This window comes from Antechinus flavipes, chromosome 1 (genome assembly GCF_016432865.1).
Source record: "Antechinus flavipes isolate AdamAnt ecotype Samford, QLD, Australia chromosome 1, AdamAnt_v2, whole genome shotgun sequence".
In the NCBI taxonomy this organism is placed as follows: domain Eukaryota; kingdom Metazoa; phylum Chordata; class Mammalia; order Dasyuromorphia; family Dasyuridae; genus Antechinus; species Antechinus flavipes.
The window spans coordinates 658,166,988-658,239,076 of NC_067398.1; the positions used below are offsets into that span (position 1 = coordinate 658,166,988).

The following is a 72,089-nucleotide window of genomic DNA, read 5'->3' on the forward strand; positions in this document are numbered from 1 at the left end:
GTGATGTTATATTCATATACCACAACTTATTCAACCATTTCCCCAATTGATGGGCATTCGTTCAGTTTCCAATATTTTGCCATCATGAAAAGGGCTGTTATTAATATTTTTGCATATATAGGTTCTTTTCCTTTTCAATAGCACTAATAGTGCTATTTCTGGATCAAGGGCAGTGTATTAATGTCCCAGTTTTCCCTCATCCTCTCCAACATTTATCACTTTCCTTTTTTTTTGTCATATTGTCCAACCTATTGATAGATGAAGCACTTTTCTTGTTTAGTGCTTCAGATGTGGAGATCCCTAGAATACAGAGACAATCTACAGTATCTAAGAATGCTTTTAGCCTAGGCCATCAGCCAGGTCAGATTTGAGACTACTCAGAGGCACCTTTAGACAATTTTGTCCTGTTTTGGCAGACACCAATTGTGTGACCTTAATGCACTGTGAGAGAATTGTTGGAAAATTTCCATCCAGGAGTTTTCTCATTTGAGAAAGGGGCAATACTCAGTTGACCCCAGTTCCTTATCCCTATGGGAGTACTCTTTTGTAGCTTAGAAAGCTTAGTGTGGACTAAGTTTTCTGCCTGAACAGGAAGCTAGTTCAACCTTGAAGGTTGGAAAGAAATACCATAAGGTTAAAACTAAGTAAGCATATTTGGTCAATTCTGTACATTGCTTCTTGAAATCTATCTTCTTCTGTAAATCCATAAAATTTTATGTTTTGATAATATTATGATTTACATCTGTACATTTGAAATTTCATATGATATTTGAAATTTGATGGTATGTATGGCAGTGGGGACTATGGCAGTGAAAGGATATTGCTTATGCCTTGTCAGAAAACATAGAGAAATATTCAGTTTTTAGTATGAATGCTGTGAAAAAAAAGAATCGTTTTTGCACAAACTTTCCTGGGATGGCAAATTTCAAACTGTAGGAAATGTGTAACATGCCCAGAGATTGTCTCAAGGAGCCTTTGAACATCCCCATTTTGCCTAATTTCATCTCCTCGCGTATGGTTCCCTTTGACTGTCTTTTCTGTATCTTTAAAACTGGCAAGACTGAATCTTTGTCAGTGTCTTTCTGCTATTTTCAGCATCTCAAAAGGTGAAGGTTGCACAGTTCAGACATTGCATGGGCTCCATGGAGTGAACAGGAAAGAAGGAAAGGACTTCCTTTCCCTTGCTCCCTGAGAAGTAGGCCTGGTGGGAGGGGGAGGAGGAAGGATTTCTTTCTGTTCTGTTGTTTCTCCTCCCTTACTTCAGGTTCCAGAGTCTGGTTCAAGCCAGGGAGATCTTGCAGGCTAGATGGTGCAAGCCGGTCAGGTCATCATGCAGGCCCTGAGAAACCAGATTGCTTGGGATTCAAGGGGATGGGAAGGCTGGAACCTAGCTAAACTGAACCTAATCCCTTTTTCCTCCCCAAAGACTGGGGTGGTACAAAGAGGAAGAAAGGGATTATGGCTCCCACCTATTAGGGGAGTAAATTTGTATGGTTGTGATTATGCCTTTTGAGGTAAATATATCTGTATAAAAGCTAAAAACCGGAACAACAAACACCCAAGCCGGGATTGGAGCCATCTGAAGGTGTTTTTAAAATTTGTTTTGGGGATTGAAGAGGAAAACATGTTCCTTTCTTTCTGACCCTTAAACCACATGTGGGTAGATAGCCAGATTTACACTCCCTTCAAGGGTTCCAGTGGGATGGCTTTTTTGCTTTTAGTTCCCAGCCTCACTTCTAATCCTTGGGCTCTTAAAGCCTGAATTACAGTGGGAGAGAAGACTTTCATGCTTCTGAGAAAAGCTTTCTCCTGCTTCCACTTATCAAGATTTCTCCTTCCAGAATATTATTCTTCACTGGTATCTAAGAGAACCCCAAAGCCTATCTGGATTCATTTTAAGCTCTGGTTCTATTGAATTTAATAATAGGCTATTGATAAAAATCTTTTTGCTTTATCTAGAGCATTTGGTAGAAATGCCAATGGTAAAGAAAATCTCTTTTCTCTTTCTGTCCCAGAATGACCTATGCCTTCAGCTTAGGGCTTTTACTTTTTTTTTTCTTGAAGACACATCAGCACAAAATGAACAATATTAGAAAAACTGGATACTTGCTGAGAAGATCTGGCAAATAGAGAAGATCAACAGACTCCTTACAGAAGTGAAGAACGGCACATACAGCTTCTGTGTGAGAGCCAGATCATGAAAGTAATAAGGGAAAGAGGAGTGTCTATCTTCAGTGGGGCAGTGTCTAGTCTCTTCTCAGTACTTCAGCAGTTCTGATCATGCTCCCACTTTCTAGGGGCTGCTTTTGTCCTTTGGCCTCCCATGGTGGACAGGGACTGCCATGTCCCCCATGCTTCCATATATACACTGTCCATCAGGGGGCAAAGCGCTCCTAAACTTTACCTGCCTCCCTGATCTTTCAAGGTCTAGTTTAGTGTTGCTTCATCAAGAATCTGCCCAGCTTTGCCAGAACTTTCTCCTTTGGAGCTGCCCCCCCCTTTTGCTTGGGTCTGCCTTGGGGGGCCCGAGGACACAGGCCCAGGGCCACTTCTGGGCCAAGGGAACAAGCAAGCTGGGAGCTCCTTCACAGAAAGACCAGAGCCTGTGCCTTTTCTCCTCCTCCCCTTCTATTCCAGTTTCTAGACTCCTATAGCACCAGATCAGGCCTAATGTGTGGCCTAGGTAAGGAAAGCTCTGACAGGCTGCCCCAGATTCCATGATGACTAACCGTAGATGTCGCCCAGCCAAGAAGATTGCAAAAAGGCAGGCACACAGGACCAGCCAGTTTTCCCACAGCCTCAAGTCTGACTCTTAGGGACTAGAGCCTCTATCATCTGTTGTGACATTATCTTCTCCTTCCTATCTCAAGGACTTCTTTCTTTCTGCTCCTGGCCCTTCCCCTTTTCTCCTTTATTAACTCCATCCTTTTTTTCCCCCTCCCTTCATTCCTTCTTTTTCTTTAATGTCCTCTTTTCTTCCTCCATCTTCCCCCTTCCTGTTCTTCCTATTTTCCTCCTCAAACTTCATCTCTTTTTTATTTTCTTTCCTCCAACTACAAACATTTAACAAACTTTTCTCCTTCTTGCAGAGCCCTTTGGGAGGTACTGAAGGAAGAGAGGGAGGGAGGAGGAGACACAAAGATGAATAAGTCTCAATCTCTGCCCTCCTTACCTGCTCATAGATACAGAATATACACACACTCAGACTACATGGGCCATCTGCTTATCCATGAGAATCTAAGTGTGCAGAGAGAATCTAAGTTCCAAGTCCAGAGATTTTTTCCATTTCTTTCCTCCCCTACCCAGCTTCCCCCCCTTTTTTTTGAGGATAAACTTGGTCCCCAACCATGCTCCCTCAGAATGACCAGCACAATGGGCTCCATGACATAACTATTAGCACATAACCACTCCCTGCACCCTAGTGTCTCTTTGAATGCCTGGGGGTAGGTGGGGCCCTGTCACTAATTTTGTGAGGCAAGAAGAAGGGGTGTGGGCCCCCCACCCTAAATCAGATCTTCACCTCTGCTCCCCTATCCACTGAGCAAGACCCAGAGAGAAGCCTCCAGGGCCACATTTCCTGTGAGGTACCATTGGTGAGCAGCCAGGGGGGTTCTCCCTCCTGCCAGAACTCTTTAGGCTTCAGTGCTTATCTTTTGAAGGTCCAGGTTGAGAGTTAGGAACACCCTGATTCTAGTCTCAGTTCTGCTCTTGGTCTTAGGCAAGTCTCTCTTCCTGCCCCACTTTTTCTGAGTTCAATTTCTTCATTTATGAAAGGAATAGTGATACTCATTTCTTCTCTCCAACTCTGTCTGTCATTGCCTATTATAAAGGTTACAGGAGAGACTGGGAAATCTAAGAAAGGAATTTTACCAACTAGTCCAGAAAGACAAGAAGTCATTAGTACCTGAGTGAGTCTTAACTAAAGTCAAGGATCATGATGACAAAGTCAGCTACCCCCATAAATCATGCAATTTAGAGTTTGAAGAGACTTTATTATCTAGTCCAATACCCTTATTTTGAGGAAGAAGAAACAGATTCTAGGTTGTAAAGCCTGCATCAAGAAGTATGACGTAGTGGATAAAATGCTAGATTTGGTGTTTGAAACATTTGGATTTGAATATTACCTCTGAAACTTACTAGCTTTCTGACAAGGAAAGTTACTCAACCCCTCTAAAGCCCCAGTTTCATCTATAAAATGGAATAGCAATTTCCAATTTTACTTACCTTTAAGGCTGTTAGGAAACTCAAAAACCCAAAATTATTTTATATGTAGGACTGCTATATATTATTATCTCCCAAGGTTGCACAAATAAGAAATTAAAGAGCTAAGATTGGGACTCTGAATCTGTGTATAGGTTATATGTATCACTATAAGTTGGTGACCTCTTCCTTTCCTTTGAACTCATCTCATTAAAATTTATTTAATAGTAGGGGTCTTAATAGGGATCAGTAAAAACCTAAGCAATAAATTAGCCTCAGTTATTGAGACTAAATATATATATTCCTGGGCCTAAAATAGGAGAAAGAATCCAGAACAGCTGGGATGGGGTGGGGTTTCCTAGCTTTGTCCCTGAATCACCATGTGACCTTGAAAGCATCTTTCCTTCTCTGGGCCTTGATTCCCCTATCTATAAAATGGAGGTGAGGTAGGGTTAGGGGTATGGAAGGATTATATGCTGATGATTCCTAAAGAACCTTTTAGCTCTGACATTCTCTGTTCTAAGGGCCCTCCCAGCTCTGACATTCTCTATTCTAAGGGCCCTCCCAGCCCTGACATCCTGGGTTCTAAGGGCCCTCCCAGCTCTGACCTCCTGGGTTCTAAGGGCCCTTCCAGCTCTGACATCCTGCGTTCTATGGGCCCTCTCAGCTCTGACATGCAGTGTTCTAGAAGGCCTTACTGGCTTTGAAGGGGGGTGTTCTAAATTTTAAGGATCTAGATTTATCTTGACTATAGTGCCCACTGCCCTCTTTTTTTCCTATCATGAAATGATTATAAATGATTTTTCAAGAATTTGCTTATAAGGGAGAAAAGGACTAAATTGCAGACTTACTATAGGACTACAGTAGACAATCAAAAGAAACCTTTGCAGCATTAAGTTAGTGTATCTTTCTATAGTTTCCAAATTATTTTGGACTACCCAGAACCCTAGGCCAGTTCCTCAGGCCTCCATTTGAAAACATTTATTTAACCATAATTCCTAGGACCAGGAAGTAGCTGAGCTATTACTCTCCGCACTCCAGTTCGAACTAATTTCATTGTCTCTAGAACACTATAAACTACATTTATGTTCTACCCAAAAGAGTACCCATTGGTTTATAGTACAAAGTTGAACTCAATCAAGAGAGCAGTCATTTTGTTATGAGAGTTAGTTAAGTGGTATAGTAGATAATAGAGAGCTAAACCTGGAGTTAGGAAGCCTCAAGTTCAAATGGAACCTATAACACTAGTGGTATGACCCTGGGCAAGGCACTTAACTCTGCCTCAGTTTCCTCAACTGTGCAATGGGATTGATAATGATATCCACCTCCTAGGGCTGTTGTGAGGATCAAAAAATATAATAATTGTAAAGTGCTTAACAGTGACAGGAAGATAATAGACACTTAATAAATCCTTCCTCCTTTCCTTCCTTCATCCTTCCCTCCCTTTTTTCTCCCTCTTTTTCTTCCTTTCTTCCTTCTTTCCTTCCTTCTTCCTTCCTTCCTTTCTTCTTCCTTCTGGAAGAACATAATTTTTTCTCATTGTTATACACTTTCCTATCACCCAGAAAAATATATTTCTCCCTGTCATTTCCCAGAGATATCCAGATCTGTACAAAGTACCAAGCTCTACAATGACAGATCCCTGAAATTTCAGCTGCAAACACAAGTCATTTAGTATTTTATTTTTCCACTAATTACATATAAAAACAATTAACATTTGCTTTTTAAAAATTTGAATTCCAGATTCTCTCCCTTCCCCACCTCACTGAGAAGGCACGCAATTTGATAATAGGTTATACATGTTCAGTCTTGTAAAACATTTCCATATTAGTCATGTTGTGAAAGAAAACAGACAAAAAAATAAAAAAGCCCCAAACAAACAAGAAAAATAAAGTTAAAAAAAAAAGTATGCTTTGATCTGCATTCAAACTCCACCAGGTCTTTCTCTGGAGATAAAAAGCATTTTTCCCCTTCAGTACTTCAGAATTTTCTTGGATCTTTGCGATGCTGAAAACAGCTCATTCACAACTGATCATTGTACAATATTTCTGTTACTATGTACAATGTTCTTACGGTTGTGTTCACTTCATTTCACATCAGTTCATGTGTTTCCAGGTTTTTCTGAGAGCATCTTGCTTAGCATTTCTTATAGTATAATAGTATTCCATCAAAATCATATGTGACAACAAATTAAAGGATTCAGGTCATTATATCCCCATTCATAGTCAACATTTGGAACTGACTGAGTGACCATTTTGATAGTGGTCATAATGAGTTAGTATCAATCTAGGAGAAGGTCTTTAGTGGAATGCTCCAGGAATCTGTTTTATACCCTTTGATGAATCAATTTTCTTTTTCAATAACTCAAAAAAAAAGCATAGAATGCGATTATATCATGTTTGAAGTTATCGTGAAATCTGAAAGGATAGCTAATATGTTGGAAGACAAAACTGGGATTCAGAAAAGTCTCAATAGGCCAGGACAGTGGACCAAATCTAACAAATGAAATTTAATTGTTTGTCCTTCATTCTCAAAATTTAATAAGAAACAATATAAAGTCTTTCACTTGTTTTTAGTTTTAGGTTTTTTTGGTTGTTGTTTTTAAAATAATATAAGAGCAGTATAAAATAAGAACTATGCCCTGAGAAAAAGACCAAGGAGTTTTTAATTGGCTAATAACTCAGCGTGATGTATGATTGCCATAGAAGCTAATATCTTCTTGGATTGAACCAAGATGGGAGATCCAAAATAAAAGAGGCATTCAGTTCCTGCTGTGTTGTCCCTCTCAAGCCCCATCTGATATATTCTGTTCAGTTCAGATACCACTTTTGAAGAAGGACATTAGTGGACTGGAGAATGTCCAGAAGAGGGCAGCCTGGGATGGTTATACATAGATTGAGACAGTCCAGAGAAGATGGTGTCTTCCAATATTTAAATGCTGTCCTTCAGGAGGACTATTCTGCTTGTCCCCAAAGGGCAGAAATAACTCCTCTCCACCCCCAGTCACCATCTCCACTAATTGGGAGGGGAGGAATTAGAATAAGTTCTAGAATAACTATCCAGTGGACATTTCTAACAATGAAAGTAGTCTAAGAATGGAATAGGCTGTCCAAGACTTCATCAGTGGAGGTCAAATGACTACTTGTTAGGGCTTCCTAATCAGGATGGGTTAGATGCCTTTGGAGATCCTTCCCTTTTTGGAGATTCTATAATTGACTTGAGTTAAAAGGATCATGATAGGAAAGTATTTCCATACAATGGCTTTCTTACTCAGCTCCAGCCCTTCAGAATCAAATACAAATGCCCATGTGGGGAAGTGGAAGCTCTTTCCAAACTAGCCCCTTTCTACTCTTGTCATCCCTGATACATTTTACCATCCAGCTGCACTGGGCAAAGTTCACATAGGACCCTCTGTCTTCCATTTCCCATCTCCATGCCTTTGCTCCCCACTTTCCCCTCCACCCCCAGACATCCTGCTCCCCATCCCTGCTTCTCACTTTTCCTGGATTCCTTCAAGGCTCAGCTGAAAGCTCACTTTCAACAGGAGTTTTTTCTCAGTCCTCTCAGCTATTAGACTGAAATCACCTTTCACCCACTTTGTTCATATCTTATTCATATATGTCATTTCTAAATTGTTTTCCTGATTAGAATGTGAACTCCTTAGGGGCAGGGCCTTCTTCCGCTCTCTGTTTGTATCCCCAATGTTTAGCACAGTGCTTGACACGTTGCAAATGCTTCTTGATTGATTGAAATGCATGAAAATCAGTTTTTAATATATAAAATAGAGAATCACATAACTATGGAATTATAAAATGCTAGAGTTGGAAGGGATCTCAGAACATAGTTCAGACCTGGAAAAGACCTTAGAGGGCCGTCTTTTCTCTTACGAAGGACCTACGCCAACCAGAAGGGGGTTCCCATAACTCTCTGCCCTGTGCCAAATCTTATCAGAAGGAAGGGAAAGAGAGAACGAAGGAAGAAAGAAAGGAGGAAGGAAATAAAGTAGCAAGGAAGGAGGGAAGGAAGGAAAGGAGGAAAGAATGGAGGGAAAGGAAGGAAGGAAGAGAGAAAAGGAGGAAAAGAAAAAGGGAGGGAGGAAAGAAGGGAATGAGAGAAGAAAGAAAGGAGGAAGGAAAGGAGAATTAAAGAAGAAAGGAAGAAAAGAAGGGAGGGAATAGTAACTTGCCCAATGTTTTGCAAGTTTGGCAGCAGAACCAGAAATGTGCCAAGTTTTGCAGCTCTCAAGTCAGCTCTTTTACCCTCTTAGAAGTGGACAGGGATAGAAAGGTGGGGGGTTATCAAAGGTTCAGGTGGGCAAAAGGAGACCACCTAGAGTTGCACTGGCAAAGAGCTGGCAAATTGTTTTGCACAGAGTTCAAATTCTAGGATGTCTGTAAGTCCAACACAAAGTCGCTGCCAAGCAGATCTGCACATCCTCCCTCCCTCCCTTCTTTTCTTCCTTTCTTCTTTAATTCTCCTTTCCTTCCTCCTTTTTTTCTTCTCTCATTCCTTTCTTTCCTCCCTCCCTTTTTCTTTTCCTCCTTTTCTCTCTTCCTTCCTTCCTTTCCCTCCATTCTTTCCTCCTTTCCTTCCTTCCCTCCTTCCTTGCTACTTTATTTCCTTCCTCCTTTCTTTCTTCCTTTGTTCTCTCTTTCCCTTCCTTCTGATAAGATTTGGCACAGGGCAGAGAGTTATGGGAACCCCCTTCTGGTTGGCGTAGGTCCTTCGTAAGAGAATTCACAAATCCAAAAAGTTAGATTGGCAAGAGAAGCCAGCCTTTGCTAGGAGGCTGACTTCCTTAGTGGCAAGATCCTGATAGAAAAGTAAACGTCTAGCAGAGGAGTCCTGGCAGAGAGAAAGCTCTTAGCAGAGAAATCCAGACAGAAAGGTAAAGAGGGGTGTGAACCTGTTAGGGAAATAGGTGAGAGAGATAAAGAGGGATTAATGCTGAAAAGAGAATGTCTTCTCAGCAGACAGAGGGTCACAGCTATACCATGAGAGGTCCTTTGGCCTGGCATGATTCCTGCTTTTAGGTCTTCTGCAAGGAATTTGGGCCCAGTTGCTCCTTTTTATAATTGAACCTTGACTAAGGGCTGGGTGCAGTTTGAGTTGAAATCAGACCAAAATCTTCAAATTGAAGTTTTCCATTTGAATGCATATCCCTGGACTGATCTCCAACTCAATAGAGGTTGAAATCTATATCTCCAGCTCCTGCTAAGTAGGAGTGGTCCTGGACTCAACTAGTCCCACCAAGATAAATAGAATGAAACCCCTTTATTTTGATTCCCAGGGGCAGGTCGTTTGCAGAGGGAAGGATTCAAGGAAAATCCTTCAAGGAGTTTCTACCACATAACCCCCCCAAGTCAGGACAGCATTGAGGCTCCCTACATCACTTCCTTCCTTCCTTCCTTTCATCTTTCTGAAGTGACTTCCCTCTCCTTTCCCAATAAAATACACAAATCCACACGTTGACTCTAGTGCAGCACATCTCTACCTCAAGGCTCTCTTAGTAGGTCAAACTTGAGCCTGAGGCTGCCAGCCCTTTACCTTACTACTTTTCATTCCTGCATAAGTCTGGGAACATTGTCCTCTAGGAGGGTTATTCATACTCAAAGGAGGTTAGAGGTCTTTGGAATAGGGCTTCTTCCCTTCTTCCCCACCTCCCCTACTTCCAAAATCACTGAGAATCCTGATAAAGCTGTCTATATTCAAGCAAGATAAAAAGGTCAGTCTCCAGGTCTTCCTCTCTTTCCAGCTTCTTTGTATTTTACCTCTTCTTTGAAGGAAGGAGGTACCTCTCCTCATCCCTCTTTAGTGATGTTGGCTTAGATGATTTCTTCAGATCCAGCTCCTGCTAGGTCAGAGCTGTTCAGGGCTCCTTGGGTGGAAACTGGGGAGGGATGCAGGAGGATTTCTTGTTAATTTCAAAATCTGTGTCCTTTCTAAGAGCACCAAAAAATCTCAGTGTCAGAAGTGCCTTAGGGACCACATCCAACCCATTTTACAAATAGCTAACCTCAAACCTAGAAAGGAGAAGACGTTTTTAAAAAAAAATTTAATTTTCCCCAAGTTACATGTAAAAACAACTTTTTGGGGGGTTATACATGTACATTTTTTGGGTATATTTCCTTATGAATCATGTTGGAAGAGAGAAATCAGAACATAGGGGGAAAAAACACGAAAGAGAAAAGAAAAAGCCCCAAACAGTGAACACGTCTTAATTTCCATTCAGTCTCCATAGTTGTCTCTCTGGATGTGGATGGTGTTTTCCATCCAAAATTTATTGGGATTGCCTTGGATCATTGAACCACTGAAAAGAACCAAGTCTGTCATAGTTGAAAAAAGACTTTTCAAAAGTCACAGAGCTAATAATTTGAACAGTAACCACTTGAATCCAGGTCTTTCAGTGTAAAATTCTAAGCTCTTTCCATTATATCTTACTGTTACTCCATTTCGTCCAACCTTCCTCATTTTCCAAAGAAGAAAACTTCAGGCCCAGAGAAAAGTGGTTTGCTCAGGGTCTTAGAGGCAGCTCTCAAAGAGAATGCCAGTTCCCTTCCTGCTACTCCACAGAAGCAGAGAAAAGCCCTCAGCATCCCTTTCAGCAAAGGATGGAGTTTACCAGACTTAGTCTCAGTGTAGATAAGGTTGGGCTTTGGAGGAAGGGCCCAGGAAGCCGTAGAGGTTCTGGAATGGAACAAGGAGGCCAGCTGGATCAATGGGGAAAAAATCCTCCTGAAATCTAGGGATTAGGAGATGTCTCTCTCTGTTTCTATCATATGTAGGGTGGGGCTCCCATTCTAGGAAAGAAATCACTTAGCAAGCATATTGGCAAATAGCTGGAACCTGGGGCAAGAGAAGAAATCTCTTGCCTACACCCCATCTTTGCCAAGCACACATGGTACCTTGTGCAACAGGCTGTGCCCAATGCTAGCCCCAGAAAGATCTCAGAGATCTTTAGAGTATTAAGTACTTGAGAATTCACAGTGATTCTAAGATCCTACTATGATGATGAGATCATAAAACATAAATGAAACAGGCCTTAGAAATGATTTAACTCTATAGGATCATTTTGCAGCTATTCTCTGTGAGATCTTCAAAAAAATCTAATCCTAAATCCTAAATTAAAAAGGATCTTCTTTAGTACCCTGTGGGCATTAAATAATCCCTCAGTGTTCTAAATTCTTTGCAATCGTCCTTTCTAGAAGTCCTATAAATGCTTGGAGATCTCCAAACTAGACATGAGAATCACAAGAATTCCTAAATAAGATTTTGAGATTGACAGAAATGGCACCCACACCAAAGTCATCAAAGCATTGGTAACCCTTAAGTCCAAACCATCTGGATGTAGGAGGTTCTGTCTCCTCAGAGCTAGAAGTCTGACCCTGTAGAAGATCACTCAGACCAGCAGTAATATGTGGAGAAGGGGAAAAGTACCTTCTTCCTTCAAGGAACAAGGGGCCTTTGTAACTGGGAAGAGAAGAGGGCCTCACTTTGAACCTTTTCTCCTTATAAGAACCTCTAAGCACTTGGAACATCCTCTTTGGAAAATGAGGGTGGTAGAAGAAATTATTTTAAAAGTCCTGTCCAACTGGAAATCCTGTGATCCTAGGATTTCAAGGTATCTTAGGACTTTAATATACTAAAGGATCTTAAAGGACTGAATTCATAAACCTCAAAGCACTTTTTAACTTCAGAAGCAGCTATGACTTGTTCAACTAGGGGTTACATTCCTGGGAAGTGTTCCCAGGCAATGAGACTGAGTGATTATTTTTTGAGGATGGAGAACTTTGAGGAAGGAGGAACAGAGAAGATAGATTGTAGAAGAGCTAGTTCATGGTCACAGGCAGCCTGTAATGGGAAGAGTATTATTAAGCAAGGGTTGGGGTAAGAGTCTCTCCTGGAAGAAGAATTGCATTTTAAATCAGAGAAACCTGAATTCTAATCCTTGATCTGTCACTACCTTTGTGGACATAGCTAGCCCAATTTCCTTTATTTAGGCTTTTCCCTCCCTTATAAAGAACTATTCCTTATAACAAAGAATAAAGAAACAGCTCAGCAAAATGAGCACAATAACTAAATGATATAGGCAGTTTTATATACCTATATTCTTTCACCTTTGCAAAGGAGGGAAGGAGGTACAATTCTTGGAGCCAAGCTTTGACAATATTACTTAGTTTAGCACTGTTGTTTCAAAAAGCATTTATTTAATGTTCTCTATATACCAGGTACTATGTTAAGTGACAGAGACAAAATATCAAATTTTTTCTCTCAAGAAGCTTACATTCTTATTGGGGAAAAATAGAATGAACCACAGACATATATAGATAGTATGAACACAGATATATATACACAAAACATGGACATATTATATATATATACACATATATATATATACAGATGCAAAATATATATTTTTTAAAAAGGTTATAGAAAGAAAATCACTTTTCTAGATTTCACAGTCCTATCTAAAATGAGAGGAAATGGACTAGAAGTTATTTAAGGTCTCTTCCAGCTCTAATAAGAACTTAGATTCTACGACTTTATCTAAGAAGTCTTCTCCACAGTGATTCTCTCCTTCCACATCCCCTTGCTACTAATGTTGCTACCTGGTCCTAATTCCTGCCTGGCCTCATGGTGAAACCCCATAGTCCTAAAGCTGCTAGTTTCTGAGATATTGGTATAATCAGGATGGAGCCAGAAGATCAGGTTTTTCTTCTTAATGTCTGTCAAGCCCAGATTTCCATCCTTGCCCGCCTCCCTTGGTCCCTCCCAATGGGTTCCTCCCTGACTGCTCACCTGTAAGAGACTCACCTGCTCCTGCCTCCATGGCCAAAGGCAACCCAGAAGAGACATGGCCAGCATATTCTCGTATCAGAGCTCCGAGGTCGATTGGTGTGAAAGCAATTACCAGCACTCAACTCTGGTGGCTGAGTTCTACAACTCGGTGAGAATGGGGGTGGTGAATTATTCTGGTGCTAAGCCAGGTAGCTTGGAAAAAAGGTAAGGACTCAGGATGCTATCCACATAGAAAGTCTGGAATTCAGGTCCTAAGACTCTCCCTGGGTAAGACTCTGGGATGTCCTAATTTGACCTGGGTTTCTTGGGGACCTTTAGGAGCACCAGGGAGGAGATTTGAGTGTAAGGGGGGCACTGAGTGGATATGAGGAAGGGTTACATAGGAAAAACATTAGAATGGGATTAGGAAACCCTGATTCTAAATCCAGCTCTTCCATTTATTGGCTGTGTTTCTTTGGGCAAATCTATTCCCCTCTCTGAGTCTAGACTCATAAAATCAAAAAATGTGATTTTATTTAAGAGCCATTTTAGCATTTTGTGAATTTTATGAGTTCAGAAAGGGAGAATTGGGGCTGGGGTGAGGGTTGTTGAGGACACCAGCAGCTTGGGGGTGGGATGGAGTTGAACCAGCCCACTCTCTCAGAGGTTCATTTGTATCTGAAGAAATTTCTTTTTCCCAGTTTTTTGAGTCAGGATAGATAATGCCCCCTCGCGCCTAATGTTTACCATGGACCTCTATTAGCTTCCACGTGGAACTAGCAAAATGCCTTTCCATCCATGCACAGTGCATAGACGTGTCTTTAGGAATGTCTGTTATTAATTATCTCTAGTCTTTGAGAAAACCTCCAAACCTTTAGCCTCTTCCTTCAGTCCCTTGTTCCTGGTGGTTGTGGTGGAGACAGTTTAGGGCTGATTAGATCTCAGGAAACTTGTGTTTAAGTCCTAAATCTAGGACCTGAATCCCAAGTCTAGTCTAGCTATGTGATCTTGGACACATCATTTCCTCTTTGAGCCTCATTTTCCTCCTCTGTAAAATGAGCACAAAATGTCACTTTATCTTTACATGACTTTTTACAGGGTTGTCAAGGCAAGAACTTTAAATGTAAAGTTTGAGATGAAGCAAGCAATTATTAATTAACCATCTTCTGTGCTCTTTTTTCCTCTCCTCTCTCCTTCCACTTTTTGTTTTTTCCCTTGTCCTCAAAGTTCCAGTGATAGGACAGAGCTTAATGATAGCACAAGCTGGATCCTCAAGAGTAGGAATGAGTTATCTCTCCATCCTAGGCAACCTGGAGATCCAGGGATATATATGTCTTAGCTGGTGGCCAAGGGCAGGGATCAGGAAAGGTTCAAATAGAGAAGAAGTCCAGGAATCTGGAGTGGTTAGGAAAGCCTTTCTGAGGGAAGAAGAGGTTGAAAAGCTGGTGAAATCTAGAAAGGAGAAGATGTGCCATTCTGTGAATCCACAAAAGACAGATCCAGGCGTGGAGGAGGTAAATGGAGACAGTTATGGGGAAATAGAGATTGTGGAGGAGATTCCACATTGGGTATAAGGTTGACCTCACTGACTTGAGATCTTTTTCTTTCAGCTTTTAGAGAAACTAGAGTTTGGGGTAAAAAAGTTGGTGTATAGAGGATCTGGATTCAATCCTTAAAATTTGTACTTATTAACAGTATGGCCATAGACAATCATTTTGCCATTCTGAGACTCAGTTTACCTATTTGTAAAATGAAGTAGTTGGAATAGTCTCTAAGATTCCTTGCAGCACTAAATTTTATAATCCTATAATACAGTAATCTAGAGGTATTGTAGAAGGCAGGGACAGAACCTGAGAATAGTTGGAGAGGGAAGCATGACTTAAATCTAGAGTATGGAAGGACTGGGTGAGAAAAGAGAAGGTGCTAGGGGCTAAGGTGACAAAATGCCTTGAGTCTTTTTTTTTTTTTGAAGTAATTTTTCTTCCAATTACATGTAAAAGATAGCTTTCTACACTGATTTTTAAGTAAAATTTTATGTTCCATTTTTTTCTCCCAACTTCTTTCTTATCCTTCCTCCCCAAGACAGCCAACAATCTGATATAAGTTATACATGTGCAATCATGTAAACATATTTCCATATCAGTCATGTTGTGAAAGAAGAAACAGAATAAAAAGAAAAGCCATGAAAAACAAAAAAAAGTGAAAATATATTTCAAACTACATTCAGACTCCATAGTTCTTTCTCTGGATGTGGATAACATTTTCCATCATGAGTCTTTAGCAATTGTCTTGGAAATCATTGTATTGCTAAGAAGAGCTAAGTCATTCATAGTTGATCATTGCACAATATTTCTGTTACTGTGTACAATGCTCTTCTGGTTGTGCTTATTTCACTTAGCTTTAATTCATGTAAGTGTTTCCAGGTTTTTCTGAAATCCACCTCCTCATCTTAGTGCTAGTCTTAAGAAATATCTGCTCATAAACTACTTCACTTGAGCATCAGGGTGTGGCCTGAATCTGACACTTGGAGGCTGGTTTAAGAACATGCCCCAGGGAAGCCCGATAGCATCACAGATCTGAGATCCCTGGGCCTACTGGCCCAGCTGCTGCTCTCCCCTAGTTTCTCTGGTTCTGGTAATTCTCAGACACCAGCCATTGTTGCTGGAGAGGCCTTTTGCCCCTTGGCACTATTACTAGGGCTGTGAAGAGAGAAACCCAGCCTTGCAAAACCTAGGAATCTCATAGCCTGGAGGAATCTCAGAAGGAAAATAGGACTTTAGTATTTAGAGCCAAAAGCAATGTTAGAAATGATCAAAATATTTATAGGAGGAATTTTGATCTAGAGAAGGAAAGGGAATTGCCCAAGATCATACAGCAAATTAATGGCAGAGTAGGACCAGAATCCAGGTTCAACCCACTGATGCTGTTGCTTTGTCATGTCTGATTCTTTGGGGTTTTTTTAAACTAGTATTTTATTTTTCCAAATACATGCAAAAAAAAGTTTTCAACATTCATCTTTGCAAAACCTTGTGTTCTAAATTTTTCTCCCTCTCCTCCCCCCTTCCCTTTCTCTAAGATGACAAGCAATCTGATATGGATTAAAAACGTGCACTTCTTCTAAACATGTACACTTCTAAACATATTTCCATATTTTTCATGATGCACAAAATATCAGATCAAAAGGGAAAAAAACACAAGAAAAAAAAAAACAAACAACAAAAAAAGTGTAATTACTATGCTGAGTTTTGTGGTTTTCTCAGCAAAAAATGCTAGTGTAGTTTGCCATTTCCTTTTCCAGTTTATTTTACAGATGAGGAAACTAAAGCAAACAGGGCTAAGTGATTTCCCCAGGGTCACACAACTAGGAAGTAGGATATCACATCTGAATTCAGGTCTTTCTCACTCCAGGCTCAATATTCTATCACTGTGCCACTTAGCTGTCCAACCCATATTCAGGTAGCCATTCCCTCTACCATATTCCCATTAAGTGTTCATTTAACTTCTGTTTAAAGACAGGAGTCTCACTATTTGTCAAAACAGGTTTTCTATTTTGAGACAATTCTGCAGCTCCAATTTTCCCTTGAGAAAGACAGAGCAGGAAGGCCAGGGAGCTACCAGCATGAAGGGGAGACATGACACTCAGAATACTTTGGGACAATTTTTTTCTTTAGGACCTTGATTGGAGCTATTCAATCAGATGCTAAATTAATTATAATCAGGGGTTGTATTAAACAATTATAAGCAGGGTTGGTTCAGTGGAAAAACCAGAGTTTCCATCTCAGCTTTGCCACTTCATAGCTTCATGACTTTGAGCAAGTTACTTAACTTTTCTGGACATATAAAATGAGATGAAACTAGGAGACCTCTAAGGACTCTTTCAGCTTTACCTTTAAAATTATCTGTAGCTATATTTGAAAAAGTGGATGAGGGAAATGTTGACTCTGGAATTTAGGTCAGACAGTCAACAAGTCATTCAGCAAACATTTTTTAGTAAGTGTCTATCCTGTGCTCGGCACTCTGCCAAACTAGTGATACAAAGAAAGATAAAAGACAATCCTTGCTCTTGAGGAGCTTGTGGAACTTACAGTCAGAAAGAACCTCAAAGTGTGTTCAATCTAACTCTTACTCCTGTAAGAATTTCCTGGTGTAATATTCCCAACAAGAACTCATCCAACTTCCATTGGAACATTTCCACTAAGAGAGAACTCTCAGTCTTCTAAGGATACTTCTTCCCTTTTTGGACAATCCTCAAAGGAAATAAAACCTTCTGCTCTGAAACATCACAACCAATTCTGCCCTTTGGGACTAAGCAGAATAAATCTTTTTGTTCCTTTTTATTTTTTCCACTTAGTTTATTTATTTTTAATACATACTGCTTCAGAGTAAAAGGAAAAAACCATGGGAGAGGGAAAAAAACAGATAAAAGAAATGAATGTAGCACATATTGATTTACATTCAATCTTCATATTTCTTTTTTCTAGAAGCAGATGGCATTTTCTGTCCAAAGTCTATTGGGATTGCTTTGGATCACTGAACCACTGAGAAAGAGCCAAACCTTTCATAGTTGATCATCACACATTCATGCTGTTATTGTGTAAAATGTATTGCTGGTTCTGCTTGTTTTGCTCAATATCAGTTTGTATAAATATTTCCAGGCCTTTCTAAAATCAGCTTGTTCATCATTGTTTTATAGTACAATAACATTCCATTAACTTCATATACCACAACTTATTCAGCCACTCCCCAATTGATGGGCATCCACTCATTTTCCAATTCTTTGCTACCACAAAAAGAGCTGCCACAAACATTTTTGCACATGTGAATCCTTTTTCTTTCTTTATGATTTTCTTGGAATACAGACCCAGTAATGACACTGCTGGGTCAAAGGATATATGTACAGTTTTATAGCTCTTTAGGCATAATTCCAGATTAAGCAGGATAAATCTAATCCTTCTGTGAGACAGGTCTCCAATCTGCATGTGATGACCATTCCCAGCTGCCACCAAGAGGGTTGCTAGCTGACTCAGGGGACTGAGTGCTAGCCCATTTAAATCTGGCCTCAGACCCTAAGCAAGTCAGTTAATTCTGTCTGCCTTAGTTCTTTCAACTATAAAATGGGGATAATAATAGCAGGATCAAATACAATAAAACTTTGTGTTTAGCAAGTAAGAGATGTATGAATATTAGCTATTATTATTTCCAGTTCTTTCAACGAATTCTTGCCTGGCATAGTCTATGGTCCTTTCATCAATGAGGTTTGTTCTCTTTACACTCCAGGTTTTCAATATTCTCCTTTAAATGTGCCCCCAGAATTCAAAACAGAACTGCAGGTGAGGTTCTGACCACAGTGGGACTTTAGCTAGGCTTCTGAAGAAAGTTACCTTTGTCCAGTCCTCTAGAAAATATTCTTGAGCTTCCATCATTTGGGAACCTGTCCTTTGGCCTTTTCCAGAACAGACTATACCCAGGTCTCCTAGGGGACCGTGACTCTGAATGTCCTGAGGTAAGAAATTGTGGATTGTTCATCTCAGAGATGGGCCCCCACAGAGCCTAGAACATAATACTCTGTCAGACTTGGGATCTCATAGATAACTGTTTTTTCTGCTGACACAGAAGCCAACCCATCCACATCTCATCATGTGGGATTCTTGTCTGCCTTTCCCCATAAATACTTGAGAATTTACAGTGCATTGTAGGGATTTCCTCTTCTTTCAAATTCTGTAGATATCAATTCAATGCTTGGGTGGTCTATCTATTAATTCTTTGGATCACTAAATAATCATTCCACCTCCTTTTCTGGTCACAAACATTATAATTTGATAATTCTATTTAAATTAATATTTTATTAATACCTCTTGTTTTTATATTTTCAAAAATAACTGTCAATCATTCACTATTCCCTACTCCTGAAAGAAAGCTAGTTAGAGTAAAAACAACATGCACAGTGATCAAATCTGACAATATATACAATGTTCTGTAGACCACAGACCTCTTCAAGGAAAGGAGAAAGAAAGGAGGAGGATATGCAAATTGTTTAAACCCGCCATGCATCTTTTTATCACTCTTTGGATAATCCTCAAATGTAATTCTTCTGATCATGATATTCTACTACTTACAGTCACATGACATCACCAAAAGTGTACCATAGCTGGGAAATGAGCTTTTGTGACAGCGAGCACCTTGAGATCACTTAAAGTCCCCAGCCATTCCCATCTATTTCTAGCTCATTATCTATTGGCAGTGCCACTCTTAATCTCTGTGTCCTAATGGACTGAGCTTCATGTCATAAAATGGGAAATACAGAGTTTTCATCCATTTTGTCCACTATGGATGGTTAGAGCAATCCCAAGATTATGAATTTCTTTGGTAAAACTTCATGTTATTCTGAGAACCTGGTTCAGTTCATCAGATGTCATCACCAAATAGTAGTAAAGATTCTTCTCATCAAAAGATAACACTTCTTTTATTTAAACTTGGAGCAAAATATTCTCGATGATACCAAGGAACACTTTTTTATGGATATATTTTATACCTCACTTGATGTTGGAACTCAATCTACATTGAACAAAACTATTATCTTTGTCATACCTGTCATGAAATGTATTTTAAACATTTTTTATTTTTTATTTTTTAATTTTATTTATTTTTTATTTTTTTTATTTTTTATTTTTTTTATTTTTTAATTTTATTTTTTATTTTTATTTTACTTTTTATTTTTTAATATTATGGACTTTTGACAAATAAAAACAATTATGATCATTTCTCAGACAAAGAAGAGTTGAAAAGGGATTATACAAGATATCTGTAATCTTATGCCATAAAGGTTTTGTTGTGTTTTGGTTTTTTTTTTTTGCTTTTTTGCTGAAGGCAATTGGGGTTAAGAAAACCCCAGGGTCACACAGCTAGGAAGTGTTAAATGTCTGAAGTCAAATTTGAACTCAAGTCCTCCTGACTTCAGGGCTGGTGCTCTGTCCACTGCACTACCTAGCTGCCCTTTGTTTTTTTTGTTTTGTTTTCTTTTGTTTGTTTGTTTGTTTTTTTAACATAGTACTTCTAAAATGATCCTGCTTGTCTGCATCTTTGAAATTCCCTCTGCTCTCTTAGTATAGTTTTTTTAAAAAATGTTTGATTGATTGATTTCTTAATTTCCTTTTTTTTAGTCTTCACTATCAGTATACTCTCTCTGTTGTCCCATAACTGACTTTCTATCCCTCTTTTGTGACAAATAAATATGGTCAAACAAAAATAAAATTTACATTTAGCCATGTCAAGAAAACCCGAGTCATTTGTCATCTTTAGTACATTAGCCTTCTGTCAAGAATCAAGAGGCATGATTTCTTTTTGCCATTTATAATCCTATCTGATTTCAGTGTAGTCATGGAAGATAGTTTCTTAAGGAAAAACTTTACTTCTTTTGGGCGAAAGACTTGTAAAACTCTGTTTTATGCCATCAGTTCAAATGCTTCTCGTAATCCACAAAAAATAAACTGTATTTTTGTATCCTGTATTGTTTACACTTCTTGGTTAGTTGCAAAATTTGTTGAAGAAAGTTGTCTGCAAAAACATGTCTTTTATAGTTCATTCTCATGTTTTCATCAAGGATGCCCTTAATGCCTTCATCAACCATTCTCAAAAAGATTTTCTAGAGACAAGAAAGTAGGCATATGAATTTGGTAGTTGACTTTTTCTGTTGCTAATATGCTATAATTTTTTCTGGACTAGTGTTTCAAATTCCCTCCTCCTTTGAGATAATGTGAAATTAGGTCCTTGAGTGACTTTTAAGTCCTATCTCCTCCAATATGGATATCTTCTGAATATCCTCAGTTTCAGCCTCAGTTTCCTCATTTGCAAAATAAGCTAGAGAAGGAAATGCAAACCCCTCTAGTATCTCTGCCAAGAAAATCTCAAATGGGGTCACAGAGAGTCAAACCCCATGATTTCTTGAGGCAACCCATTTATTAAAAGATGTTTCCTGATGGCATGTCACTTCAGTTTTCACCATGATTCCTGATTCTGCCCTCTGAGGCCAAATAAGCAAATTCTCATCTTTCCTTCATTCAACAAGCCTTCAGATACTTGAACAGAACTATTGTAACTTGGTGAGACTTCTCTTCCCCAGGTCAAACAAGTCTATGTCTTTCAACTGATCTTCATATGATGTGAGTTAAAGGTCTTTCGACACCTGGGTGTCCTTCCACAGCTCTCCCGCCTTTCAGGGCACCCCAATGCCTCTCAGTGCAGCTCAAGGTCATGTTAGCCTCTTTGTATTCCATAGCATGCTCTTGATTCATGTTTGTTTGTATCCCACTAAAACTGTTTTTGTTCATATAAACTACTCTCTTACTGCATCTATCTCATCCTATAATTGTAATGAGCTCAATTCAGTTTCATTTGTTTAAATCTATCCTACTGTTCTAATCTGACATTAAATGATATCTTTTCAAAGGGAAAATAACAATGACAGATAATATTTACATAGCACTCACTATGTACCAGGTTCTGGGTACAGTTATCTCATTTGATCTTCACAAAGAGGTAAATGCTGTAATTATCCCTATTTTACAGAGAAGGAAATTGTAAGAGGTCAGACAGTTTAGTATCTGTTTAGTATCTGAGGCTGGATTTGAATTCAGGGCTTTGTGATTTCAGATCTGATCCACCTAGCTGCCACAGAGCAACAAATGCAACTCTTCCTAGCTCATAATTTTCAAGTATAGATCAGGTTAAAAAAAAAAAAAAACAACTTTGTTGTCTCTTCAATGACTGACAGTTTTCTCTGACAATATGTTTTGACCATTTCCTCTGTGAATCAAGTAAATTTTGATTATTACAAGTCATTTCCTGTTAGGATTCTTACAAAGGGATAAGTCAGTTGTCTAATTTTAGCATCGTGCTTAGCAGTTCTCTAGTTCAGAGTTCACACCTTTCACACCTTTAAGAGTTCACAATTAGTTCACACATTAGCATTGGAGATTCACAAGTCAGGAACCCACAATCCCACTCTCTCGGAGGAGGAGCCAACCTTTGAGTTCACACCTCTAAAAGAGGATATAAAAGGACAAGCCCCAGCAGAGTCAGTTTAGGAGATTGAGAGCCAAGATTCAGAGAGAGCTAGAGGCTGAAGCTGGCAGAAGCAAAGGACTAGCAGCAAGAGCTCTCGGAACCAAGGAAAGCTAACCAGGCTATTTTGAAAGAGACAATAAAGGATCTGAACTTTTAACTCCTGGCTGCATTTGAAGTGATTATTACCTGGAACTGAAACTAAGGCTGCATCCAGAAGCCCCCCAAGAAACCTGCTCCTGGAGAACCATCATATTTTAGAAAAGAAAAGAACACTACATTTTGGCACCCAGTGTGGGGCACCAAAATAACATGTTGATTCATGTTATTTGTTACATAATTACTAGCCTGTGTTATATTGCTATGTGCTTATGTAATGTGTAATATCTCCCATATTGATGGATTTATGTATACCTGTTTCAAATGAGCCCCTTTAGAAACAAGCTAATCTGATTTGTTTTCCCATTTCCTTTGGTGTTTTCATTTCCCTTCCTGAGCAGTCAGGGAGGGTATGATCACCTTTTTATGGTGTTTTCACACCTTTTTTGAGCAGTCAGGGAAGGCGTGATCACCTTTTTTGGGGTTCTCATCTCCTTGAGGAGTCAGAGAGGTCATGACCATCTTATGTTTTGAATCAAAAGCAAGCGGGAGATGTTAGGATTCTTACAAAGTGATAAGTCAGTTGTCTGATTTTAGCATCGTGCTTAGCAGTTCTCTAGTTCAGAGTTCACACCTTTCACACCTTTAAGAGTTCACAATTAGTTCACACATTAGCATTGGAGATTCACAAGTCAGGAACCCATAATCCCATTCTCTCGGAGGAGGAGTCAACCTTTGAGTTCACACCTCTAAAAGAGCATGTAAAAGGACAAGTCTCAGTGAAGGGTCAATTTAGGAGATTTGAGAGCCAGGATTCAGAGAGAGCTGGAGGCTGAAGCTGGCAGAGGCAAAGGACTAGCAGCAAGAGCTCTCGGAACCAAGGAAAGCTAACTAGGCTATTTTGAAAGAGACAATAAAGGATCTGAACTTTTAACTCCTGGCTGCATTTGAGGTGATTATTACCTGGAACTGAAACTAAGGCTGCATCCAGAAGCCCCCCAAGAAACCTGCTCCCGGAGAACCATCATATCTTAGAAAAGAAAAGAACACTGCAATTTCCTATTAGTATAAAGAGATTTCAGTGAAGGACAGTTAGCCTACACACTCCTTGCAATGGGCTTTGGAAGTAGGACAGGAAAGCTTGTTTCTTCCAAGTCAAAGAGAGGTGCTTATCACTCTGTTAAAACAGGGCCAAGTACAGGCCCCTGTGGTTCTCCATGGAAATATCCAGCCACATTGACATGGAACCATTGACAACTACTCTTGGAATCTGAAAACAAGATGGGAGGAATTTACAGGCTTGGTAAATGGACTGATGGTCCAATAATTTGATCATTTCCTTCCCTTCTTTTTTTGTTGTTGAGGCAATTGGGGTTAAGTGACTTGCCTAACATCACAGAGTTAGGAAATGTTAAGTATCTGAGAGCAGATTTGAACTCAGGTCCTTCTGACTTCAGGGCTGGTGTGCTCCTTATAAGTTTGATTGGTTGGTTTTGTTTTGTTGTTTTTTGTTATTTTGTGTGCTGGGTGAGGGGAAGGATTTTGGGGTTGCATCTCCGAACCTGACCTTGGCCATGATTGTCTCATAGATCAGCAATGTTCCCTTCTTCATCATTGGGCCTCTCATGATGTACCTGATGCATCCTTATGCTCAGAAGCGCTCCCTCATTGTGCAGCTGCCCTGGGTCCTCTTCATGTTAGTAGGTATGTTAGAGCCATTCCTTGGATACTCTGGCTATCCCCTGGTTACAGGATCTTTCGATCAGTGTCCCACAAGCCCCTTCTTGAGGTTTCCCCAACAAAAGCTCCCCTGGCTAAGACCTTTCCAGTTCTGATCAGTGTGTCCCTGGCTCTGGGCTCCTCTTGTCAGCATCTCCTTTATCCTGAGATTCCATGCTGAGTATCTCCCCGACCCTGAAGTCTCCAACCTATATCTCTGGCTCTGGTATCCCCTAGTCAGTATCATTCCAACCCTTAATTCCCCACAGATCCGAGTTTCCCAGGATCTGGAATCAATTGGTCAGTATTTCTCTAGCCCTTGGGTCCCTGGAACCAGGGAGGTACCGTTTAGCTATCTGTAATGGAAATAAAACTGGAATTTGAGTAAAAGACCTATATTCAAAAACCCAATCTTGCCCTTTATTGCCTGGTGACCTTTCCCTTTTCTAGACCTCAGTTTCTTAATATATAAAAAGAATTTGGATTTCTAAAGTCCCTTCTCAGCTATAAAGTCTTAAGTCCTATGATCCTACCAATATTATGGACCCAACAAGTCTGGAAGTATCTCCCCCAACCCTGCTCCACCTTCTCAGAGAACAGGAAATAGGAATGAAGGATTCTGTCCTGGTAGGGGAAAAGAATAGACATCAAGAAAAAGTTTTTTGAGGACCAAGGGGTGGCTAAGTCCAGACCTCAATCTTATTAATTCTAGGCACATTCTCTGTGTACTTCCACATGACGCTGAGTTTCTTGGGGCAGATCCTGGATGAACTGGCCATCCTCTGGCTGCTGGCAACTTGCTATTGCATCTGGTTTCCTCGCTGCTACTTTCCCGCATTCTTGAAGAGGAACAGGTATAAAGGGAGGTGACCATCTTGGGCCTTTGCCCTCTGGCCTGCCCGGCCTCATTCCCTCCTCCTCTGGGCTGCAGGTCACACTTCACTTACATGGTCCTGTTCATCGCAATCATAATCACCTTCCTGGCCTTCCTAAAGCCAGTGGTCAACGCCTACGTGCTCAACTCCATCGCGTTGCACATTTGCTTCTTTGTGAAAAAAGAGTACAAGAAGTGAGTGAACTTGGTCTGGGGGGCATAGGAGGGAGGGAGGGGAGTAGCCTTGGCTGTGCACTGAGACCCCAACCCCAGGAATCCCCCTGCCTTGTCGATATACTAACAAAGACCCCTAACAGGATCAAAGAATTTTAAGTTAGAAAGTTCAGACGATCATTTCGTCCAACCCCCTCATTTTACAGATGAGGATGAAGGGACAAAATGCACACATGTCCCTCTTCCCCCACCCCTTCAGAGCAAACTCTTGCAGATACAGAGATGCTGACCCATGCTTCCAAGGGACTCACTCCCCTGGCACCTACTTGTTCTGTCTTCCCACAGTGGGTCCCCCTCCTTTCCCTCTAGTTGAGGGAGGTTACATTCTGGGAATTGGCGTTATAATATAGCTTCCCCTCCATACGTCCCCAGGAAACATGCTCAAGTGAATCATATGATCACGGTATCTGTGCTGTGGTGGTTATTGGCTGTGTCCACCTGGATATGTGACCGGATCTTCTGCTCCTACTGGCAACAAATCAATTTTGCCTATTTGCACAGCCTCTGGTAAGGCTCAGACTGGGATGAGGGACAGGGTTTGGGGAGCTCCTTATAGGGCCTCAGTAATCTCAGAGGTTGTAAATATGGAAGAGTCACTAGTAATGAGCTGGGAGGTTGGGAGAAGGGTGAGTTTGGAAGATTTCAGGGGTTCTGGGAGAAATTAGGAGGATCTGGAATTATGGTAGTTTGGAGGGATTCCTATGGGATGAGGGATCAGTAATGGATGAATTCATAGAAATTCTTTTACCTGTTCCTCTAGGCACATCTTTATCAGCATTGTGTTCCCATATGTAGTGGATGTCTTAATTATTCTGGATGGCCGGTATGAGATGCAGGATAACTCCCTGGAAATCCACTACTGGCCTCGGGATGAATGGCTTATGGGGCTGCCCTATGTGACCTTCAAGGGCGAGAAGGTCAACAGTGGGGGCAAGAACTGCTGACGGCCCCAGAGCTTGGAATAGCAGGTCTGTGGGGCTGATGGGACCAGGTAGGGGCATCCAGGCTAAGCAAGAAAAAAAATCTGTCGTGTAGACAGAGACCTCAAGCTGCCACCCATGGCACTGAAGGAAGCAGGGTTGGGGTTCAGGGTACTTTGTTCCCACGTTAGAGGAACCAGCCCTTCCGGGAAAGGAAACAACAGGGGAGGCTATAGATGGGAAAGTGTTTCTGATGTCTATGGGTGTGGGACGATGGACCTGGGGTCACAGGATCTGGGTTTGAGTCCTGGCTCAGTCACTAACTTACCATCTTATCCCCTCTCTGAACCTCAGAAAGGTTCCTTCCCCTTCCAAGTCTTATCATCCCTATAACTCTAGACTCTCTCTCTGCTTCTGCAGCTTCCCTACACATACATACAAGTCAGCCTGAGAACCTGGCACAGCACATGCACATGTACTAATGGGTGTGGAGTCTCACCTCTGACATCAGCTCCCTGGGTGACCTTGTCCCTTTCCCCCACCAAACTTCAGTTCCTCCACTTATAAAATGAATGTTAGACTCCTTGATCCCCAACAGTCCCTCCAGCTCCTTCTGTGGTATGAAGATAGAGAAATTTCATCTCTCTGAAACATGGCATTCAACAAAGGGAAAGGGATCAGAATGGGCATAGTGAAAAGAAATCAGAAGACCTGAGTTCCAGTCCCGGTTCTGTTCCTAAGTACCTGTGTGACCCTAGACCAATCCCTTCCCCTATCTGGGCCTCAGAATCCCTAGCTACCAAACAAATGGATTAGACTAGATCTCTTAGCTTCCTTGTATCAGTCCCATGAAATCATGACCTTGTACCTAGAGAGGTCGGTCTTGTGGTCCTGACCAAAAGCAGAGAAATGACCTTTAAGGTTTCAGCTATTTCTTCTCTCTTTTCTCTTCTCCCACCCCTCTCAGATTTCCCTCCTCCACAACTAATATTCCTCTTCAGCTTGGTGCTGATAGATCCTGAATGGGAGACCAGTCTGGGAAGGAGGCTGGACAAGAGAAATCCCAGTCTCCAAGAAGATCTATGCCTGAGATTGAGGTTGGGGAAACTAATCACTCCTAAAGCTTCATGGCTTCCATATCAACACCCATTCACTTCCATGTTTCTGAGACCTAGGTTTGTGTTCCTGGTCATTCTCCCAGAAGTGACCTCTAGGCTTATTTCCTCTTCCTTCCCCCTCTTCCTTCCCCACAATCTCTCTCCCAGAATCACAACATCACAGAATCTTAAAATTGGAAGAGACCTTTGAGGCTTTTTGATCCAGCCACTACCTGGGCAGGAATGCCATTGTCAACAAGTTGCTACCCAGCCTATCACACAAAGCCCTGGCTGATGTTTCTTATTTGTCTTCCTAGCCTTCTCTAACTGTCCCCTGTGCTCCTCATCCCCTCCTGCCTCTCTCCTCAGTGAACCTGACCATAGCATCACAGGAATCCTTGAGTCTTGAAACTGGCACAAACTTCAGAAGGCTGTCTACCTGAACAGGAATCCTCTCTCAACTATTCCCAGAATGACCATCCAGCTCCACTCAAAAGACCTGCAGGGATGAGGAACCCAGCTCTTCCTGAGTCAGCACATTTCACTTTGGAATAACTCAAGATTGTTGGGAATTTTTCTTTTCCATGAATGGAAATTTTCCCTCAAAATAATGGCTCCACTTTGCTCCTACTTCCTCTGTAAGAGATCACATGGAGCAGGTCTTAGCCAATCTCATACTTGAAGATGGCTCTCGTATCTCCCATCTTGCTTATCTCCAGGCTGAGTATCCTCACTTCCTTCAAACGATTCTCCTATAAACAGAGTCTCTTAGCATCCTAGGTCCTTCCTTAGGACTTACCCCAGTTTGTCAATGTACTTTACAAAGGATGGCCCCAGAATTGACCAAAAGAGTGGAAAGTGTTCTAGCATTCAGAAGCAAAGGGTCTGGGGACAAATCCTGGTTCTGCTCTGCCTTTATCTATGTGATCTTGAGTTAGTCATTTCCTCTCTGTAAAATGAAGGAGTTAAACTAGATGTGACTGCTGAGGTCATGATCAGGTCTCAATTTAGGATCCCATGTGGGGATCTCAACAAGAGGCTCTCCTTTGCTCTGGAAATTGCTCTTCAATGAAGACGGCATAAGACTGCATTTCTTTCTCCAAGTTTTACCCTCTGGTACCTCCTCATGATGTAGAGGCATTCCCAGGATTTCAAAAAGCTGTTAGTAGGACAGCACAGGCTCTCTCAGGACTAATGGACATGTGTCTGGAGAACCTAATCTTGCTGAGTATGGAAAAGGTACCACCAAGTAGGTGGTAGGTTAATGCATGTTTTGTTCACAAAAAACTTAAATGTTATCTGTTACATTACATAAGTTGCAACATACTACCTTGTGGGAGCATTCTTTGCCCCCCAAAGTAACCTATTCTGGAAGTTGTATTATACTAAAGTCAGATGTTGCCTTAGCTTTTTTTCCAACTACAGGAGCTTAAAATGCATTAAAGCCTGTATACAAATTGTTCAAATTGTTCATCCATTCATTTATTCATTCATTCATTTATTCATTCATTCATCCATCCGTCCATTCATTCATCAATGATGCTTCAACTAACACTTATACAGCTGATATTTCATTTTCAATCTGTGTGGAACTTTACATTTATCCCTATTAAATGTCATATCCCCCTACTAAAGAACTCCTTCAGTACTTTGTTGTGATATGAACCTTGGGTCCATGAAGGCCATGCCAATGGAATGCAAGCCTGGTGGGCTATTGCAAGCTGGGAAATAGAAGCCTACTATCTGAGCACCTGCCTAGCAGAATGGGATGTATGGTCATTGAAAGATTGGCCACCAGGTAATATGCTGCTCATGAATACTAGAGAAAGAAGCCATCCACTAAGGGATGGTTGCATCCATGGAGTCCTAGCAGGAATAAATGGACAGATCTTCTAGAATGTTGTAATTATTTGATTCTGCCTATCCTTCTGGGTTTCTAAGATCATCTTAGAGCCTGATTTGACAGTCAAGCACATTAGCTATTTCTCCCAACAATGTGTCAAGTACACCATCCAAGTTACTGATAAAAATAATTAGCAGCAGGAATGACTCTTGCACTATTTTTCTAGAGCCCTCATCAATTCATTAGCTAGTAGACTCTTTCCCTTCCCTTCTCCAATATCTCCCCTCTCCTTGATGTCCCATTCATCCCATTCTTCCTGTCTAATGCAGACTTCCCTCTCACTCAAATGTTCCCCATATCCTTTAGTTCTTCCTCTCTCCAGTGTTTCCAACTATCCCCAGTGTTTTCTCTCTCTCACTGCCTTCCTTTCACTGATGTCTCCCTTCTCAATTCAACAAATATTTACTAAGCAAGGCTCTGTGCCCAGACTGTAGACACAAAGAAGAAAACAACAGTCCTTAACTTCAAAAATACATGCAAAATGAGCATGATACAAGGAAAGCTGGCAGAGGAGCCAAGGAGAAGTCCAGACAAAGCACTATAAGAAATCTGAGGAAGGAGGAGAGACCTCTTTCACCAAAGATGGGGAAGGCCAAGATGAAGGGGAAGAGGGACTTCAGTAGTCAGAGGGGCCAAGTTCGTCAGCAGCACAAGAATGTGAGTTGGAGAGTAGTACAACTTATGGAGGAAGTCAAGGGAGAGAGACCATGTGAGAGATAAGGCTATGCAACAAGTACCATGCTAAGTATTAGAGATCCAAAGGAAGGAAAAAAACAGAAATTCTATCTTCAAGGAGATCCACGGGGAGACAATATGAAACAAGCAGCTAGGTACAGACAACTGTATATGGGATAAATTGGAAACAATCAGCAAAAAGATGGCACTAAAATTAAGGTCACTTGGAGCTAAACAGGAGAAAGGCTTAAAAGACAAGATCATTTATTTTGAAGGCAACACAGGAAAGGTCTATGTAAATGAGTGACCTTTATTTACATAGTCATGCACCAGGAAGATTGCTCAGGTAAATATGAAGGATGTATTGGAGAGGGGGAAAAGCTAAAGGTGTCAGGAAGACCACTTAGAAAGCTATTATAATAATGCAGATGAAAGATAATGAGGAGATCTAAACTAGGATGCTGCAGTAGGTAGGGAAAGGAAGGGTCCTAATGAGGAAGTAAATTAAAGGGACTTGACAACTGATTGGGGATGGGCAATGTGAGAGAAAAAGAACAGAGAGAAAGGGAGACAGACAGATGGGAAAACGAGCAATGGAGGGACAGACAGAGACAGGATGGGGCGAGGATAGGAGAGACAGAGACAGAAAGGGGGAGACAAAGATGGAGTCAGAGAGAGAGCAGCAAAGAGAGAAAAAGAAAAACAGAGACACAGAACCAGGGACAGAGAGAGCCTAAGAGTAGCTCCAAAGTTGCATGAAATAGTCTCTACCCTCAAGAACCTTATATTCTGTTGAAGTAGGTAAATAAAGGTCAAATAATAAAATGCTAGACAGTGCAATAATAATGATGATGATGATAAGTAAATACTAGGTAAAGATAATCAGGGAAACCCCTCTGATTTGCTTGATTAGGTGTTTCCCTTGAGGCTAAATCTAATTTTGAGATACCTACCATATGCTAAGGCACTCGCATGTATTCTTATGTGTCCTGATTAATGGGAGTTATACTGAAGATTTTGAGATCAGAGTACATAGTAACAATAATTTGATAAGTGTCCAGATGATCAGGATCAGTTTCCCCCATTACAGCCGTTTCAGGAATGGCACTTGGGCTGAGATTGAAGGGATTCTAAAAGGCAGAAGAGAGTGTATTCCACACGTGGGGACTAGCCTTGACAAAGGCACAGAGGTGAGAGAGGGAATGTGGTGTGTGAAGAAAAATATTCTTGCTTTTTGGTTAGATTTGACTTGATCATAGATTGCATGAAAGGGAGGAATATATAAGAAACCTGAAAGAACTGAAATAGGAAAAATGGAAGGAAATAAGAAAAACTAGCAGAGAATCGAGTTTGGAACATGTTAAGTTTGAGGTATCAGTTGAAAGATTCAAGTAAGATGTCTAGGAGTCCATTAGAAAAGTGAGACTAGCAATTCAGGGACATGTTTGAGGCTGGATGAACAGCTTTGAGAATGACTTATAGGAAAATGTTCATTGAACCCATGGAAGCAGATGAAATCAAGAGAGAGAACAGAGAAAGAAGAGGGCACTCAGGAAACTCTGGCAGGCACCATGGTGGGTGAATTGGAGCAGATTGCTGAATTATCAAAAGGAGGAGTGGTCAGATGGGTAGAGAGAGAAGAGAACATTGTCATGAAATCTGAATGAGGGAAGAGCATCTTGGAGTAAGAAATAGTCAATAGTGTCTTGCTGTGGAAAGGTCAAGGAGAGTGAAGACTAATGAAAGGCTATTGAATTTTTCATTTAAGGTAGAGGGGGAAAAAATTCAATGAAATCATGAAGGTTGAATAAGAGAAAGGGAACGATGAAGAAGAGAGATGGTATATGGTTCTCTCTAGGAGTTTAGGAGACCCAAAATGGATAGGATCAAAAGAAGATTCTTTTGAGGGGGGGGTAGATGAGATACTGAGGGGAGGTATTTGTACATGTTGAGTTTGAAGGGATGGCTGAACCCCAGGTGAACACATATCCAGCAGACAGTTAAAAATGTGGGACTGAAGCTCCAGGGCTATTAAGGCTAGATTTGTAAATCTGGAAGGTTTGAGAAAGTGAAAATGGAAGCCATGGAAACATATGAAATCACCCAGGAAGAGAATGTAGAAAGAGAGGAGTCTGCACACAGCCTTGAATGATACCCATGCTTAAATAGCATCTCCCCATTGCTCTGTCATTTCTATATACCATTGTCTTTGTAGCTGCCTCTCCCTCTCCCAAGTGTTGCCTCTCTTTCTAGGGTTGCATGATATATGCCAAGCACTATGTATAAGCAATGAGGCATGGTGCTAAAAATTATAGAATAAGTTGATAAGCAAAACCTATCAATATGTAGGATGCAGAAAATTATCATGCAATTAATTACAAGTTAAAAATGCAAGCAGGACTGTTGAGGCATCTGATACTGATAAAATGAAATTTGATTTAGAAAATGAAAGAAAACATGAATATATCTAATAATAACGCATATTTGCCAAAGAATTAGACAGGTAAGTGTATAAAATAAATATAATCAAGTATAAGAATAATTTAAAAATGTAATAATAGCATAGGATTTTAACATGCCATTATCAGAAGATGACCAGTCAGATAAATTAATAGTAAAGAATTCACACATTTGCATTGTTTAATAGTTTGGAATTAATAGATATATGTAGAAAACAAAAATGAAGAAAAAGGGAATAAATTTTCTTTCAAATCAAAAAAGTACTGGAATTATACATGTACTGTATTTAAGACCTTAATAATTAAATTAGAGTGAAATAAAAATATGATTAAAAACTACAGAATTTCTTGGAAATTGAAATATAACATTAATTATTGTATAAAAGCAAAAAAGAACATAAAAATTTTAAAACAATGTGAACATAATATAATTTTTCCACAATATAGACAAAATTACCAAATAAAATATTGTCTAGCAGAAGACATTCAGAATATTATTCACTGTGTCAAAGCTGGCTTTAAATTTAGCTTGCAAGATTTGTACAGCATCAGAAAAGTTATGAACATGATACAGCATATAAACAAAAATAAAATATGCTTTATCAGTAGATGAAAAAAAATTGGAATAGAAGAATTTTTCTTAGACATAGATAAAAAATATCTACCTTAAACCAAAAAAGCAATATAACAAGCAATGGAGGCACATTAGACGCAATCTCACAAAAATCAAGTATAAAATAAAGAACCCCTACTCTCGCCACTTTTATCAATACAAATTAAAATAGGAAGAGATTTCTTGATAAGGATAAAATTATTATGAAGTATACATACATACATACACACACACCCACACATCCATAGAAAAATGGAAAAATAGCATGGGCAACTGAAAAAAAGCTAAAGGGTAAAGGCATTCTGTATCATGTGATACTTTAAAACACTATTACAAAGCAGTTATCATAGAAAATATACAAAAAAAGAGAAATTGAAAATTCAAATAGAGATACTGGGATACCCAATGAAATATGTTTTAAAATTAATTTTTGTATGTATATATAAGTATCTTTAGAAAATGAATTAAAAGGCTTCTTGTGTCAAAAAATATGCTTCTCTTCTCACATTCCCTCCTTTTCCTCAATATCACTTTATTTCCCTAACCTTCCCTCTTCCCCTTAATCTCTCACCTTTATTTTCCTTTAAAAATTTTCCAGACGAAGTTGGGATTAAGTGAGTTGCCCAGAGTCACATAGCTAATAGATGTACAAAGCTCCTTTTGAACTCAGGTCCTCTTGATTCCAGGGCTGATACTTTATCTACTGTGCCACTTATCTATCTTTATGTCTCACCTTTCAAATTTTTTCCCTTCTCCTGAATGTACCCCTCTTAATACTCCATGTCCTCAGTCTTCCTCCAACATCTACTTGCCCTATTTCCTCCAGTGTCTTCTGTCTCTTCTCTAGTATTATCCTTCTCCCCATATTTACTTCACTTCCTGGCTGTCTCTTTTCCTTTCCTTTATCTTTCACAGTCTTTCCTTATTTTTTTTTAATCTATCACTCTCTTTTTCTCTCACTCCCATCTCCACTTCCCTTCTATTATCTACCTAACATGTCCCTCTCTCTGCCTCAGTTCCTTTCTTTTGTCCCAATGATGACCCTTCCATTTTACTAATTTTTAATTTTAACATTTTATTTATTTATTTTTGCTGAGGCAGTTGGGGTTAAGTGACTTGCCCAGGGTCACACAGCTAGGAAGTGTTTAGTGTCTGAGATCACATTTGAACTCGCATCCTCCTGTTTTCAGGGCTGGTGCTCTCCACTGTGCCACCTAGCTGCCCCTATTTTATCTATTTTTTATTTTAAATTAAGATATATTAATATTTATTATTTCTGTGCTTCTTTCTGCCTCTCATTTTTCACTGTTCTCATTTCCCTCTACCCAAGCATTTCCCGTTTTACCATAATAGTAATAGGCATATTTTTTTAAATAGCTTTTTATTTACAAATTATATGCATGAGTAATTTTACAGCATTGACAATTGCCAAACCTTTTGTTCCAATTTTTCCCCTTCTTCCCCCTATCCTCTCCCCCTGGTGGGAAGTTGACCAATATATGTTAAATATGTTAAAGTATAAATTAAATACAATATAAGTATACATGTCCTAACAGTTATTTTGCTGTCCAAAAAGAATCGGACTCTGAAATAGTATACTATTAGTCTGTGAAAGAAATCAAAAATGCAGGCGGACAAAAATAGAGGGATCTGGGAAGTCTATGTAATGATTCATAGTCATCTCCCAGAGTTCTGTCGCTAGGTATAGCTGGTTCAGTTCATCACTGCTCTATTGGAACTGATTTGGTTCATCTCATTGTTGGAGAAGGCCATGTCCATCAGAATTGATCATCATATAGGATTGTTGTTGAAGTATATAATGATCTCCTGGTCCTGCTGTAATAAACATATTCTTAAAAACAAAGAAACTAAATTTAAAATACCATTAATAACAGTTATTTGATTGTGTAGATTGGGAGGTCTGAAACTCAAACAGCATTTAATTAAAGGAGGAGAGGAATCTTCACTGGATGAGAGCTAAGAAACTTGAGAAGAGCAGAGGTGATGAGTGTGGCTTTGGGATGGAGTAGTGACAACTATGAAGGTAAAGTTTTGGTGTATTTTTTGAATCCTTTGAAAACTCTTCTGCAATATAGGATGTATATCTGAGTATATTTAGATTTCCTCTCCCTTGTCACAAACTCTAGGAGGAAGTGATCATTTGCTTCTAGGTTTCCCATTATTCCCACTCCAGGAACCAGTTGACATCAGTGTCAAAATATCTATATCCAAAACCTCAAAGAAAAATTAGAATTGATCTCAGGCCCAAAAAAATACTCCCTGGAAGAGCTCAAAAAGTATTTTAAAAAATCAAACAAGAGGGATAGTGATAAACAGATCAAGAACAGAATTCTCCCTGGTTTGTTTTTTGACTTTTTGAAGAATGAAATTAACAATTAAAAATGTCAAAAAGTTCTCAGTTCTGCTTTCAGCAGAGAGAGAGCTCTAGCAATGTCTTCATGATTAAAGTCCCCCTCCTCACTACTGTATCCTGCTTCTGTCCCAAGATTATCTGTTTCCCAGACTCCTTATCTAATTACTCCTTCAGTCCAAGCTATCCACTGTATCCCAAAGATGCAATCCACCTTCCATTGCCCTTCATCCAAATGCTCTCCATTTGCTTATCCCATTCTAGCTCTTGGAATTCCTCACTGATAAATAATACTGCCCACTACCCTGCCCCACTTATTTCTTTTGAATAAGGAACATCCATACAAAGCAATTTCCAATTATTATATATGATACATATGATGTCATATTTGCCTTTTTACATTAGGATGTCTAGGACCATAAGTTCATCCATCTAGAGCTGGAACAGACCTCAGAGTTCATTTAATTCAAACCACTCATTTTACAAATAAGGAAACCAAAGCTAGAGTAGATTAAATGGCTGGCACAAGGTTCCAAAAGTAGTATCAGAGGCAAGATTTGAACCCTAATCTCACTACTCTGGAGCCAGTGCCTTTTTTTCAGTGCCATGTTACCCTCCCTAGTAATCCAATGCTGTCTTCTTCCATTGTAACTTCAGCCAGGGGGAGTGATTGATTTCAACTTGAGGTAAACCGTCAATATCTTCATTATTGATTGATGACTACTGAGAACTAGCTTCAGCATTGATTGATGACTGTTGAGAACTGACTTCAGCATTGATTGATGATTGTTGAGAACATTATGGAAGTATTTAGCCTTTCTGTCTAGGATCATGTCCCTATCACTAATCAGTGTGGCCCCATCAGCCCTGAGTAGTTGAGATGCACCATAGGTTTTGGCTGATAAATAATCTTCATTGCATTTGGATTACTATCAGCATAAAACTGAATTTCACTTGCCTTTTTACTCAGCCAAGAATCTTGCATCTCTAAGTTTCTATTGTACTTTACTTTTAATGTAATCAAACTCTACCTTTTTAGAGATGGATGAACTATCTTGCTAGTATAGCCTATGGAGTCCTCATTTTTCATTTAGCAGCTTCTGAATTTCCCCATCATTTTCATCAAACCAGTCTTGATGTTTGTGAATATTCTGACCCAGATGAGCAAATGCAGTTCTGTACATCAAATTTCTGAAAGCTGCCCACTCCTTTTCTGCTCCATTGTTGCCAATTATCTGTTGGCTCAACTTATTCTTCAAATTGTTCCCTTTCAGAGAAATGCTTTAATTTGTCGACATTAATTCATCTTTTAGTTCTTTTTGCTTTGGGACGGCCTCTTTTGTTGATTGTGAATATTCATCTTGGAAATGATAAGTCTATGATCAGTCCCAGCATTCTGTACCACATGTCCTTGGTCATGCTCACATCCTGTCTGTCTCTTCTTACAATCACATAGTTTATTAAATGCCAATGTCTGCTGTGAGGGTGCATCCACAAAGTTGTATTGTGTTTAGGTAAATGGAATACAGTATTGGTGATGAGAAGGTCATGAGGCACAAGTTTCAATAGCAAATGACCATTGCTAAACTGCCAAATATTCCAACTCAACTGCAGAGAACATGACTCTACTGGACTGGCCCACATTGTTCAAATGCCAAATGGACACTTGCCAAAAGATTTATTTTATGGAGAATTCACATAGGGCCAGCACTCACAAAGTGGTCAGAAAAAGCAATACAAAGACAAAGCAGAATTGAATTAGCCCAAAGGAAACATGAAATACACAAAGTTAGAGAAATTACTTCAAATGTTCATAGGGACTATTTGTGTTCGACCTGTGGCCAAGCATTCGGAGTTTTTGTTGGTCTAGTCAGTCCTGGCTGGACACACTGTAACTCAGCTCTAAGATAGTAATGTTATTTTGGTCCTCTTTGAAAATGAAAGTTTACTATTGGTACCATTCTTGGTTTTCATCATCTATAAACTCTTGGGCCCCAATTACTGTTCTTATTCTGGAGATTTATCGAAGTAGTCTTCTTTCACTGTAGTTACTTTCTATGGTATCTTTCTTTGGTGATCTGTGTGAACTGTCTTCTCTCTTCTCCGTTCTTTTTTGGTTTAAAGTCTTTTTTGATTCAATTTGCAAGAGAGAGGGTGAAATCAAAATGATGGAGAAAAGTCAGGGACTTGCCTGAGTTTTCCCAAGTTTCTCTCCAAACAATTTGAAATAATCATCCAAAATGAATTCTGAAATAGCAAAACCTTTTCTTAAAGGAAAGGATGAAACTATTTTCTACTCCAATACAACATAAAAGGTTAGCAGGAAGGTTGGGCTGTTGCATTGGACTGAGAGTAGAGAAGCAAACTAGCAACAGGCCTTGGAGGCAACTGAATCTGTAGCAGTGGCTTCTGGAGCTCATAGTTCACAGATAGTAAAAAAGCCAGACATCTACTTAGAAGGAGATCACAGGGGTCTGGATCAAGGATACAGTCCTGGATGGCAGCCCCAGGGTTCAGAAAAGTACTAGCACACCAAAACTTGTAGTGGAGTAGTGGGATACTTATAGTGGAGAATCCTAGTCACATTCCAGGGCAGAAAACAATGCTTGTGATTACTCACAGGCCAGAATACAGACTGGGAGAGTAGCAAACACAAATCTTGTTTCGATCATAACATCTTAGATGAAATGAAAAGTTACAGACCCCCCCTCCTCCCACCCCAAACTAGTTTTGAAAACAGCAGCATAAAAAATATGAAATTTGGGACAGAGTCTCTACATCTGGGAGCAGAGTCCAACTTTAACATAAAGTTTAAAAAGTCAAGAATATGGAAAATGAGTAAACAAACAAACAAAAAACAAACAAAAAAAAGAAACTGACCAGAGAAATTACTGTGGTGATAAGGAAGATCAAAACACAAAATTCCAAGACAACAATGTTAAAATATCTACATCCAAAGCTTCAAAGAAAAATGTGAATTGGTTTTAGGCCCATGAAACAGTCCCTGGAAGACCTAAAAGAAAAGATTCTTAAAAATTAGAAAAGAGAGGCAGAGGAAAAATTGAGGGAAAAGAAATGAGAGTAATATGAGAAAAAATTTAGGAATCAACAGCTTTGTAAACAAGGCACAAAAATAATAGAGAAATTAAAAAACCAAATAGTTTAAAAAAGCCATAAAAATCCATTGAAGAGACAGGCAGCTAGGTGGCGCAGTGGATAGAGCACCAGCCATGAAGACAGGAGGATCTAACTTCAAATGTGACCTCAGATACTCAACACTTCCTAGCTGGGCAAGTCACTTAATCCTATTGCCTCAAGGGAAAAACATTCACTAAAGAGAAGAACTCCTCAAAAATCAGAATTGGCCACATGGAAAAAGAGGTACAAAAATTTACTGAAGTCAAAAACTCCTTAAAAATAGAACTGGCCAAAGAGAAAGGGAGAGAGAGAATAAATTATCTCACATAAATGAAATATGAAAGAGCTTTTAATAGTGGTGGTAAAAATGAGGAAGATGGCAGTGATCAGTATCTCAATCCTATTCTCATTGGAATTGGCTCAAAGAGGGAATAACACAACATTCCCTCCATTTTCAAATCTTTGCCATTATTAAAAGATCTGCTAAACTATTTGTGTACATATAGATTCTTTTCTTTTTTAAAAAATAAATCTTTTTGGGATACAGACCTATTAGTGATATTGCTGAGTTTAAAAGAGTATAAATTTGGGGGCATAATTCCAAATTGCTCTACAGAATAGCTGATTCCATTCACAATTCCACCAATAGTTCATTAGTGTGTCAATTTTTCTACATTCCCTCCAATATTTGTCACTTTTCTTTTCTTTCATATTAACTAGTAGCTCAGGTCCCTTACAGTTGTTTGCATTTTTCTAATCAATAGTGATTTGGAGCATTTTTTTCATATATCTAGATAGCTTTGATCACTTGGCTTGAAAACCACCTGTTCAAATCCTTTACCATTAACAATTGGAGAATGGCTCTTATTTTTGTAAATTTGACTTTTTTCTCTATATATTTAAAAAATGAGACCTTTATCAGAGAAATTTACTATAAAATTTTTTCTTAGTTATATTATTATGTATTTCCCTCTGCCCCATTTCTCGCCATCCTATTTACCTTTCCCTTTATTTATCCTATTCTCTCTCCTTTTACCATATCCATCCTCAAAAAGCCAATTCTTTAAGGTTCAAGCATGCACCCTGCTACTTCCACCATCTTCCCCTCCACTGTAAAAGCTTTTTTATGCCTCTTTTATGTGAAATAATTTACCCCATCCTACCTTTCCCTTTCCCTTTCTTCTAGTGCTTTACTTTTTCTCACCCCTTAATTTTATATTTTTAAATAACATCCCATCATATTCATCTCACACCTGTGTCTTTTATCTGTGTATACTCCTAATATCTAAAGAAAGTTCTTTAGAGTTACAAGTGTCATATTCCCAGTTTAATCTTGTTGAATCCATTATGATTTCTTTTCCCTATTTGCCTTTTTAAGCCTGTCTTGAATCTTATATTTGGAAGTCAAAATTTCTATTCAGCTTTGATCTTTTCATCAGGAATGCTTAAAAGTCTTCTCTTTCATTGAATATCTATTTTCCCCTAAAGGATTGTACTCATTTTTAATAGGGGGATAGCCTGATGTTCCTAATTAGTATTGGTTACTTCACTTTTCCTGAACTCAGGCCCCTGATTGCCAGCCAAACCCAGCTAGCCCTGGGATTCCCCACTGTTTCTGTAGAGTTAGGTGTTTGCACTTTCCCTATTCTGGGATCTTTCTTCAGGTCTTCTAAGGGTGTCCCAGGAAGATCCCTGTTCTGCTCCAAATCTTGATTTTTCACCTGTTTATGTTCACCCTGGGGTACAAATTTGATCTGTTTGTGCGGTAAATTTGGAGAGCTTGTACCATCTTCCCAGAATTCTCCCTCTCATTTGAATTTCTAAAGAGTTTTTTTTCTTCTTTTCTTTCACAACTCTAAGGGACTGGACTTAATATTATTGATTAATATGAAAGAAAAGAAAAAAATTTTAACCTTTTTTCCCCTCCTTTTGGGCAATTTTGCTTTTTAAGGAGTTCTCTTCAGTGGATTTTTGTGTCTATTTTTACCATTTACCTTATTCTGTTTTTAAAAAATTCTTTAGTATTTTAATCGTGCACATTCTAAAAGTCATAAAAGTCAAATTGAGGAGTGACTATAATTCTTTGATTCATATTATGCCTCTATGCATTATTTCCTCTAGGATATGTCTGACCATAGTTTATCTGTATAGCTTGTGTCTGGATTTCCCTAAATGTAGATCTCTTCCAATTCTCGTACAAGATATGTACAATATAGACAGGATTTTACCTCCCAGAAAGTTTAGAAAACACAAAGAACCCACAAATAGTAGTCCATAAACAAATGCAAGATAACACTAAAAACTTCACATAAAAAGTTCATAAGAGTTTACAATCGATGCAATTGTATTCTCTTTCTGACAAGTCTCACTTTTCCATAAAGTTTTATAGTTCTCCACACCCAGTTCCACCCCATAATTTAGATTCCCCCCAGAAAAGAAGCATAGTTTGGAATTGCTAGTCAATATCTTTTCCTGAAGAACTCTGGAAAACAGTGGAGGGCAAAGCTTTTTGTTTGTTTGTGTTATGACTTTCATCCCTTACTGTGCCTCCAGCTTCAGGGTCCATGTGGGTGATCCTCTTCCTTCTTTAAATTATCTGCTTAAGAAATTTCCTTCCTCAGGAGAGAAGGCTTAAATCTGGTGTCATGCAGTCTCAGGTCTCCTTCAGGCAGAAGGCAGCGAGTCAGCAAAACAATGACCACAAACTTTTCATTTCAGTTATGTGAGTGAGTTTTTCTCTCCTCTCCAGGCTTCCTCCTTACTCCCCAGACTTTCCCTATAGTGCCACAGAAATCTCTTCATTCTGGAAGTTCACTTTGGAGTTCTCACACATTCTTCCTTAATACATCTTCCATGGGCTAGTTGGTTCCTAGCAGAACCTCCAATTCAGAAATTGAGAGCTTTATTTCTCTCCAAGATGCACTCTTAAGGACTTTCCTACCATTTCTTATTCATATTAATTTTTTTAAAAATCTACTTATTCTACTAAACTTATATCTCTCAGTTTTTCAGCTTCCTTTTTTATATTTTGTCTTTTCCTCTTATAAAGGTAAACTTCTTGAAGATGAGGAACTATTTTGTTTCTGCTTGTTTTTGTGTTCCCAGCTTTTAGCATAGTGCCTGGCACATAGCAAGTTTAATAAATTCTTGTTGACTTGATTTGCTCCAGCATTTTGCTAGTTCTTAAGCTAAGATAATACATATCAGGTCCCCGGGGTTTTGACCTGTACTTTTGATTGACAATATTTTGACAAATATTATTCAGGAGCTCTCTTTTCTGGTTAACTGGGCAAACATATTTAATTACAATGTGCTACAGTGCCAAAATATCTATTAATATCTTTTAAGCTCCTGTATCATCCTCCACAAAAGAAAAGTAAAAGGGAAAGAGGGGAAAGCAATGCAGAGTTCTCAATGAAGTTTCTTTCTATAGACCTTCTTAACAAATTGTCCTCCAGAGCCCAAGCCCCATTCAGTTCAACTGGGATTGACTCCCAGTCACTAAAAGAACTCTCTCTCTTCCTGCAACTTAATCTGGAAAACTCCTTTGACTTCTTCAAAAGGTGCTAATAGTTATGTTGATAGCTCACCCCTACATCAAGGATGGAGGAGGAGATATGTTTAGAAGCCCCAGACAAAGGTTTACTGTCCTATAATATAAGCTCATGAAGTTAGTTGAAGGGAAACTTGTCTGGAAAATACCTCACACAATTTTCTCTTACAATCCATCTCTCCAGAGAATGGCACAATAGAGACAGCACTACTTTGAAATCTGAGGACTTGAGTTCAAATCCCACCTTTGACTCTTACTACCTTGGGACATTTGGCAAGTGACTTAATCTTGCTGGTCTTTAGTTTTCTCAACTGTTAAATGAAGGGATTGAATTAAAGAGCCTCTAAGATTCCTTCCAACTGTCAATGTCCAGTTGGACACTAAGTGTATTTCAATCATCTCTCTTCTCCAAAATTATTATTCCAAAAAAGTTACTCAAACTCAGAACTGCTTTTTGAGTTGTCTCATTTATGTTACTATATTCACTATGTATATTTTTCTGCTGATTTTAGTTTCTTCATTCTACACCAATTCACAACACATCTTCCTGTTTCTCTGAATTTCTCATCTTCTTTATTTTGTATAGCTATAACCCAGTATGTCAACTGACACAAATTCTACCAAAGAAAAATAATTCTGGATACCGCCTGGCACTATTTCTGCTGAGGAAGCCTCAAGGTTGGGTCAGACTTCCGTAATCTGTGCCATGAATAGAAGAAGGATTGGGTTTAAAGGAAGAACATTTGTTGCAGTTTTGCATCCCCTTCCTGCCACTGGGAATTAGCAAACTGGAGAAGTCCCATCAAAGGGAAAGAAGGACTTTTTGCTTTTGTTTTAGAAGAAAAATTTGATGGCAGCAATGACTGTGATGGCAAAAAAAAAAAATATAGAGACTGAACTCTGATCCTTGCAGGCTTTTCTCCTATGGGTGAGCCTCCAACAACAAAGAAACAACTCCCCAAGAGGTTGAATCATTTCTCTCCAAAAAACTGAATAAACCAGTAACATGCTTAACAACTCTTTTCTTTTCCTTTTTTGCATTATCTCCTGAAATGGCAAACATTTAATTTAAACATTTTTTGCTTTTTAAGTCTAGTCATTAGTACTGATGTAACTTGTTTTAAAAATGCTTTCCTTTAATATAAGAAAATGTAATCAATTATGACTGCTTGATCCTACACCTTCTGTATATTTATTCCATGTCATAGAATAGCAATGGAAGGTTATTAATAGGTAGTTGAAAAACAGGATTAGAACTTCCGGTTAAGATGGCAGAGAGGAGGCTCACAGTTGCATAAGCTCCGCGCTTTCTCTCACTATCCACTTCATTACAAGCCTCTGAATCAATGCTTGACTGAAAAAAACCCACAAATAGTTACCAAGAGAAGCCATCCTTGAGATCCGCCAAGAAAGGTCTGTCTTTACTGGAGGGCTGGGGCGGTTTTAGATCGGGCGCAGGCTGAGGGCAGCGGCAGTGAGGGCACAGGAGCAGAGCTGAGAGGGGGTGGGGAGTGATCGTAGCCGTCTCTGCGGAGAGAGCTTCGCTACAGGTTTGGAACCTGCAGCAAGTCAACAGCCCAGCAGAGAAGCTAAAAACACTGGGGCTGAAGAACACAACCGCAAACAGCTGGAGTCTCTCAGGACCTGGCCGCCCCCCCCTTCCCCCCCTCAGTGACTCAGCACGCTTTGGGATCTCAGAGCGCAGGCGCAGCACAGTCCTGCTAGTGCCTCACTGCTGCCCCCTGCAGTCTGTAGAGGAAGCTCGATAACACACCCAGCCCCCCCCCAAAGAAAGACTCCAGTTTTTTCTGTTTTTCTTTGGTAGTTTGTCTCTGATTAATAGACAGAATGAGCAAGAAGCTGAAGAGGACTTTAACCCTTGACAGCTTCTACACAGATAGAGAGCAGACTCTAAATCCTGAGGAGACTAAAAACAGGCAGTCCCCAGGTGATTCCCCAAAGGAGGAGATCGTCTGTTCCTCAGCACAGATGAACCTCATAGAAGTGATTAAAAAGGCTCTCACAAGGGAGCTAGAAGAAAAATGGGGAAAGCAGAGTGAGGCTTGGCAAAAGGAGAAGGAAGCTTGGGAAAAGGAGAGGGAGGTTTGGCAAAAGAGCCTGGAGAAGTCAGTTAAAGAGAGAGTGGATAAAGAAGTAAAATCCTTGAAAAATAGGATTAGTGAACTGGAAACAGAAAACAGCTCTCTAAAAAACAAAATTGGCGAAATGGAAAAAAATTCCACAGAACAAAAGAACTCAATTGGACAATTAGAGAAAGATTTTAAAAAAGTGAGTGAAGAGAATACTTCACTGAAAATCAGAATTGAACAAGTGGAATTGAATGACTCGAGGAGACAAGAAGAATCAGTCAAGCAAATCCAAAAAAATCAAACAATGGAGAAAAATGTGAAATACCTTCTGGGGAAGACAACAGACCTGGAAAACAGATCCAGGAGAGACAATCTGAGAATCATTGGACTCCCAGAAAAACATGATGAAAAAAAGAGCCTGGACACTGTCTTCCAGGAAATTATCAAAGAGAACTGCCCAGAAGTCATAGGAACAGAGGAAAAGATAAACATTGAAAGGATTCATCTATCACCCACTGAAAGGGATCCTAAAATCAAAACACCAAGGAATATAGTGGCCAAATGCCAGAACCCTCAGATGAAAGAAAAAATATTGCAAGCGGCTAGAAAAACCCAATTCAAGTATCAAGGAGCCACAATAAGGATCACCCAGGATCTGGCAGCATCCACATTAAAAGATCGAAGGGCCTGGAATATGATATTCCGAAAGGCTAAGGAACTTGGTATGCAACCAAAAATAACTTACCCAGCGAGAATGAGCATCTTTTTCCAGGGAAGAAGATGGACATTCAACGAAGTAAGCGAATTTCATCTATTTCTGATGAAAAAACCAGAACTTAACAAAAAGTTTGATCTACAAATATAGAACTCAAGAGAAATCTAAAAAGGTAAAGATTAATCTTGGGAACTATATTTTGACTATATAGATGTATAAAGAATACATGTATACCTTGTTCTAGAAATTGATGTGGAAAGGACATTGTACCAGAAAAAGGGTAAAGTGGGGGTAGTACATCTCATGAAGAGGCATAGGAAACCTATTATATCTGAGAGAAAGAATGGAGGGGGATGAATATAGTGGGTATATTACTGCCCTCAGAATTGGCTTTAAGTGAAAAATCTTAAGACATATTCAATCTATGGTGAAACTTCTCCCATCTCATTGAAAAGTGAGAAGGGAAAAGTGGAAAGGGAAGGAATAAGCTAAGCGGAAGGGAATACGGGAACTGGGAGGGAAAGGGGTAAGATAGGGGGAGGAACTCTAAGGCGGGGGGAGGGACACTAAAAAGGGAGGGCTGTGAGAAGCAAGGGGTGCTCACAAGCTTAATACTTGGAAGGGGGGGAAAGGGGAAAGAAGGGAGGAAAGCATAAACCGGGGTTAACAAGATGGCAAGTAATACAGAATTGGTCATTCTAACCATAAACGTGAACGGGGTAAACTCCCCCATAAAGAGGAAGCGGTTAGCAGAATGGATTAAAAGCCAGAATCCTACAATATGTTGTTTACAGGAAACACACCTGAAGCGGGGAGATACATGCAGGTTAAAGGTAAAAGGTTGGAGCAAAATCTACTATGCTTCAGGTGAAGTCAAAAAAGCAGGGGTAGCCATCCTGATCTCAGATCAAGCTAAAGCAAAAATTGACCTAATTAAAAGAGATAAGGAAGGACACTATATCTTGCTAAAGGGTAGCATGGATAATGAAGCACTATCTATATTAAACATATATGCACCAAGTGGGGTAGCATCTAAATTCTTAAAAGAGAAACTAAGAGAGCTGCAAGAAGAAATAGACAGTAAAACTATAATAGTGGGAGATCTTAACCTTGCACTCTCAGAATTAGATAAATCAAACCAGAAAATAAATAAGAAAGAAGTCAAAGAGGTAAACAGAATACTAGAAAAGCTAGATATGATAGATCTCTGGAGAAAATGTAATGGAGACAGAAAGGAATACACTTTCTTTTCAGCAGTTCATGGAACCTATACAAAAATTGACCATATATTAGGACATAAAAACCTCAAACTCAAATGTAGTAAGGCAGAAATAGTAAATGCATCCTTTTCAGACCACGATGCAATGAAAATTACATTCAACAAAAAAGCAGGGGGAAGTAGACCAAAAAATAATTGGAAACTAAATAATCTCATACTAAAGAATGATTGGGTAAAACAGCAAATCATAGACATAATTAATAACTTCACCCAAGAAAACGATAATAATGAGACATCATACCAAAATGTATGGGATGCAGCCAAAGCGGTAATAAGGGGAAATTTCATATCTCTAGAGGCCTATTTGTATAAAATAGAGAAAGAGAAGGTCAATGAATTGGGTTTGCAATTAAAAATGCTAGAAAAGGAACAAATTAAAAACCCCCAGTCAAACACTAAACTTGAAATTCTAAAAGTAAAAGGTGAGATCAATAAAATTGAAAGTAAAAAACTATTGAATTGATTAATAAAACTAAGAGTTGGTTCTATGAAAAAACCAACAAAATAGACAAACCCTTAGTAAATCTGATTAAAAAAAGGAAAGAGGAAAATCAAATTGTTAGTCTTAAAAATGAAAAGGGAGAACTCACCACTAACGAAGAGGAAATTAGAGCAATAATTAGGAGTTACTTTGCCCAACTTTATGCCAATAAATTCGACAACTTAAATGAAATAGAAAAATACCTCCAAAAATACAGCTTGCCCAAACTAACAGAGGAAGAAGTAAATATCCTAAACAGTCCCATCTCAGAAAAAGAAATAGAACAAACTATCAATCAACTCCCTAAGAAAAAATCCCCAGGACCAGATGGATTTACATGTGAATTCTACCAAACATTTAAAGAACAATTAACTCCAATGTTATATAAACTATTTGAAAAAATAGGGATTGAAGGAGTCCTACCAAACTCCTTTTATGACACAGATATGGTACTGATACCTAAACCAGGTAGGCTGAAAACAGAGAAAGAAAATTATAGACCAATCTCCCTAATGAATATTGATGCTAAAATCTTAAATAAAATATTAGCAAAAAGATTACAGAAAATTGTCACCAGGATAATACACTATGACCAAGTAGGATTTATACCAGGAATGCAGGGCTGGTTCAATATTAGGAAAACTATTAGCATAATTGACTATATCAATAACCAAACAAACAAAAACCACATGATCATCTCAATAGATGCAGAAAAAGCATTTGATAAAATCCAACATCCATTCCTAATAAAAACACTTGAGAGCATAGGAATAAATGGACTTTTCCTTAAAATAGTCAGGAGCATATATTTAAAACCATCAGTAAGCATCATATGCAATGGGGAAAAACTGGAACCTTTCCCAGTGAGATCTGGAGTGAAGCAAGGTTGCCCACTATCACCATTATTATTTAATATCGTATTAGAAACACTAGCCTCAGCAATAAGAGTCGAGAAAGATATAAAAGGAATTAGAGTAGGCAATGAGGAAACCAAACTATCACTCTTTGCAGATGATATGATGGTATACCTAGAGAACCCCAGAGATTCTACCAAAAAGCTATTGGAAATAATTCATAATTTTAGCAAAGTAGCTGGCTACAAAATAAATCCCCATAAATCCTCAGCATTTTTATACATCACCAACAAAACCCAACAGCAAGAGATACAAAGAGAAATTCCATTCAGAATAACTGTTGATACCATAAAATATTTGGGAATCTATCTACCAAAGGAAAGTCAGGAATTGTATGAGCAAAATTATAAAAAAGTCTCCACACAAATAAAGTCAGACTTAAATAATTGGAAAAATATTAAGTGCTCTTGGATCGGCCGAGCGAACATAATAAAGATGACAATACTCCCTAAACTAATCTATTTATTTAGTGCTATACCAATCAGACTTCCAAGAAAATATTTTATTGATCTAGAAAAAATAACAACAAAATTCATATGGAACAATAAAAAGTCGAGAATCTCAAGGGAATTAATGAAAAAAAAAATCAAATGAAGGTGGCCTAGCTGTACCTGATCTAAAATTATATTATAAAGCAGCAGTCACCAAAACCATTTGGTATTGGCTAAGAAATAGATTAGTGGATCAGTGGAAAAGGCTAGGCTCACAAGACAGAATAGTCAATTATAGCAATCTAGTGTTTGACAAACCCAAAGCCCCTAACTTCTGGGAAAAGAATTCATTATTTGATAAAAACTGCTGGGATAATTGGAAATTAGTATGGCAGAAATTAGGCATGGACCCACACTTAACACCATATACCAAGATAAGATCAAAATGGGTCTATGACCTAGGCATAAAGAACGAGATTATAAATAAATTAGAGGAACATAGAATAGTTTATCTCTCAGACTTGTGGAGGAGAAAGAAATTTGTGACCAAAGATGAACTAGAGACCATTACTGATCACAGAATAGAAAATTTCGATTACATCAAATTAAAAAGCCTTTGTACAAATAAAACTAATGCAAACAAGATTAGAAGGGAAGCAACAAACTGGGAAAACATTTTCACAGTTAAAGGTTCTGATAAAGGCCTCATTTCCAAAATATATAGAGAACTGACTCAAATTTATAAGAAATCAAGCCATTCTCCAATTGATAAATGGTCAAAGGATATGAACAGACAATTTTCAGAGGATGAGATTGAAACTATTACCACTCATATGAAAGAGTGTTCCAAATCATTATTGATCAGAGAAATGCAAAATAAAGACAACTCTGAGATACTACTACACACCTGTCAGATTGGCTAAGATGACAGGAAAAAATAATGATGAATGTTGGAGGGGACGCGGGAAAACGGGGACACTAATGCATTGTTGGTGGAGTTGTGAACGAATCCAACCATTCTGGAGAGCAATCTGGAATTATGCCCAAAAAATTATCAAAATGTGCATATCCTTTGATCCAGCAGTGTTTCTATTGGGCTTATATCCCAAAGAAATACTAAAGAAGGGAAAGGGACCTGTATGTGCCAAAATGTTTGTAGCAGCCCTGTTTGTAGTGGCTAGAAACTGGAAAATGAATGGATGCCCATCAATTGGAGAATGGCTGGGTAAATTGTGGTATATGAATGTTATGGAATATTATTGTTCTGTAAGAAATGACCAGCAGGATGAATACAGAGAGGCTTGGAGAGACCTACATGAACTGATGCTAAGTGAAATGAGCAGAACCAGGAGATCATTATACACTTCGACAACGATATTGTATGAGGACATATTTTGATGGAAGTGGATTTCTTTGACAAAGAGACCTGAGTTTCAATTGATAAATGACGGACAAAAGCAGCTACACCCAAAGAAAGAACACTGGGAAACGAATGTGAACTATCTGCATTTTTGTTTTTCTTCCCGGATTATTTATACCTTCTGAATCCAATTCTCCCTACGCAACAAGAGAACTGTTCGGTTCTGCAAACATATATTGTATCTAGGATATACTGCAACATATCCAACATATAAAGGACTGCTTGCCATCTAGGGGAGGGGGTGGAGGGAGGGAGGGGAAAAAAAAATCGGAACAGAAATGAGTGTCAATATAATGTAATTATTAAATTTAAAAAAAAAGAGAGAAAAAAAAAAAAAAAAAAAAAAAAAGAAAAACAGGATTAAATCAGGTCAAAGATGTAAATCTTAGCCCAAATATTAGGGTCCCTCCCTTAGAGCTCTAAGGATATATGTATGAGAGGATCTTATGGTGATGGTAGTTATTATTTTTATTTATTTAACTATAAGCTCCATAAAATAGCAGAAAGAGACGTATGTATTAGAACAAAGTTATCCTTGAGCTAAAGGTGATGATGATTGTTATTATTTATTTAACTATAAACTGCATAAAAAGCAGAGAGAAAGAGGCCTATCTGTATTCTGACAAAGTTATCCTTGAGCTAAAGGGTGGTGATGATTGTTATTAATTATTTTTATTTAACTATAAGCTCCATAAAAAGCAGAGAGAAAGAGACCTACCTGTGTTCTGACAAAGTTATCCTTGAGCTAAAGGCAACTGAGCTATTGTTATAACCAGATCAGCTGGCTGAAACTTTGAATGTCTGAGACAGACCTCCTTTCTCTCTATTGGTGTGGACCAATAGAAAGATGCTATCTGTCCCGCAGGCTACTTAGTAAGAGGAGAAGAAAGTGATCTGGGAGGAGTCAGATCTTCCCAATTTCTTTGGGGAAGGGAGAGAAGGGAAAGGGGCCAGCCAAACTCTACTCCACAGAAAACACCTCCTGGTAACACAGCACAATCATATTCCATTGAATTCTTAAAATGTGCTAATCCATTTCCAAATCAAACGACACTTGTTTTATTTCTAGTTTTGTTGGTATTTGTGTTTTTAAGCAGCAAGAAACCCAATGATGTCTCTCTTCCTTTACATCAGGCTTCCTCTTTCCTTCTCCCCAGTATATTCCCTCTTACCTTCAGTAATTCCCTCTTCTCTCTAGTGTCATCTCTCCCATTTTCCATCAACTACTCCCAGTACGCCCTCTTTCTCCCCAATTTTCCTTTTCTTTCTGCCCTGCAAACAGTACCTACTCATCCAATAAAGGTTAAAATGTGCTTCCTCTCAAGGTCCCATTAACCACTGATCCTTCCTAGTAAGGCAAGATGGGAACCTGATGGTTATTGTCACTGGAAGGGCATAGAAACTCATTTAAGGTCAGTTCTCTATCCATAAAGTTTACTCTAAAAAGGGATGCATCCAATCAAATCTTCATGTCTTACTCCTCCATCTTCAAGGAAGCTAAACAATTAATTTCAAAATTCTGTGAAGCAATGGAAATGGAAGGAATGGAAGTAGGAAGGAAGAAGTGGGAAGTTAGAAAAAATATAATAAGAAATATAAGAAAATATAAGAAATATAAATATAAGAAAATATAAGAAAAAAGCTGAAAGCTTAAAAAATCCAAGAGAAAAAGAACAGGTATAAGCCTAACTACCAAGGAGATAAACTAATTGTAAGTTGTGTAAAGACAAAAAGATAAATGTACAAAAATCCAAAGATCATAAACACATTGAACATATACTATGAAGAAAATTCCAGTAGAAATGACAATTTTTTAATGATTTCATATTTGTAATGGATTTTGTATTTCTTGCATTTTTATGGATGGAGGAGAGGGGAGAAAATCTGGAACAAAAACAAAGTAAAACTGAATTTAAAAAATAAGAATCTTCTAGATTCTCAAAATATCATAGAGCAACAGCAAGAAATTTAAGAATGGTTCAAAAGAAAAAAACTTTAAAAGAAGACATTTTGATAGAAATTGGATCATAAATTAGAATTAATGGAAATAGCAGAGTAGAAAACTTAAAATAAGCACTGGAGAATCTCTCCAAGGAAGTAGAGACTCTGAAAAAGAAAATAACAGCTCTGAAACAAAAAAAAAAGTGGAAGAAAATTTGACAAAAGAGAAGTAAAAGTCAGTAACTTTTAGTAACATGGATTATATATTAGCCAAAAGCAACTAATCTTGAAGACAGGATGCAGAGAGATAAAAATATTAGGTCTCCTGGGGGAAAAGGATAACTTTAAAAAACTGTATGCCATATCACAGTAATTTTAAAAAAACTGTTTAGACCTTTTGAATGCAATACAGTAAAGTATTGATTAATCAAATCCATAGATCACTACCAGAGAAAATCCTAAACTCATTAACAAGCAAGTTTTTCAGGGAGGCAGGAAAAAGGCCTTCATTTCAAAACCTTTGCATTCATCCCTGAGCTCCTTGAAAACAGATCTGTCATTTGCCTTCCTTTATATCCCCAGTGTTTAGCACAGTGTCTGATACAGCAGATGCTAAAATAAATAATAAATAAATAAATAAATATAGTAAGTGCTTAATAAACAAATACACTCATTGACTTGATTCTGAAGAAACACTAATTCAAGTAACTCAGGTTTCCTAAGTAAGCAATTGGAGAAAAAAAAAATGGAATGTCTCCTTTTAAAATTTTAATCTAGGAAATAATTGGAGTTAAATGACTTACACAGGTCACAGAGCTAGTAAGTGATTAAAGCAAACTTGAATTCACATCCTTCCAACTCCAGTTTAGAGTTGGACAGTGCTCTATCCAATGCACCATCCAGCTCTCCAGTATGGTCTCAAAAGCCCAGGAGTTCAAGCTGCAATCCCAAATTGCACATTTTGGAAAACTGAACTTGATCACCAATTAAAAAATATAGATCCTCACCACAAGAGGCATTTGAAGTTCTTCTGCAAACGAAACAAAAGCAAAAATATAATGAAAATTCAGAGGAGAGTAGGATGTTCAATTTGCAAATCCTTCTTACAATAGAAACATTTTTTTAAAATAGGGAAGGATTCTGGGAAGATGGTTAAATAAGTTAGTAAATTTCAGACTCTCCAAATTTCCCCCACAAACAGAAAAATTTGCTTCTGGGGTGAAAATAGGACTGGTGAAAAATCAAGACTACTTGGGGCAGAACAGGGGTCTTCCTGGTCCAACCCAAGAAGATCCTAAGACCCACCCCAGGCTGGGATTAACCTGGGGGCAGTGGAAACACCCGTAGGCTAACTTGGCAAAAACACCAAGTTGGGACTCCTGGGACTGTCTGGGGTAGCCTGGAGCATCTACAGAAATCACAGAGACTTTTACTTCCCAGACAGTGTGGGAGTCGGGATCTGAGTCTGGAAAGACTGAGGGAATTTAAGCCCAGCTGTGCTGCAGAGATTTGACTTTGATTGAGAAGGTACTAGCACACCTGTTGTACAGAAGCAGTGAGGCTGGGGCGGTGATTACTGTGGGCACTTGCAGGAGGGTAGAGCTTTGGGTTTGGGGTTTCAAGTCAGAGGGGAGAGCTGAAGTTAACTTAGAGGTACCATCCCCCCATTCCACAATTAGAGGTACTTACACTTCTCATTAACTTCTCACACAGTTCTTCTCATTCACTTCATTCATTGACATGAATACTTCTCATTAACAATAATAACAACAAAAAAGAACAGTCAAGAAAGAACCCAACGATAGAAGCTTACTATGGGTATAGATGGAAGACCGGGTTCATCTTCAGAGGAGAACAGTGAAGTTTAAACAAAACAGACTATAAAGAATGACAAAAGAGAACAGAATATGAAACATTTTATAAGAAAAATGAAATCTGGAGAACAGATCAAAAAGAGAAAATATAAGCATAATAGAACTATCTGAAAGTTGTGACCAAAAAACAAAAACAAAAAAAACCATGACACAATAATGCAAGAGATAATCCACAAAAATTGTCCTGGAATGATAGAACAGGAGAGGAAAGTAGAAATAGAAAAAATCCACTAACCATCACCTCAACAAGATCCTTTGTAGAAAATACATAGGAAATTTTTTTTTTTTGACAAATTTTGAAACCCCCAGATCAAAGAGAAAATTTTCCAAAAAAAGGAAAAAAAAATAAGAAAAAACAATTCAAATATGCTGGAGTTACCATTAGGATTGTACAGGATTTATCAGCAGCCACAATAAAAGACCACCGGTCCTGGAATAATATGTATCAGCAATCAAAAGAACTAGGCCTGCAACTAAAAATATCTGTCCAGCAAAATTATCTATAATATTGAATAAAAAAATGGACATTTAATGAATTTGCATATTTTCAGGACTTTCAATCAACTCTAGACTCAATAGAAAATTTCACACATAAGGGCCAAAATCAAAGATCAGTTTAAAAAAACTTAATATGGACAAATTGTTTATGTTTTTTACATGGAATGTATACCATATTTTAAGACTGATATCAGCAATTGGTTACCTCAAAAGAAAGATTGGGGCAGAGTTGAATATGATCTGACTCTAAAAAACAAAACCACCCAGGAAAAGGTGAAAATATAATTATGTTATACAAATGAGGTACAGAAGAAAAATTAGGGGGCAGGAGGGTTCATAGTTTTGAAAACCTACTCACATCTGGAATGAGTTTAACAGGCAACACTACATGTGTACTATATATATAGTACCCTCCAAAATCTATTAAAAAATAAGGGGGTAGGAATGTGCAGAGGGGGAAGCAAAGGGTGGGGAAAGAAGACAAGGGAGGAATCCATGAGTGGGGGAAGATTAAGTAATAATAAGCCAAGTTATGGAGCAGAATTAAAACAAAGAGTCAGCAGGGATAGAAAAAAAGAGATATACACAAACACTGCAACAAGGATCAGGAATAGAATTTATAAGGGGAAAAAAAGTAGGGCTAATAATCATTGATCTTAGACAAAGTCAAACTTAAAGATTCAATCAAGAGAAATCTCTATTATATGTCAACTATACTGATATTGTTTTAGATGCATATTTACATATGGGTAAATGTGTGTGTGTGTATTTTATATATATGTGTGTGTGTGTCTGTGTCTGTGTCTGTGTCTGAGTATATGTAGATAGCTATTCATATTGTCCTATATATGGGTGTATATAGATATATGTACATATACGTGGAACTGTGGGTGTTTGTGAATATATATGTATATATATGTGGGAGGTGGGGTGTGTGGGTATGGGTGTTTGTGTACATGTTTATATATATATTTGTATATATAAATATAACTGTTTTTTATTGTAGCCTGTTTGGGAGAGGTGGGAGGATTAAAAGGGAGAAAAAAAGGATAACTTAAAAAAAAGAGAACAGCAGAGAACAAAAGAAAACCTACAAGGAAGCAAAGAACAAATGGACACTTATGAATGTAATTTTTCTACTATTATATATTCTTTCTTGAACTGGTAATTTATTGTTGTTTATTTTTAATCCTCCCCAGTTTCTGCTGGATACATGACAATGTTCTATTCGGTTTTGTTTTGTTTTATTTTTCTTTTCTGTTTTTCTTTTTTTCTATTCTGTTTTTTTTAAAGAAGAAAAAAAAAGAAAAAGATAAATAAGCATAATTGTCTAGGTTCTGTCTGCTTCCTCCTGGCCAGTTGTGCATAGATTTGATAGCCACAAGGTGGCAGCTGCAGCAGCTCCTAGAGTCGTTGACCCTCCCCTGCCTAAATGGAATTTCCCTTACATAGCCTGGGAGTAAAAAAATACAAAAATTAAAAAATAAAAATAAAAATAAATTACAAAGATTAAAAATACAATCAAAAATACAAAAAAATTACAACACAATCTTAGCTTCTCAGAATATCAGAAATAAAGTGGAACTTGGAGACCTTTTTGTACAATCACCTTATTTTATGCAGGAGGAAACCTGAAGCCCCCAAAAGGGAAGAGATTCCATTAAGATCAAAAAGCCAGTTGGTATCAAAGTTAGGACAGTTATCTACCTACCCTACCAGCCCAGCCCTCTTGACACCAAATCAGCTCTGTATCCATGTGTCTCCTGGGAAAGTAGTCCAGAAAAACCCTAGCTCTCACACCTGTACTCTCTCAGACAGTCAGTCCATAAGAATTTATTAAACACTTTGTTGTTGTTGTTCAGTCCTTTTACTCCTATCTGACTCTGTGACCTTTTTTGGGTTTTCTTGACAAAGACATTGGAAAGGATCATCATTTTCTTCTGTAGCTCATTTTACAAATGAGAAAACTGAAGTAAAGAGAGTTAAATGACTTGCCCAGCCTCACCCAGTTAGTAAGTGTCTGAGGCCAGACTTGAACTCAGTTTCCTGACTTCAAGCCCAGCAGTCTATATACAATGCCTTAATGCCCATTATTAAGCTCTTACTATGTTCCAAGCACTATGCTGAGCACTGGAGATACAAAGAAAGGCAAAAAAACAAGAAAACACAACAAAACACAGGATCCCTGCCCTCAAGGAGCTTATGCTCTAAAGGACACACAAAACACATATCTACCACAGATCTCCCCCTACATTCCCTTTCTCCCAGGTATCTCACATGAACTCACACTCACTTCAGCGTCCACTCACAGCATCATTTATACACAAATTCAAGAATACACATGTGGTGTGCTTATATTATAAATTTAAAAGTGCTATATAAATGCAAACTGATATTGCATTCTATTCTTATTTTATTTGATGATGTTCAGAAACAAAAAATAAACAGTGTTGGAATAAGTCACCTATTGACCAGCTATTCTTGCAATGAAACTTTGAAAAGACCAGTGAGAGTCCAATCATAGGAGCATGTATAGGTCATCTCTATGCATGTTTGATGAGCTGACAGCCATGGAGGGCTCTGCTCTGCTCGTACATATTTTATGATTGTTTCCTATTTACTTTCTTGGTGAAAAAGGGTCTTTTTTGTTGATTGCTAAGCTTTTAAAAAAATTTTCAATAGTATTTTATTTTCCAAATATATATATAGTTTTCAACATTCATTTTTATGACATATTCCACATTTTTCTTCTTCACCCTTACCTTCTCCCTCCCCCAAATAGTAAGCAATTTAATATAGAATAAATATGTACAATTCTTTTAAAAATATTTTCATATTGGTTGTTAAGCTTCAAGTGAAAATGCATACAAAAGACTCCAAGACAGAAATTGTCCTTTTTGCTCCCTGGTTGTATTTGAGTGAGAAGGATAAGCTGTGGACCTTATGGTAGTAGACATTTTTAGAGCACATCCTTAAGGCAGTAGACATTCTTAGAGCATCCTGGAAGTTAGTAAACACATGATTTTTTTTTTTTTTTTAGGTAAGCCTTTATCTGTAATGAGGCTACCTCCTATTTTTGCCTTTTTTCTTTGGTACAGAACCTTATGAACTCCAGAATGGCCAGAAACCTAAAACAAAGTCCAAATCAAATAAAGTACCAGCATAGGCCTAAGGATTAACCTTCAGGAACTACATTGTGTCCTACAGCAAAGGAACAACTCTTTTAGAACTTATGACACATCTTTAGGAAAATTTGCTGGGATGAATTCTTTCTAGCAGTCACTTTAAGTTTGAGTTTACTCCCATCAGGGACTAATGTGGTACAGAAGATAGTGGACTCCCAGTGTCCAGAGACATACTTCTGTTTTTGCTATATATTTTCAGCAAATATCCCTTTAAAAAAGATAATTGCTGTTAACTGGCTATTTTCACTAATTATTGGCTCCATTAATTATATAAAAAGATAATAACTGTAACTGGCAATTGATATTAGGAGAACACACTAATTAATGAATCAATAAACATTTATGAAACAAATACTATATGACAGTACCAAGGATGCAAAAAAAGGCAAAACACAATGACTGTCCTAAAGAACTTATGATCAAATAGGGGAGAAGGCATGCAAACAAAAATATACAAAGCAAACAGGTTGGGTAGGTGATGTTATCCTCTGCAGTAATAAGAAAGGTTAAAGAAAAGGGAGAGCTCAATGAAAAAGATGATGAATATATTATATTGGAGGGACAGATGATATCATTAGAAAGATACCTCAGAATCACACAGAGGATACCTCTAAAACCCTGAGAGATACAGTTAGCTAGGCCTTTGGGGACTCAGCTCATCACTGAGAAGTGGAATAAGAACACTTAAAGAATATATAAACAAGTGGTCAAAGATTTTGTTATAGTTTTTTTTCTTCTTCTATGTAGTAATTATTGAGTAGTTTAATTACTTTAGCACAGATAAGTAGATTAATTTCAGATTGTAATTCTTATATTACCATAGTCAAATGATGAATAATTAATATATCTCTTAATTATTTAGCTCTGACCCGATTTCTGTAAAGAGTTTTATATTTGTAGTCATATAATTCTTGTGTATATATTGGTAGGGAGACAACTATATTATAGCTTTCGTAAGTATTTTAAAAATAATTTCTTTTAGATCTTAAAGAAGGGAAAGGGACCCATATGTGCAAAAATGTTTGTGGCAGCTCTTTTTGTAGTGACTAGAAACTGGAAATTGAATGGATGTCCATCAATTGGAGAATAGCTGAATAAATTGTGGTATATGAATGCTATGGAATATTATTGTTCTGTAAGAAATGACCAGCAGGATGATTTCAGAGAGGGCTGGAGAGACTTACATGAACTGATGTTGAGTGAAATGAGCAGGACCAGGAGATCATTATACATGGCAACAAGAAGACTATACGATGATCAATTCTGATGGATGTGGCTCTCTTCAACAATGAGATGAACCAAATCAGTTCCAATAGAGCAGAAATAAAGAGAACCTGCTACATCCAGTGAAAGAACTCTGGCAAATGAATGTGGACCACAACATAGCATTTCCACTCCTTCTGTTACTCTCTGTTTGCATTTTTGTTTTCCTTCTCAAGTTATTTTTACCTTATTTCTAAATCTGATTTTTCTTGTGCAGCAAAATAAATGTATAAATATGTATACATATGTTGCATTTAATATATACGTTAACATATTTAACATGTATTGGTCGACCTGCCAACTAGGGAAGGGGGTGGAGGGAAGGAAGGAAAAAGTTGGAACAGAAGGTTTTGCAAAGGTCAGTGCTGAAAAATTACCCAGGCATATGTCTTGCAAATAAAAAAGTATAATAAAAAAATTTCTTTTTCTGGTGCTTGTTATTGGTTTTGTTGGTGATATGCAGAAAATCTGTGTTTCATTTATATCATTATATTTCATTAAAGTTATTAAGTTTTTCAATTAATTTTAGCTGAATAGGGATATTTCAATAAAACACATCAGTGACATTTTTTTCTCTCATAGCCTATGGTTATTTCCTCAATTTTAACATCTTATCTTATTCACTAAAGGGCAACTATATGGCATGGAGGTAGAAAGACTCATATTTCTTTTATATATATATATTTTTTCTAGTATATTTATTTTTAGTACACATTGCTTTATGAATCATGTTGAGAAAGAAAAATTAGAACAAAAAGGACAAACCATGGGAGAGAGGAAAAACCAGAAAAAACAAGTGAACATAGCATGTGTTGATTTACATTCAGTCTCCATAGTTTGGTTTTTTTTTTTTTTTTAAATGCAGTTGGCATTTTCTGTCCAAAGTCTATTGGGATTGCTTTGGATCACTGAACCACTGAGAAGAATCAAGTCTTTCATAGCTGAACATCACACATTCTTACTGTTATTGTGTACACTATATTCCTAGTTCTGCTTGTTTTTCTCAGCATCAATTAGTGTAAATCTTTCCAGGCCTTTCTAAAATCAGCTTGTTCATTATTTTTAAAAGAACAATAATATTCTTTTATCTTCATATATCACACTTTGTTCAGCCATTCCCCAATTGATGGGCATCTACTCATTTTTTCCAATTTTTTGATACCACAAAAAGAGCTGCTACAAACATTTTTGCTCATGTTTGTCCTTTTCCCTTTTTATGATTTCCTTAGGATACAGACTCAGTAATGGTACTGCTGGGTCAAAGGCTAATGAACAGTTTGATATCCCTTTGAATATAGTTCCTGATTGCTCTCCAGAATAGTTGGATCATTTGGCAACTCCACCAAAAATGCATTGGTGTCCTACTTTTCACATTCCCTCCAACATTTATCATTATGTTTTCCTGTCAGCTTAGTCAATCTGAGATGTGTAAGGTGGTACCACAAGAGCTATTTTAATTTGCATTTCTCTGATCAATAGTGATTTAGAACATTTTTTTCATATGACTATAGATGGCTTTAATTTCATCATCTGAAAATTGTCTGTTCATACCCTTTGCCACTTATCAATTGGGAATGACTTATATTCCTATAAATTTGACACAGTTTTTTATATTTTTAGAAATGAGATCTTTATCAGAGACACTGGCTATAAAGGTTTTTTTCCCTAAGCTTTGTACTACCCTTTTAATTTTTTTTGTTTTGTTTGTGCAAAAACTTTTTAGTGTAATGTAATGTCCATTTTGCCTTTCATAATATTCTCTAATTCTTCTTTGGTCATAAATTCATCCTTTCTCCAAAGATTTGATAGGTAAATCATCCCTTGTTCTTCTAATTTGTTTATGGTATCATCATTTATGCCCAAATCATGTACCCATTTTGACCTTTGGTATGAGGTGTGAGATGTAGATCTATGAGGATTTTCTGAAATATTATTTTCCAGGTTTCCTAGACATTTTTGTCATATAGTGAATTCTTATTCCAGAAGCTGGAGTTTGGGGGTTTATCAAATACTAGATTGCTATAGGCTTTGATTATTGTGTTGTATATATATAATCTATTTCACTGATCTACCACTGTATTTCTTAGCCAGTACCAAATGGTTTTAATGATTCTACTTTATGATAAAGTTTTTGGTTTAGTATTGTTAAGCCATTATTCTTTGTATTTTTTTTTCATTAATTCCCTTCATATTCTTGACCTTTTGTTCTTCCAGATGAATTTTCTTATTATTTTTTCTAGTTCTATAAAATAATTTTTTTGATAGTTTGATTGGTATGACATTGAACAAGTAGACCAATTTAAGTATAATTGTCATTTTTATTATATTAGCTCAGCCTACCCATGAGCAATTGATATTTTCCCAATTGTTTAGATCTGAATTTATATGAGTGAGAAGTGTTTTATAATTATGTCCATTTAGTTTTTGGGTTTGGGAAGACATATTTCTGAGTTCAAATTCATATTACCTATATAATTCTGGGCAAGTCCCTATTTGTCTCCATTCATCACCTGTAAAACAAGCTGGAGAAAGGAATGGCAAAACAACTCCATTTTCTTTGCCAAGAAAATGCCATATGGGGTCACAAAGAGTCAAACATGACTGAACGATTGCAAAATTCTTTTATATTAAATGTTCTTCAGATTATTGCAAAGAAGGATAAAGTAACTGCTTTTTTGTAACTGAATAATAGTATTGGTACTCTTATGGGAGTTTGCTGAAAGTATTTGTGGGACAATTCCAAGAGCAGATAGGATGACAATGCTCAGTCATACTCACCTTATCCCATTCCCACAGGCTATATCTTTTTGGCATATTGCTAGTTTGAAAGCTTTTCATTTCACATATGTTGACAATTATAAATATTTAGTTTGCTAAAACTGATTAAAAATGTTTCTAAATCAGTGTTCCATCTGGATTACTGAGGGCAATAGCATTGCTTGTGATAATTCTCCAGTTGTAATACAGTTCATGTATTCAATTATCATTCATATTTTGAAGTCTGAATTTGTAGTATGGACATTTTTTGGCCTGTCCTTTTATTATTATTCAACTTTTTTCTATGAAGTCCAGATAGAAATAGTTTTGGGACATATATCCTGAAATTATTTTTTTTTAATATATGTAATGTCTCATAAACTATTGACTAAGTGGATAAAATAATTGCTATTTGTAATTAAATCAAAATTTTGGGATTGTCTGAATGCTGGTGTTGACATCTCAGATATGACACTTAGTAGTTATGTGAATTTGGACAAACTTCAATTTAGGTTCAGTTCAATTTAAGATTTATTAAATGTCTACTGTGTACTACGTGGTAGATATTGGGATGAGGATAAAAGAAGGAGGAGGAAGAGAAGGAGGAGGAGAGGGAGAAGAAGAAGGAGGAGGAGGAGAAAAAGAAGAAGAAAGGAGGAGAAAGAGCAAGAGGAGGAAGTGAAGGAAGAGGAGAAGGAGGAAAAAGAAAAAGATGTAAAAGAAGGAGGAGGAGGAGGAAGAAGAAGAAGAAGAAGAAAGCAAGCAGGAAGAAAGAAAGGCAAACAGAAAGAGAAAAAAGAAAGGAAGAAAGAAAGAAAGGAAGAAAGGAGGAGGAAGGGAAGGAAGGGAGGGAGGGAGGGAGGGAGGGAGGAAAGAAAGAAGGGAGGGAGGGAGGGAAGGAGGAAGGAAAGGAGGGAGGGAGGGAGGGAGGATGGGAAGAAGGGAGGGAAGGAGGGAGGGAGGGAAGGAGGAAAGAAAGGAAGAAGGGAGGGAGGGAGGGAAGGAAGGAGGGAGGGAGGGAGGGAGGGAGGAGGAGGGAGGGAGGGAGGAAAGAAAGAGAGTATCTGCCTCCCAGGAGTTTGATTCTATTAGAGATCTCTAAGGGCTCTTTCAGCTCTAACTTTCTGAGGTTCTGCCTGCATTCAGAGACTAGAGCCTGTTCACATGGGCTATGTTCCAAGTCTTTTTCACAGCCCCTCCTACCATCTCCTCTACCCCAGATTCTAAAGAGGCAGAGTAATCATGTAATTCTGTCTGAACCACATGTGATGATGTTCTCCACGCCTAAGGGTTAGGACTGGGCTCTTCCACCTCCCCTTCCTCCTGCTTCCCCACACAACTCATTAATTCCAACTCTGGCCAGTAGCATTCTTTAAGCTCTAGCTCAAAGTTCCCTCTCTGCTTCTGGAGTCTTCTCTGGCTACCTCAGCTCCCTTCTCTTAAATCCTCCCACTTGCTACTTGAGGTGCACAATTTAGAACTTTCTCCTAACAATCATCCATTTACACACGGGAGGGCTGTTTCCAGGTGACGTGGAGTCGGACCCTGTGTGTTCCCCCTCCGTCTCTTCCTCAGACTGGGAGCTCCTTCCCTTCCCCCATCATCAGTACAAAGCTGAATACATTGGGAGGAGGAGGGAGGAAGATGTGTTTGAGGTGTAGGAGATTCCAAGGGACAAATAGCAAGGTGATTGACTTTCTCTTCTAAAAAAACAAAACAAAAAATAAACAAATAGAGGCAGGAGGGAATCCGGCTCTATGGTCCTGCTGACCCACCATTCTAAGCCTGCAGGTGACCAGTCCAAGAGGAATATGCACTTGTCTCTGGGGTGGGAAGAAACAGATTTTGCTTTTGCTTCTGGGGGTGAGGTGAGAGGCCTTGGAGCGTCTGCAGAAAAACACAAAACCAAAAAAACCTCAGCTACCACATCTGGCAACATTTTGCATCAGGACATAGAACTGGGGCCAACGGTCCCATGCGGGCCCCTTGCCAGCGATCTGCACCCCTAACACTGAGCTTGGCGCAGCTAGCTCCTGCCCTGGGGATAGATGGGTACTTCCAGAAAGGAACTATCTTGACTTCTTGCCATATGCAGCTGGCTGGGCAAATTTTCCCTCCCGGGGCAGCTTCAGAAAAGCCACAAGAGCTGTTTTTCTTTTAAAAATGAAAAAAAAAAAAGTCAGGAAGCTGATGCTTTGTATCACCTCCTGTGGTTTGCCTTCCTCCTCCCCAACCCTCACTCTCCTGTGTCAGCCTCAAGAAACATTTAATTAGTTCATTACCATGTAGAGAATACTTTGTTAACAATAGAGGAGAAACAAATAAGGGGGCTCCTGTCCTCGTGGAGTTCACAATCTATTGGAGATAAAAGTTACAAGCATTATGATACACAATAAGAATTTATTAAGTGTTTACTATGTTTCAGGCATTGGAGATGCAAAAAAAACTACAAAAATGAAATTGATCCTTCCAGGAGAAAGATGAGGAAGGTGAGGAACAATTTGGTTGAGTGGAAAGGGTGCTTACTACATTTAGAGACAGAATATCTGAGTTCTGTCATTGTCAAGTCAATAAGCATTTATTAAGCACCTTCAGTGTGCCAGTCATTGTATTAAGCTCTGGGATAAACAACAATAAATAGTAAACAACAAAGGAAAACAAACAAACAAACAAAAAAGTCCTGGTTCTCAAAGAGCAATAAGTCTAATGGAAAAGACAACATGCAAACAATTATGTATTAACAAGCTACAGACACAGGATAAATTGCAGATAATCAACAGAGGAAAAGCATTAGAATTAAGGAAAATCAGAAAAGGCTGTTGAAGGATGGATTTTTAGGTAGGACTTGAAAGAAACCAGGGAAGCCAGTAGCCGAGATGAGGAGAGAAGAGCATTCCAGGCATGGGGAACAGCTAGAGAAAAAGCTCAGTCAGGAGTTGGAATGTCATGCTAGGAGCAGCAAGGAGACCAGTGTCCTGAGTTGCAAGTGACACCAAAGAAAATAAAATATAAAGAGATTGGAAAGACAGGAAGAGGTCAGCTTAGGAAAGGCTTTAAAGCAAAACAGAAGATTTTATATTTGCTCCTAGAAGTAACAGGATCCATTGGAATTTATTCAGAGTGTGTGTGACATGGTTAGATCTTTGCTTTAGGAAAACCAGTGGTGAAGTGAGCAGAAGCAGGAAAATTGTACACAGCAATAGCCACATTGTAATGAGCAAATGTGAAAGACAGCTACTCTGATCAATGCAATGATCCAAGACATTTCTAAAGGACCCATGATAAAAAACGGGATGTACTCCTAGAGAGAGAAAATAATGAACTATGAGCATGGTTGAAGCATTTTTTACTTTTTAAAAATTTACTTTCTTGCTTTTTGTTTTTTATTTTTATTTTTTGCAATATGGAGATATGGAGATATGTTTTGCATGATTATATATGTATACTTGATATATTGCTTGCCTTCTAAATGGGAGGGAAGGGACCAGAGGAATAGAGAATTTGGAACTCAATTAAAAAAAAAATGAATGTTAAAGATGAATAAATACTTAAGAATCAATCTGACAATTGAGGATGATCTTTAAAGTAAGAAAGGACTTGAAACAGGGAGGCCAAAAGCAAGCTATTGCAATAGTCCAAGATCATAGTAGTGTCAGAGGAGAGAAAGGGATGTATATGACAGATATGGTGAAGTTAGGTGTTGGCAGGTGATTATCTATAGGGCATGAGAGACAATAAGGAGTCAAGGATGACATCTATGTTGTGAACTCAGGTGACTGAGAGGATAGTGTTACTAATTATAATAAGGAAGTTAGGAAGAAAGTAAGGTTTTTTGGGAAAAATAATGAATTCCATTTTGGACATGTATTTAAGATGTCTATGGAATATTCAGTTTAAGCTAGATGTGAGTCTGGAGGTTAGGCGAGAGGTTAGAGCTGGCTTAATAGTTTTAAGAATCATCAGGATAGAGATGACAATTGAATCCATGGGCACAGATGAGTTCATCAATCACTACAATATAAGATAGCCACATTTCCCTGAACTTACATTTCTTGTTGACTTTGGATACACAATAAAAATAATTCCTCCAAATCCTTTATTTGCTTCTGTAATTAGAGCATTAGTTACAACTTCCTTTTCCTGATTTATTTTTTACATGGAGATTGATATGCTTAAGTTTTTCTAGTTTTGTATCCACTGTATGTCTCTTTAAAATTTCTTTTAATTTGTGCACATTTACCAATTTCTTCATTATCTTTCCTGTTAGAATGTAAGCTCTGTTCAAGGAGAGGTTGTTTCATTTATTTTATTTGTAACTCCAGCACTTAATATAAGATGGGGCACACCATAAGTGCTGAATAAATATTAAGCGGGGATTTCATATTTGGAGTGTCAGCGGCTAAATTAAGATTTAGAGACAGTTTTTAAAGAAGAATTTAGTGATTTCTACCAGGCATATATTCCAAGTAAGTTATTGATAAGAAGTCCCTGTGGACTCCCAATGTGTGTGTGTGTGTGTGTGTGTGTGTGTGTGTGTGTGTGTGTGTGTAGCAGAGGTGGTATTTTTATGGTGGTAGCAGAGACCTGAAAACAAAGTAAATGCTCATCAACTGACTTAATTATGGTACATGACTGTAATGGAATATTACGGTAGTATAAGAAACAACAAATATGATAAATGCAAAGAAGCATTAAAAGCTTATCTGAACTGATACAAAGGGAAATAGGCAGAGACAAGAACAACACAGAGAATTATAACAATGTAAGTGGAAAGAACAACCACAAAACAATTTAAAGTGTTATAAAATTATGGAGAACAAGCCCCAAAGAAGACATGTGAGAACCTCTCCTTAATCATTTGCTATAAGGCAGGAAATGCAATGCTATGGAACATCACATATTTTCAGATTTTTAAATATATTCATTGCTTTTGCTGATTTTTTCCTCTTCTTCTTCTTCTTAAAAAATAAATTTGAGAATGACTCTGATACCAAGGGAACTTTAGGCAATATAAAAACAAAAGATATAAGTAAAAATTTAAGATGGTGATTCTTAGCACACTCAGTCATGCTTTCTGTCCTCTCCATAGTACAGGAAATGTAGGAACAGAAGGAGGCCCCCCAGGATCAAGGGCCATTTTCATATTTTGTTTCATGAGTTGCTATGGTCAAAGAATTCATCCCCAAAGTGCCATCTTACTGGAAAGTAACTACTAGAATTTAATTGTGCTTAATAACTGTTGGAAAGCAGACATAGGTTGCTATAGGAACTCTATTGAAAGTCTTTCCGGAATAATAGAGCCTTCTTACTTTATAGTACCTACCAGAATAGTAGAATTTTACCATACCTGCTATGGCATAACCTTTGAGACTCAAGATCCCACTACTTCTGGATCTATCTTTGAGAATCAAGAAAAACAAATCTAATTCTTCTTTTCATGTGATAGTCATTCAGTATTTGAAAATAGGAGTTTTGTCCCTCTAACAAAACGTTCTTAACAGTGTCTAGCATATAGCAGGTATAATGTAAATGCTTCTTCCTTTCCCTTTCCTCCCTTTCCCTTCCTTTCTCTTCCCTTTCCTCCCCTTTTCTCCCCTCTTTTCTCCAAGTTAAGTAACCCCTATTCCTTCGTTTATGTCAGATAGTATGAACTTTTTCAGGACCTTCAGTATTCTTGATGCCCTCCTCTGGATGCTCTCCAGCTTATTAATGTCACTACTAATATATGAGCTGCATATTATATTGCATATGTGTTCTGACTAGGGCAGAATCACCAGCCTATTCCCAGACATGACTCTTCTAATGAAGTCTAAGATTGTCTTACTTTTCCTGGCTACCATATCACACTGTTGATTCATCTTAAATTTATGGTTCATTAAAACCCCTAGCTCTTTTTCAGATGAATCATTGCCTAGCCAGACCTCTGCCATAAAATTAACTTGTAAAGTTGACTTAAAAAAATACCGTTGTAAGACTTCACTTTTACTCCACACAAAAATCTGATTGACACTTACTTGATGGCTATCTTAAAACTGTCTTTCTCAAAACATCTAAAAAATCAGTTATTGGATATATGATTTTTAACTTCAGTGATACTGACATAGGCTGTTTATGCATTTAGTGGAAACCTCATTAGGCATTGGCAGCTGGATGGTATGAGTGTTCAAATCAAGACTCAGATATTTACTAAATGTGTAACTCTGGGCAAGTCACTTAATTTTGTTTGCCTCAGTTTCCTCATCTGTAAAATGAGTTGGAAAAGGAAATAGCAAACCACTCCAGTAATTTTGCCAAGAAAACCCCAAATGGGGTCACAAAGAGCTGGATATAACTCAACAATGACTCATCGACACCAGCAACAACCATCTGGTACTTGAGGTGCTGTATTAAAAGTAGCCACCCACCCTGATTTATGGGCTTATGTTAAGCCCATGTTGCAAACTGCATTGCTTCAAATGTTTAAGCAAGAAAATAATTTCCCTGGACCAGTTTCTGAATTTTAGCCTAAAAGCTGCTATTTAATATTGCTCTAAAGTATAAAACTAGACAAAGTTATTCAATTCTACCCACACACCCTATATTTGGGGAAATTCTTGCTTCTTTTATAAAAAGTTTACTCTGAATATAATGAACATCCTCCAAAAGAGTACATTTCCATCTACAAAATAGAATAGAAAAGAGTTATATGTGAAAATGAGAATCTAGATTGTGCCCAATTTACTCTTTAACATAGATTAAATTCAACATATTACTTTAAAAGTTGTCTTGCTTGTCTATGATTTCTTCTGAATTTCCTTTTTTGTTGTTTTCTGCAAATTTCTAAAATACTTTTTTGAAACTTTTTAACATTTTTTAACCTTTTTATTTAGAGTTTATTTAACAAACAAAATTAATTCACCTAGGATAAGAAGTTCTTGTTCAATTAATTCAATCATGTCTTCATGTGATTCATGATCACATTTGGAATTTTCTTGGTGAAGGCAATGGAGTGATTTGCCAGGAAACTGAGGCAAACAGGTTTAAGAGAATTGCACAATGTCACAAAGCTAGTAAGTGTCTGTGGCTGATTTGAACTCAGGTCTTCCTGACTCCAGGCCTGGTACTCTATCCACTGTGCCACCTATATCCCCTAGGATAAGAAGGAAAATGGAAAAATGGGGGAAATCTTTGTATCAAATTTTTCTGATAAAGTTTGACATACAAGATATAAAATGTGTGTGTGTGTGTGTGTGTGTGTGTGTGTGTGTGTGTGTGTGTATGTATGTAAAGGAGAGAGAGAAAAAAAGAGGGGGAAACTATGGTAGTCCAAAATAAAAGACAACAAATGAAATTTATTGGAAAAAATAGCTTTAAAAAAAAAGGTATATTTTATGTCCTTAAAATTATGTACCATCTAGCACAGATTTGTTCTCTGTTTGCTTTGTATAATTCAGCTTTTCTTGTCATTTTTTGTTTTTTAAAGAACCATTTCTACTGCTTCATGCAAGACATCTGGCACTGAGATGTTAAAACCTGAATATGGCAACTTCATTTAAATCCAGAAAATAGCTTATTATAGAATGCCTTACAGATCTTTTCCATTTTTCATTCAATGTTCTCTTTCTGGTTTCACCTTGGTATGCCCCCAGGCTTATTTGGGTCTCTTGTTAACTTTTAGGAAACTTTTTCCCACCTCTTACTGCTTTTTGCTGTTTTCTAACATAACATTACTCATATAACCTTTCACCATTCTACTTTGTAAGATTTAAAAAATAATTTTATATTCTAAACTCATATTGCCCTTGATTGCTATAGTTCTTCTTTTGACAAAAAGATAAAGTATTCACTGTCTGGAGAAGTTTCTAAGGGTTAAGGGCTATATTCACTTTTTCTTTGTATATCTAATGTTTAGCATATCCAACATATAGTAAGTACTTAACAGATACTTGCCAATTCATTGATTTCTAGTCTTTTTTTGATGCACATGTGACATTGATTTAATATAGCTTAAAACTCCTCAGGAAAAGGTGATGGCTCATGTCAGTACCTGTTCTTCTGTCTTTTTTCCACTGGGGAAGTTGTCAGTAATTAGTTTAGATAAGTCAGGATGGAGCAGCTTCAATTGTATACCTTATTTTCTCATTTTTATACTTTCAGTTTGCTATGGATTTTGATCTTTGTTCTAAGAATGTGATCTTATATAACTGTGCATAGACAACTGATTTATAAATGGTTCTTCTTCCCTTTAAAAAATTCAATTTTATTTTTATTTTCAGTTAAAAATTCTCTCCCTCCCTCTACCCTATTCCCTACCTAATTTTTAAGAAAAATTTTAAAATTTTAATTATTTTTAGCATTCTTTAAAAAAAATTTTTTTGAGTTCCAGATTCCCTTACTCCAACCCTTTCCCAACTCCCTGAGAAGGAAAACAATATGATATCAATTATACATATTAAATCATGTAAAACATGTTTACATATAATCACATCACACAAAATATTTTTTATATATGTGTGTGTGTATACATACATACAGCAATTTGTACTCAGAGTTCTTCAGTTCTTTTTCTGGAGGTGTATGATATTTTTCCATACTAGATTCTGGTTTCCAATCCATTGAGCTATTTACTTTCATGCTATGGATTAACTCATTCACAATTATGATCATTAACTATACATTTCCCTCTAACCCATTTTCCTTTATTTACCTTTCTTTCTCTCCTTTTATCCTGTCCCTCCTCAAAAATCTGTTTTGCTTCCAATTATTGCCTCTCCCAATCCAACCTCTTCATTATAACCACCCCCCTACTCATCTCTTCTCCATTCCCTTATCTCTCACTGGATGAACTTGATTGCTATATCCAACTAAATATTTTTCCTTCTTTGAATCATTTCTAATGAGAATAAGATTAAAACATTATGTGGATGTCTTCTATTTGAAAGTTAGATTTTCTATTCTACTCTGGTCTTTTTATCAGGAATGCTTGGAAGTTCTCTATTTCTAAAAATGTCTTTTTTCCCTCTGAAGGCTTATGCTCAGTTTTACTAAGTAGATTATTCTTGCTTGTAATCCTAACTTCTCTGCCCTCCAAAATATCATATTCCAAGCCTTCCAATCTTTTTAACATGGTAATTGCTAGATCTTATGTTATCCTGATTGCAACTTCATGATATTTGAATTCTTTCTGGCTGCTTGCCATATTTTCTCCTTGATCCCGTGAACTTTGGAATTTTGCAATAATAAATATTACTGTGAATTTTCATTTGGGGATCTCTATCAGGAGGTGATTGATAGAGTCTTTCCATTTCTATTTTATCCTCTGGTTCTAAGATATCAGGGCAATTTTCCTTAATAATTTCTTGAAATAAGATGTCTAGGGTTCTTTTTCTTTCTTCTTCTTCTTCTTCTTCTTTTTTTTTGTTCATGGCTTTCAGGTAATTCAATAACTTTTAAGTTATCTCCCTTTCCTCTATTTTCCAGGTCAGTTATTTTTCTAATGAAATATTTCACATTTTCTTTTGTGTTTTTTTTATTCTTTTGACTTTGTTTTATTGTTTCTTGCTCTCTCATAAAGTCATTAACTTCAATTTGCCTAATTCTTTCTTTTTCTTTTTTTCAAAAGACAAGATATTATCATTTTAGTCAAAGTGATATTGGCTTTAGTCAAATTGGTAATTTTTTTTTACTTTTTTATTGTTTTCTTTTTTCTGGTTATATAAGTACATTAATTTTTATACACATTTCTTTATGAATAATGTTGGGAGAGAAAAATCAGAACAAAAGAAAAAAACCTTGAGAGGAAAAAAAAACAGAAAAAACAGGAAAAAATGAACATAGTTGATTTACATTCAGTCTCTATATTTATTTCTCAGGATACAGATAACGTTTTCCATCCAAGTTTATTGGGATTGCCTTGGATCATTGAACCACTGAGAAGAACCAAATCTTTCACAGTTGATCAATGCACAATCTTGTTGTTACTGTGTACAATGTATTCCTGATTCTGCTTGTTTTGCTCAGCCTCAGTTCATGTAAATCTTTCTAGGCCTTTCTAAAATTAATTTATCATTTTTAAATAAAAGAATAATATTCCATTACTTTCATAGACCATAACTTATTCAATCATTCCCCAGTTGATGGGTATCTACTTATTTTACATTCTTTGCTACCACAAAAAGAGCTTCTACAAACATTTTTGCACATGTCAGTCTTTTCCCCTCCTTTATGATTTCCTTAGGATACTGACCCAGTAATGGCACTGCTAGATCAAAGGCTATGCACAGTTTTATAGCCCTTTAGGCATAGTTCCAAATTATTTTCCAGAATGATTGGATCCTCCACTCCTTTTTAACTGAAAGTATTCCTCTCTACCCTTGAATTGTGATTCAGAAATAGGCACAGGTGATGAAACTGCTAACCCTCAGGCTTCCTACTTTGTTTTAACTAAAAATGCTCCAATCTATCTTTGAACTTGACCCTAAAGTTGGTGGAAACAATGGAGTTACCAAACAGTATCTGGTCTTGTGTCAGCACAGGATAGCCTACATCTCTTCCTAACCAGTTGCCAGGATCTCTTACCATCTCTGGCTTGAGAGTTACCCAAAATGATACTGCTTCTGTCTCAATCACTTAGTCACATCACTGGTGTTTCATCCATATGAATTCAAGCCATGTTACAGAACCCTCTCTCCAACCTCCTTTGTTGTTTTGGACAGGAATAAGGTTTCATTCTAGAACCCAGTTTAAGGCATTATTTAAAGTTATTTGGAGGGAAATGTTAGAAAAACTGAATGGCTTTCTACTCTGCCAATTTGGAACTACCTATAGAAGTCCTGTTAATATATTTTTCATAATTTTCTTGGATCACTCTTACTTCTTTTCACATTTTTTCCTTTATTACTTTTAGCTATTTATTTAATTCTTCCAGGAATTCTTGCTGACCTTGATTTCAGTTAGTATTTTCTCTGAGTCTTTGCTTTTAACTGTTTTCACATTGTTGTCATCTTTTAAGTTTATGACTTGGTATTTCTTGCCATCATAGTTAATTTTTTTTCCTATTATTCTTTTTTTTTGGTATTTGATTATTTTCTTTACTTTGAATTTTATGTTAAAGTTGGGCTTTGCTCACCTAGGATAGCAGAAGCACAATTCCGAGCTTCAGGCTTTTTGCGGGGGAGCTGTTTTGGGTGTGTGCAAGTTTTCAGTGCTGCAAAGGTGGTGTTATCCTGAGAAAGGTGTAGTCATTGCTTTCCTGATCTATATTCTTGTCTTTACCCAGGAAGGGTCCCTGCTGTCCTGTAGTTGAAAGTACAAGAAATGTTTTTCTTGGCCCTGGAGTTATGATCAAAGACCTTGCTTTCTTGTGAATGATCACAAGCACTCCTCTTCACCCTGGAATTGTGACCCAGAACAGTTTATGGGCAATAGGGTTGTCAATCACCTGCACCAAATACCAGCAAAGGGTCTCCTTTAATCCCCTATACCCTATTTACTGAGAAAACAAGAATTATAATTTCCATTATACACAATTGCTCAGGTAAAACATATTTTCATATTAGTTGTATTTCTA

At 37.8% G+C, this 72,089-nt stretch overlaps 1 protein-coding gene across 5 annotated transcripts; it reads left to right on the forward strand.

Moving 5' to 3' along the window:
• Positions 1-3,444: 3,444 nt before the first annotated feature.
• ACER1 (alkaline ceramidase 1) lies at positions 3,445-42,710 on the forward strand. Of its 5 annotated transcripts, none has more exons than XR_007949548.1 (9): positions 3,446-3,593; positions 12,935-13,147; positions 23,727-23,841; positions 24,569-24,710; positions 24,788-24,925; positions 25,337-25,471; positions 25,725-25,955; positions 34,543-34,675; positions 42,280-42,710. XR_007949548.1 is itself a non-coding variant. In XM_051971767.1 (8 exons), exons 2-7 carry the CDS (start codon positions 13,055-13,057, stop codon positions 25,906-25,908), a joined length of 807 nt encoding a protein of 268 aa, XP_051827727.1. In that variant the 5' UTR covers positions 3,445-3,593; positions 12,935-13,054; the 3' UTR covers positions 25,909-25,932; positions 27,351-28,447. The 5 variants fall into 5 exon arrangements, 1 of the variants encoding a protein (XP_051827727.1); XR_007949547.1 differs by having other exon boundaries at positions 25,725-25,932; XR_007949549.1 differs by having other exon boundaries at positions 12,940-13,147; positions 25,725-25,932.
• Positions 42,711-72,089: the final 29,379 nt, after the last annotated feature.

Coding starts and splice junctions, on each gene's coding strand:
- ACER1 (XM_051971767.1), top strand. CDS start 13,055: ATGGCCAGCATATTCTCGTATCAGAGCTCCGAGGTCGATTGGTGTGAA. Junction 23,842..24,568: donor GGTCCTCTTCATGTTAGTAG/GTATGTTAGAGC, acceptor TATTAATTCTAG/GCACATTCTCTGTGTACTTC. Junction 24,926..25,336: donor GTGAAAAAAGAGTACAAGAA/GTGAGTGAACTT, acceptor ATACGTCCCCAG/GAAACATGCTCAAGTGAATC.